Source organism: Calypte anna, chromosome 6, assembly GCF_003957555.1.
Source record: "Calypte anna isolate BGI_N300 chromosome 6, bCalAnn1_v1.p, whole genome shotgun sequence".
Taxonomy (NCBI): Eukaryota; Metazoa; Chordata; class Aves; order Apodiformes; family Trochilidae; genus Calypte; species Calypte anna.
In genome coordinates, this window is record NC_044252.1 from 498,232 (window position 1) to 559,895 (window position 61,664).

At 60.7% G+C, this 61,664-nt stretch overlaps 4 protein-coding genes across 7 annotated transcripts in view; 1 reads left to right on the forward strand and 3 right to left on the reverse strand.

Moving 5' to 3' along the window:
• The window catches only part of FBXL15 (F-box and leucine rich repeat protein 15), a 2,020-nt gene extending 478 nt beyond the window's left edge, over positions 1 to 1,542 (reverse strand). Inside the window, exons 1-3 of the mRNA XM_030453149.1 lie at positions 1,509 to 1,542; positions 793 to 1,043; positions 1 to 59 (exon numbers count right to left, since the gene is read on the reverse strand). The exon at positions 1 to 59 is cut by the window's left edge and continues 478 nt beyond it. Of these exons, the coding sequence (XP_030309009.1) occupies positions 1 to 59; positions 793 to 1,043; positions 1,509 to 1,542 (344 nt within the window). The remainder of the gene's footprint in view (positions 60 to 792; positions 1,044 to 1,508) is intronic.
• Positions 1,543 to 12,935: 11,393 nt separating this feature from the next.
• On the forward strand, positions 12,936 to 42,570 carry PSD (pleckstrin and Sec7 domain containing). The gene is made up of 16 exons (XM_008504020.2): positions 12,936 to 13,706; positions 13,786 to 13,888; positions 14,419 to 14,866; positions 19,113 to 19,547; positions 26,244 to 26,438; positions 26,892 to 26,972; positions 27,512 to 27,624; positions 28,008 to 28,066; positions 28,527 to 28,616; positions 37,743 to 37,786; positions 38,999 to 39,177; positions 39,902 to 39,972; positions 40,413 to 40,570; positions 40,847 to 40,991; positions 41,639 to 41,782; positions 41,893 to 42,570. The coding sequence occupies exons 1-16, from the start codon at positions 12,936 to 12,938 to the stop codon at positions 42,130 to 42,132; spliced, it is 3,276 nt and encodes a 1,091-aa protein (XP_008502242.2). The 3' UTR covers positions 42,133 to 42,570.
• Positions 42,571 to 43,445: 875 nt separating this feature from the next.
• On the reverse strand, positions 43,446 to 51,141 carry NFKB2 (nuclear factor kappa B subunit 2). 3 transcript variants are annotated; one of them, XM_030452913.1, is made up of 23 exons: positions 51,046 to 51,141; positions 50,067 to 50,111; positions 49,494 to 49,572; positions 49,022 to 49,062; positions 48,820 to 48,918; positions 48,449 to 48,600; positions 48,055 to 48,161; positions 47,768 to 47,926; positions 47,570 to 47,674; positions 47,367 to 47,452; positions 47,131 to 47,269; positions 46,935 to 47,054; positions 46,668 to 46,850; positions 46,393 to 46,534; positions 46,151 to 46,265; positions 45,828 to 46,035; positions 45,580 to 45,749; positions 45,353 to 45,455; positions 45,026 to 45,249; positions 44,817 to 44,886; positions 44,556 to 44,728; positions 44,103 to 44,214; positions 43,446 to 44,002 (listed from the first exon to the last, which is right to left on the reverse strand). In XM_030452913.1, the coding sequence occupies exons 1-23, from the start codon at positions 51,088 to 51,090 to the stop codon at positions 43,884 to 43,886; spliced, it is 2,796 nt and encodes a 931-aa protein (XP_030308773.1). In that variant the 5' UTR covers positions 51,091 to 51,141; the 3' UTR covers positions 43,446 to 43,883. The 3 variants fall into 3 exon arrangements, with proteins under 3 accessions (XP_030308773.1, XP_030308775.1, XP_030308772.1); XM_030452915.1 differs by having other exon boundaries at positions 50,067 to 50,181; positions 51,046 to 51,079; XM_030452912.1 differs by lacking the exon at positions 51,046 to 51,141 and adding an exon at positions 50,811 to 50,894.
• Positions 51,142 to 54,303: 3,162 nt separating this feature from the next.
• Positions 54,304 to 60,679, reverse strand: TMEM150A (transmembrane protein 150A). 2 transcript variants are annotated; one of them, XM_030452926.1, is made up of 7 exons: positions 60,554 to 60,679; positions 59,269 to 59,316; positions 56,896 to 56,967; positions 56,689 to 56,756; positions 56,470 to 56,597; positions 55,999 to 56,098; positions 54,304 to 55,362 (listed from the first exon to the last, which is right to left on the reverse strand). In XM_030452926.1, exons 1-7 carry the CDS (start codon positions 60,631 to 60,633, stop codon positions 55,118 to 55,120), a joined length of 741 nt encoding a protein of 246 aa, XP_030308786.1. In that variant the 5' UTR covers positions 60,634 to 60,679; the 3' UTR covers positions 54,304 to 55,117. The 2 variants fall into 2 exon arrangements, with proteins under 2 accessions (XP_030308786.1, XP_030308785.1); XM_030452925.1 differs by having other exon boundaries at positions 54,308 to 55,362; positions 55,999 to 56,176.
• Positions 60,680 to 61,664: the final 985 nt, after the last annotated feature.

A 61,664-nucleotide genomic window follows, 5' to 3' on the forward strand; every position in this document is an offset into this window, starting at 1 on the left:
TTGACAAAGCAGCCCGAGGGATGGAGGCCTCCGATCTGCACGGGGAGCCCGAAGGAAGCCTGAGGCACCCCACGGCCTTACAGATCCCCCACAGACAGCCACCCCCCTCTCCAGATCCCCCACAGACACCCCCTCTCCGATCCCCCACAGACACCCCCTCTCCAGATCCCCCACAGACACTCCTCTCCGGATCCCCCCACAGACACCCCCTCTCCAGATCCCCCACAGACTCTCCTCTCCCTCTCCACTCCACTGTGACAATGGTGACCAAACCCCCTCCCTCTCCTCATCCCAGGCAAACCCCACCATCGGCTCTCCTCATCCCAAGGCCACCAGCACAAGCCAGGAGCTGCCCTGGCTCCTCCATCCTCCATCAGCACCCCTGTATTTATACACTCGTGAGGAGCTCCACACCTCTGCTCTCCAAAACCCCTTTCTTAGACCCCTCAGTGTCCTTAGAGAGCACCAGCCACTCCTGTCTCCCCCAGATCCCAGGCAGTGTACACTAGCTTTCCTGGAGACTAGGCACGGAGTAATCCCCCATGGCATCCCTCCTCTTGCACAACCCATTGCTCCAGAGCTGCTTTTCCCTTCCTGCCAGCCGGTGCCCCGGAATGCTCTGGGTGGAGCTTGCAGGCTCCTTCTCCCAAGCCTCTTGCTGCAGACAGAGGCATTGCTGGCCCTGACTCACCAGCCCATCTTTCCAGCCATTAACCCCACCAGAACCCATCCTCCTCCTCCTCCCCACGGAGCTCCCGGGCAGGTGCTGCCCCCTGTGCCCCTCCCCAGTACCTGTGTTGAGTCAAAGCAGCGCATGTTGGCCAGGTAGAGCTGGATGAGGGCCTGGAAGGCCCTGCTGACCCTCTGCAGGCTGAGGAGCTGCTGCAGGGGCAGGTGGCAGAGGATGTGTGGCACCAGGATGTCTTCCCAGGGCAGGTCCAGGAGGCATCCCCTGGAAGGGGTCAGACTCATCATCGGACGCCGGGGAGCGGGGCCAGGGGGAGAGCCAGGCTGAACCACCTCACAGCCACTGCGGCAGCCCTCTGGGGGGAACAGACAGACACACCGACACACTCACACACCTCTCCTACAGCGAACCGCTCACACGGGTCACACCCGTCACCCCGGGACAGCCCCGTCACCTCCTGCCAGCCCGGTCACCGCTCAGCTGAGGGGCTCCCCAAAGGCTCCTCCAACACCCCGGCCTGCCCCGGGGCCCGCACACCTTGACACGACACCCCCTCCGGTACCTCTCCGGTACCTCCGCCCTCCCGGTACCTCCCTTTCCCGAAACCTGCCCCCCCCCCGTATTTGCCTCCCACCGGTCCTCTTCCCTCGGTACCTATCCCCCCACCCCTGCTGTCCTCCCGGTACCTGCCCCCCTCCCGGTACCTGCCACCCCCCTCCCGGTACTGCCACCCCCTCCCGGCACCTGCCCCCCCTCCCGGTACCTGCCGCCCCTCCCGGTACCTGCCGCCCCTCCCGGTACCTGCCCGCCCTCCCGGTACCTGCCGCCCTCCGGGCCGCCCCTGCCCGCTCCATCCCGCTGCCCCTCGCCTCGCCCCGCCCCCGGCGCGCGCCCTTTGCCCCGCCCCCGGGCCCGGGCCCGCCCCCATCACCCAAGCGGGCACCGGGCACCGGGCACCGGGCACCGGGCACCGGGCACCGGGCACGTCAGCGCTGCCGCCCCAGCGGCTCCCGGAGGAGGGACGCCGCCGACACCGGCCCCGCTACCCCCGTGCGCACCGGCTCCCCCGAGCACACCGCCCGTCCCACTGCCCCGGTGTCATCATCCCGGTTCTCGCGGTCGTTGTCCCAGCCCCACCGGATGCTCCCGGTCTCATGTGGGGGGGGGGAGGGGAAGGGAGCCTGGCGCATGCGCGGGGTCGCGCGGCGGCGCTGTCCATTCAGCACCAGGCGGAACCGGGACCCAACCGGGACCCAACCGGGACCCAACCGGGACCCGGCGCTGCTGGTGAGCCACGGCACCGCCCCGACACCCGACAGACACCCCCCTACCCTGTCCCGGCCCTCCAGACCCCCTCCCCCTCTGCAGCAGCGGAAGGACCCCCGGTGTCGGCCGGTCCCTGCCGCTCACGGTTCTGACACCGGACCCGCAGCCGTTGTGCCCCGCTCCTCCGCCGGTACCGGGACACTTCTCCCATCCCGCCCGTGCCCCGCCTATCCCCGTAGCCCCGGGGGGTCCGTCCGGCTGCCTGCAGCCCCTGCGGAAAGAGGCGGTGGCTGCTGGTGATGCTGCGGTTGCCATAACGACTGCAGAAAGAGAACGGACTCTTTTTGCTCCCCGCTGCCGGTTTTGGGGCGCGTTCCCCCCCGTTGCACCCCCCTGCCTGGGGGACCCCAGCCCTGCCACCTGGTGTGACACCGAGCTGCTGGCAACAGGCACCAGGGAAAGGTCCTCCTGGCAGAGGAGCAGAGCCACATGTGCAGCAGACAAGACCCCAAACCCTGCTCCCAAATTCCCTGGAAAGGAACCGCCTGTCCACGCACCGTGATGCTCACTCCCTGCCAGCGTGGGGGTGATGTGGGGAAAGCTCCTCTTGCCCCATCCTCTGGGGGTACCCACCTGCCCCACGAGGGGCCCCGTGGGGTTAGCACAGTGCTCGTCTCCTTTGCAGGGATTTCCCGTTTTCTCCAGGAGCTGAGAATGCCCCCATCCATGCCCTGGGACAGCCTTTCCTTCCCCTGCAGCGGGGCACTGAAAGTTCCAGGAGAGCTGACCCTGCTTCTGGGCTGGGAGGGTTCATCTCACCCTTTGGGGATCTCAGCCCCGTGCTCACCCTGCTCTTGTGAAATGGAAGTGCAGCACCTGGCAGGGACTCCCCTTGATATTACCCTGGGAGTGGTGCTGGCTCCAAGGAGGCTTCCTGGAACAGGGGTTTTTGTCTGGATGGGAGGTGAGGGAACACCAGGGACAAGGGAATGCACACTCAGGGACATCTGGCCTTGGCTGGAGCCTTTCTCTGCCAGCACAGACCTGGCTGGGAGCCCCCAGCTTGTGTCCAGTCCCTGCTCAAAGGGATTACTTGTTATCCTTCCCGAGCAACACACGTGCTGGGCTGGCAAACGGGACCTGCTCTGCTCCCACACCAACCCCTTTGTGGTTTTCATTTCTTCTGGTGCATCCAGGCTGGCTGAGTCACTTCCCCAGGAGCTTGCTGGTAGCAGGGCTGAGGGAGAGCCAGCCCGGGGAGACTCTGGGTACCACAGGGAGCTTGGGAGGCACTGGGATAGCAGAGGCAGCAGTGAGACCCAGCTGCATGTCTTTTTTGGCCAGAGTTGCATCTCAACTTTTTACTGGCTTGTCCCTGCACGAGCTTGGCCCTGCCCATGGAGGAGGAGGAGAACCTCTTACCTTCAATATCCTGTGCCAAGGCAGGGCTCTCTCTCCCCAGCTCATTTCCAGTGAGGGCAGCCAGGGTCAGACACAGCCCTAGGACTGACAGGCACTGACAGTGCCCTGACTGACAGGGCTGTGCTGAAGTCCTACAGGGAAAATCCGAGCTCACAGACCAGCATGAGGGTTAGCTGGGTTCAGCCAGAGACCCCCAGCCCCAGTCTGAGCTTAAATGGATCCCCCAGCCTATGAGCTGGGGCAGGGGGAGGCTCCAGGTGAGGCTGGTTGGGGACACAGGCTTGGTAGTGTCCCCAGGTAGGTCCTGACAAGCTGCTGGTCTGTGACAGGTGTGATGGCTGCAGCCAGGTGTGATCTGTGCCAGGAGTCGTTCCCATCTGTAGAATGCTCAGGCTCTTCCCTTTTCCCTCCACAGGTTGCCTGGAGATGCAGGAAGAGCACTAGAGCCTGTTGCTGCCTTGTAGGGAGTGTGCTGAGCCCCAGCTTCACACTGCCAGGATGTCCAGTGGAGCTGGAAACCTATGACTGCCCCAATGGTAAGAGTCCCAAGCCAGCACCCGTTTTGTGCTCATTTCTGTGGATTTCCTAAATGCAGAATGTCTGTGGTATGGCTGTGGCAGAGGCCTTGGGTGGTGTGACCATGAAGGGACAGCTCAATGCAGACAGGCTTCAAATGCCAGAGCTGGGTTCTGCTGTCTCAGTCAAGAGCTGCAGGGGGTTTCTGCCTTCTGGTGGCTTGTGCTTTCCCGAGGTGGCTCTCTGTTTTAATCAAGAGGTGCCTGTGAGTCTCCTTTTTAAGATTCAGCTAGATGCACATTTCTACCTGAGCCCTGACACTGAAAACTGGGGTGCCACAAGATCTGCCCAAGCTGCCCCTGGTGTCAGAGGTCCCTTGGGACCACGGGAATTCACCTTACCAGGAGCAGGGGCTGACTTTGAGCTTAGGGCTAAAACCTTCCTGATGTGAACTTGGAGAACAGCCACGTCTGAAGAGGACGTGGGAGAAATGACCACAACAGCTCCTGTAAGGCCAAGCAATTCTTTTAATTTGTCCTCTGACAAGAAATAAAAAGGGCTGTGGTCCTGTCCATGTGCAAGCCTACCAGTGTCCGTGAGTGTCAGGAGCTGAGTGACCAGTGTGGTGCGGGCAGGACACAGGAGATGGTGCTGCACTCCAGGGCTGCAGGGCAGCAGGGTGATGGAGCACCCAGGTACCTCACCCAGCAGAGGATACGGGTGAGTCCCGAGGCTCCCCTGTTATCTCAGGGGTATCTCAGTGCCCACTGATGCCCTGGGAAGGAGAGCAGGGCTCCTGCCTCAGGCCTTGAGCTGATCTGTAGTGAGGAGAGACCCAGCTGAGCCCGGGGGGAGGAAGCAGATTAGCTCCTGACAACTGCTGTTGCAGCTTTCTTCCTTGTAAACATACGGTGCTGGCTGCCCTCAGAGCCAGGACGTGGCCTTGGGTCTGATCCTGGTGGCATCTTGTCATCCTCATCCACCCCTTGACATGAGCAGAGGCTTCAGCCAGCTCCACTGCTGCATGGCAGTGCTGCTGTACTTCTGAAGACTCCAGAGAGGAGGGGTTGGGTCTCAACACCACCCCTGGGGAAGCAGGGGGAGGTTCAGGAATTGGGGCTGGAAGGGAGGGAGCCTTGTGGTTGAGGAGCCAGGAATCCAGGCTTTGGTTCCCAGAGGTGCTTCTGCTCTGGTGGCTGATCTTGGACCCCACCCGTGCCCCTTGTCTTTTCCCCTGCATTGAAAATGCAGTTATTGTCATGTCAAAGGTGTCTGAAGAGGCTGTCTGCCTCTCCTCAAGCCTGCTGAGGTCCCCAGAGGCTGGGGCTGTGGGAGGACACAACTTATTTTTAAGGGCACTGGTACAGAGCTGAGCCAACACTACCCTGCTGTCCTAGGAGCTGTCACCTGGTGTGATGCCTTGGCACCTTCTGGCTGAACACCTTGAGCCTTGCAAAGGCCTAGGGGACATTGCATTTATAGTTTTCTGCCAGTCCCAAGTGGGGCTGAAGGCAAGGTCACTCCAAGGACATGAGCAGCTCTGCAGTCTTCACCCCAGAAGCTGGGTAGAGTCTCTCAGCACTGTTTTTCCGTGGACTCTCAGCAGGATCTTTCAAAGGATCTGTCTCCATAGTCTCTGTGGATGCAGGATAAGTCTCTCCACTGCTCTCAGGGCTGGAGTGGATCACAGCTGAACTTCTTGGCTGCATGGGAGAAGGTGCTGAGCTCACAGCAAGCTCTGCTCCCAGCAGGTGCTGAGATTGTCCAGTGCCAGGCATAAGCTGGTGAAACAGGAACCCACGATGCTTTCTGTTCAGCTCTTCCCTGTACACATCACCTTCCCTTTTGTTGAAAAACACAGTCAGGGGCAAAAAAAATCCCGAAGAGATGTAAAGCCAGGCAAGGCTGTGCAAGTCTGGGTTGGAAGAGGCATGAGCATGAGGATCTCCTAGGTACATACCAATGCAGGGCTGTTCTGCAGCATCCCCCTCCTGAATCCACAGCTTCCAGGCTTTCAGCCTGCACTTCCATGTGTCTCCGTGCATCTCCATGCTGTTGGGGGATTGCTGTTTCCTTGCTATGCCTGTAACTATTCCTCCTTAGGTGACCATTTAGGGTTCTCCACACTTTTTCTGCAGCTCTGTTTGTCATCCCATGGTCCCAGAGCTGGGTCAGGCTGAGTGCCTGGGGCTTGCTCTTTCTTTTCCACACAAGGTACTCACTGCATTCACTGCTCTTACTTTCACCTTTCCCCACGTGGCTCTTGGGGCTGCAGATGGTGGGTTAGGGATCACATCTTGCCATTGCAGAGAGGAGCTGAAGAGCAGCTCCAGAGCTCTGCACAGCAGCACAAGCCCTTGGAGGCTACAGCAGAGAACTGGGGCTCTGGGTTATTTCAGATTAACTCTCCTTGGTGTAGTGATGCACCAGTTCAGGGTGGGTGAATCTGAGTGACCTGCTGGCTCTGTCCTCAGGGGAGAGCCTGCCCCACCAGCCAGAAATCTCCTGCTTTTCCTGCAAGACTTTCCATCTCCCTCCTCGAGCATCTTTTTTACCAAGAGATACTCCCACACGACTGTTCCCCCAACTGCTGTGTAGGGACATTATTTATGGCTCAAGCTGTGCTGGGGCCACACCTCCCACGTTCACAGGAGGAGGTTTTACCATGCTGCTGGTTTTGCCTCCATCCTGTCCGAGCACTGGCTGTGCTGGTACTGGTGCTGGTGCTGGTGCTGCCCAGGGCTGGGGCAGCCCCAGGGGATCTCTGCAAGAGCAGATCTTCCCGGGGCCTTACAGGAATATTTTCCCAAGCTCACAGCTTGCATTACCCCCTCTCTGCTCAGCTCTGCTCCTCCACACCTGGGTCCCTCCTGCATCCCCAGTGAGGAGCTGGGGTGCTGGGGATGGCAGTGGCAGTGGGGCAGGTAGCAGCTCTCCCTGGCAGGGGCTACAGCCTGCACTGGTAAGACGTTTTTCATTCTGTGCCAGCGTGCCTTTCACCCTGAGCACTCCTGCCCTGCCCAGGGGTGCCAGGAGAGGCACAGGGTGGTACAGGTGTGATCTTCTCTGAGCCAGGTCTGGGCAGGAGCCCCAGGTTTGGGGGGGTCAGGCAGGATCAGGCACTGCCTTTTTGCCCTGAGTAAGCTGTAAAGCATCATTTGTGGAACAGTCTGTCAAGGAAGGGTATTTTCACCATTTATCCTTAACCACCAGCCTGGTGGGATAACAGATAAGTGCATCAGCCCATTAAAGACTTGGCTTACGCTGCTGTAGCTTTTTAAATATACAGCTAGGATGTGGTTGGGTTTTGGCACCCGAGGCAGAAGGCATTAATTAGAGCAGTGTAGTTAAGTATAGGCCCTGGGGGAGCCCATGCAACCTCCTCAGCTGCACTGGAGCCCTCAGTGCTGGGGGGAGGAGGGTTCAGCTCCCTTTGCCCTCACTGCAGCTCAGCTCCCAGGGGACTCATCTAGCTATTTCCATGGTGCTGCCACTGGCTGCTTGGGAGAGGCTGTGTTTGCACAGCCCCACTGCCTTTGTGCCTCAGCACACAGCCCCAGTGCCCCTGGCAGTGCCTGAAGCACAGGCTGTGCCAAAGGAAATGGCTCTGGCAGCCCCCAGCATCCCGGGGCAGCATCCCGGGGGTGAACGGGGGGTTCACTCCACCTGGAGCCACAGCTGCAGGAGAAGCTGTCAGGCTGTGAGTGGCTGTGCCAGGAGGAGGAAGGAGAAGGCCAAGAAGTCAAGCTGTTACTCACCACAGAGTGGCTCTTGGGAAACCTTGGTGCTTGCCACCAGCAGCGTGCCTGTGTGCCCAGCTGTGCCTTTCCAGAGACCCCCTGGAGCAGCCTGTGAGCCTCAGGGCAGCCTGAGGATCAGCCGTGTGTGACTCTGCTGGGGAAGGAGCCCTGGTCTGCCCTCTCCCCACCGAAACGTCCCCTTCATCTGTACAGCTGCCAGGGCAACAGGACATCCCAGGTCAGCCTCCTCCCGGCAAGAAGTTTGCCACTGTGCTGCCCAGGTGACACCCAGGCCGTTTCTGGGCTTGGGCTGCAGGTCTGTGAAGATGAGGGAGCATTTTCCCTGTCCCCTTGGGGCTCTCTCATCCCTCCTGCCTACCCAGCAGCTGGGGAGGGATTCACAGCAGGAGGGGCTGGGGAAACCCGGGCTAAATCCTGATGCTGCCAGGCGGATGTCGGTGCTGGCCCAGCCCACATCTCTGAGCACACACCCTTCAGCACTTGTAGGGTTAGGGGGATGTGGAGCAGCTGCTGCTGGCGGGGGAAGCATTACCAGTTTGGAAAGCTACGTGTTTTCCATGGAAAGCAGGGATCTGCATCCCGGATGGCTGGAGGGGACCTCTCTGTTACTCCTGGCAGCTCTCAGCAGGCAGAGGGAAGGTGCAGGCAGTGCCTTCTCCTGCTACAGGCACACGGGGAAAGCTCCGAGCTCTTCCACTCGGTTAAATTTGTCTCGCTGACTGCAGCTTAGGGAAGAGCCTTCCCCCTCCCCTCCCTCCTGCCATCAAGAAGCTGCTGAAGGAATCAGGTCGTTGATCCCGCAGTAGAAGCCCCTAATTAGCCCAGCATCTCCCAGCCTGACGGGAGGGCCGGGCAGTGTGTGTTGTGAGGCAGCTCAGGGACCCGCTGTCCCCGGCGTGGGGAGAGGGGCCCCGTGCAGGCAGGAGCCTGGAGAAGGAGGCAGAAAATGGCAGTGCTGCCATGCATTAAATATGAGGAGGGCCTGCAGAGCCTCCTGCCTTCTCCCCACATCCCTCTGCCTGGGAGGGGAGGCAGGGGAAGGTGTTCTAGGAGCTGGACTCACCGCTGGCAGACAAAGCAGCAAAGAGGGGCAGCTTTCCCCAAATTCCTCTGGCGGGCAGGGCGTGCACGTGAGGCCGGGGCTCCCCTGGGCCTCTCCTCTTGCACACATTTAATAACGATTGCTGGGCTGGGTAATAAAGTGCTGTTTAATAGCGAATTGATCTGGCAGCCTGGGCGGGCAGGGAGTGTTGGCTGCCAGCCCTGGCAGCTGTGGCCTGTGGACCTGGCATGGTGGCAGCACGGTGGCCCTGCCACAGCCACCCAACTGTCCCATGCTGTCTGCCCAGCACCAGCAGAACCCCGGGGGAGGGGACAGAATGGATGCTGAGGGTTTTTTTTTATCTCCCCCTTGTAGCATGAAGTGGTTTCCCATAACTGGGAGGCCATTTCCCATCCTTAGAGGGGCTGGTGACCCAGTGGTGACTGCTCCCGGGTGGTTTGGGGCACCTTGATACCTGTGGCTGGGATGGGACCACATCCCTGGGGAGATGGGTCCCCAGCATGGGATCTGCTCCTCAGGGCAAGGGCCACCAGCTCGAGGAGGTGACTCCTGTGCCAGGACACCGCGGCTTTTGTCTTCTCCTCCTCGTGGTCCCCAAGCTGGGGGCATGGTGGGGTGCTGGGGCCACCCGCGGCAGAGGGGCCACGGGTGGTGATGCCTGGGGACGGGTGCCCTTTGTCACACGGGAGCTGAGCCGGGACACGCACACTGACACCCGGGTAATGCCCAGCGGGACAGGGGGACATGTCACACCGGGACACGCACGGTGGCACCGGGACTACGCTGCCCGTGCGTGAAGGTCGCTCGGGTGCGCGGGGATGCGCACGGGGGGGCGAGCGCAGGCGGGCAGGGGGACACCGGGGTTGCGGGGTGCTGCACCGGGGCAGGCCGGTGTGTGTCCGGTGGCACCGGGCGGGCGGGGCGCGGCGCCCCGCGGGGTCCCCATTGGCTGCCGGTGCTGTCAGCGGGGCGGAGTGACAGCTCGGGACGGGATTACCGCGGCGGGGAGCGGCGGGCTGGGCGCCGCTGGCACTGCACCGCACCGGACCCTGCTACACCGGGCCCTACCGTGCTGTGCCCTACGGCGCCCGACGTGCCGTGCCGTGCCGTGCCGTGCCGTGCCGTGCCGTGCCGTGCCGTGCCGTGCCGTGCCGTGCCGTGCCGTGCCGTGCCGTGCCGGCGGCAGCGCGGAGCAGCGGCGCGCAGGATGCGGCGGCGGAGGCGGCAGTGCTGCCGGTAAGGTGCGGGGAGCGGTGCGGGGCACGCTGAGGAGCGGGGGAGGCCGGAGAGGGGAAAGTTGGAGCAGTTGTTGCGGGGCCGTGGAGGCTCTGCACACCGCCGGCAGCCCTGACCGGAATGCGGCGGCACCACCTGGCCGCGCGGTACCGGCGGGATGCTCGGCGGAGCCGGGACCCGCCCGCCGCGGGGTGGCCCCGGTGTGCCGGTGCGGGACGGGCAGGAGCCCCGGGCAGAGCTGGGGGAGCTCGGCCTGGGGCCAGCGGGAGGGTCCGCGGGGGGAGCGGGCGGCCCTCCTGGCCGGGAGAGCTCCCTCCTCATCCGGATGGATGTCACATCCACTCAGGGCTGATCCCGCCGAGACGGGAGGCCGGGCTGGGGGGGCCGGGGAGGGGAGGGCAGGCTCAGCCGTGTCTTGGAGGGCGGCACATCCCCCTCCCCGACACCCGCCGGGACACCTCTTCCTCCCGGGGACCCCTCGTCGCTCACCAGCGCACCCCCGGAGCTGCTCCATGTCCCTCCAGAGTGCAGATGCACCTCCTGGGTGACCTCCTCCACCAGCTCTGACAGATGGCTGGGCACCCCCAGCCTGGTTTCCCCCGCCCCGGACGCCGCTGCGGGCAGCGGTACCGTGCCCGGCACACAGATACGGCCCGTCCTCTGAATTCAGCCCCCAGCCCCGCACCTCCTGCTGCCCTCCCATCCCTGTCCCCTTCCTTTGCCCATTCCCCTTCCATCCTCCCCCAGCGTTGTCCCCGCACATCCCTGGCGTGGGTGTGCTCTGCCCCCGCAGCACAAGCGGTTCCTGCTGCCTCCCCTCGCCCCGCACCGCCCCGCACGGGCGGGCACATCCCCTGTTGCACCAGGAGCAGCTCAGAGCAAGGGCTGAGGAAAATCCCTGGGCATCCCTTTGGCCGCCAAGAAGGGACAAGCCCGGAGGAGCCGTGTGGATGCGATGTTTTATTGATCAAACCACATCCCCCACTGGCGTGCAGCCCCTGGCTATCACACTGCAGCTCTCGAGTTTTTCTCTTTGAACGCGATGCCCTGGGCTGCCCGGTCACCCTCCCTCTGGCTTGCTTTTTGCAGGACTCCTCCTGCCTTCAGGCAGTGGGACCAGCAAGGCTTCCCTCCCCCCCCCCTTTCTCCCCGATCCCACCAGTGCCCTGCAGCCCAACCCATTCATCACGGTGATTTAAAGAGCATCAGTTTGATTCACAATTTAAATCAGCGAGCAGGAAGCCTCAGCGCCATCAGTGATTTGTCATCTGTTGCATTTGTGCTTTTTACCTTTCACTATGGAAGAAAAGCTCGCTGCTGGCTGGTGTGGCTCCCAGGCAGGCATGGCCTTTCCTCTGAATTTGATAATTCTCCTTTGATAAGCAGGAGGACATGCTGTGCTTACCCCATTTATTTTAGCTATAACTCTCATGTATTTAGATAGGCTGGGGTTTTTTTTTACAGATTTGTTATGTTACAGAGAATGCCAGCTATTTCTGGTGATAACTTCTTTTCCTTGGCATGCATGTCAGTCTGCATCGAGATAAAAAAGTGGGATTTCATTTGAAATCTATAAACCCCACATCTTTATTATTTATCAGTTAACTTCAGCAACCTTGAGTGTGAATGCAGGCATAACGGGGGAAAGAGCCTGTGAAAACACCAACATATTAAACAGGAGAGTGTCTTTTTGTGGTGAGTGAGTTACAGATTGCTGCAGCTCAGCAGGAGCCAGATTTTCTAGCAGCATGATAGCGCAGATAGATGAGATGGGTGCTGGCCCCACAGGGGTGATGTGGGCTGTTTTATTAAGAGTTGTGTCTCTGCATCTCCGGAGCCTAAACAACGTAGAAAAATTCAGCCACACATCTTTCAGGATCTGAATTCTGTTTGGTTGGGTCTTGGGAAGAGGGAGAAGAAGTCTCCCTTTCCTCCATTTGCAACTGGCATTTGGTTTCTCGCTTCCAAATGATGAGATCTGTGTGAGGGACTCAGCATCTCAGCATCTGTTAGAAGGCAAAAGCAGCCAAGACAGAGTCCTCTCTGCACACCAGGAATTCACAGAAGACCAGGGGAGGATAATGGCAAAGTTTAGCTCCACTGGCAGAAGAAAAACTGTTGGCAGCTGTGCCAGTGGCAGCGGTGGGGGCTCAGGGTCCTGCCTTTCCCTGCAGCCACCAACCCAACCTCTTTGAGGTGGTCTTGCTGCTGGATAAAAGTCCCTGTTCAGGGGCAGGCAGGCGAGCCAGGCGTGCTCTGTTCCCCCAGGACAGGATTGTCATAATCACTGTTTTTGGCCCTGGGGGTGTTGACAGCGCTGCCTGTGCCACCGATAAGTGGCTGCGGCATGTGCTGGTGTGACACACTTTAAACCCAGCCTGACCTCCAAAGACAGAGGCTTCTTGCCATGCTGCTCCTTCAGAAAGTGTAGTCAGAGGATGTCTCGGTGAGCCGGTAGATGATTTTCCCCCCCTCTTTATCAACGTGATTTTAGTAGGCTGTGGGTAGTAAATACATTCAACCAAAAGCAAGATGAATGAAGCTCGTTTTAAGTGTACATGGTGTGCTCTCCCACGGTGTCTGGGGTGCTGGTCTGTGGGGGAAGTGCCTGAGCATCCTGGCAACCTTAGGAAGAGGCCAAAGACCCCAAGGGGCCTGGGGACCCAGCGAAGGGCTGCTGGTGTGATGCCCACCCCAAACCTTGCCTGCTTCTCGCAGCGGGGGGGGATTTGAAGGGGGCTGTCTCACTGCAGCACCTCTTTGCTCTGCTGTGAGGACGGGGCACTTTTTGCCGGTTTTCCTCCTGCCCCCCGGGACTCCCCGTGTCCTCCTGCCCCTAACCAGCTCTCCTCGCCCCCGTTTCAGGGCTGCCTGAGGATGTGTCACCCCTTGACCCGGCTATCATCTCAGGGGTGCCGGCCACCCGCCTTGCCGTCCCTGTGCCGCCCAGCCGGGCTCCGGACCTGACGCCTCCCTCGGCAGGATGGCCCAGGCGGGGGGACCCGTCCGCTTCCACCCCGAGGAGGGCTGCTCCGCCTCGCCCCCCGCCTTCGCCCGCGGGGTGTCCCGGAGGCCTTGGCTGTCGGGGGGCAGCCCCGAGGCGGGGAGACACAGCCCCCCGCGATGCCTCACCCCCAACCTCAACGCGGGCCGCCTCCACCTCCTGCGCAAAGGCTTGGCCCCCGACGTCCGCCGCTGCCCCCTCGGCCTCTATAACAGCACGGGCTCCTTGGCCCGGCCGCCGCTGGACCCGGCGGCTTTCGGTGACGGGAGCTGCCCGGGTGCGGGACGCTCGACGGCTCCCTGCACCCCGCGGCGGGGCGGGCCCGGACCTGCCCTCTGCTCGCCGGGCAGCCGGAGCCCGCTGGTGGCCCCGGAGGGACGGAGCTCCATCGTCACCTTCCGCTTCATCGAGAAGGCCAGCGTCAGGACCCTGAGCGGCCTCCCGGCCTCCCGGCCCCGCTGGGACGACGGCCCCCACAGCCTCAGCCGCAGCCTGGAGCTCTCCGGGGACGCGGGGTCCCCCCCGCCCCAACCCCTGCCCCAGGATCGGCTCTTGCACAGCCTGAAGCTGGAGAGCTCCGTGTCTGACCCGCTCCTGGCCGGGGGCAGGACCCCAGGAGGGCCACGGCCCTGCGGGAAGGAGCCCTGCGCCCTCGACGCCGGCTGCCTCTGCCGCTCCCTCACCAACGGGCTACCGGGGGATTTCCCCACCTTGGCCAGGAGCCCCCCGAAGCCAGAACCCCAACCTCAGGTAGGTGCCAGGGTGCCCTGCAGCGGCTGCGGGCTCTTCCCCGGGGTCCATCACCCACTCCCTGCTCTCCCCTCTGCAGGGCAGCTCATGGCTATACCCCCGGCAGAGCTCAGCCCATGCCCAGCGAGTCGCCAAGGCCAAGTGGGAGTTCTTCTATGGCTCCTCAGATGCCCCAAAGACAGGTAAGAGGTCAGGTAGTAGTGGTCATTGGCCAGACCAATGCCTCCTTTCCAAGTCTGAAACTCTGGCAGGACTCCCTCTGGGGCTGCGTATCCATCAGGAGGTGTCAGTGCCCACTGGACAGCCCAGATCCCCCCGAGGGTGGCCAGTCTCTGTCCTCCTGGAGGCACCTCCTGTGTCCTCCTGGAGGCACCAACCTCCCTGCAGCATCCCCCACATCGTGCACAGGGGGAGATGCAGAGCCCCCCCCTCCTCCCCAGGTGCCTCTGCAGAAGGAGGGATCAAACCCGGGCTCAGGGCTGGCTGTGGACAGCACCCCACTCCTTCCCCTCCCTGCCTCTCTCCACCCTTTTTCCTTCCTGCTCTGCCCCTCCATTTGCTGGTGCCCATCACACACACACACACACACACACACACACACACACACACACACACAACCTCTCTTTGGGGTGTGTGTGATGCTGCAGGAGCAGCTCCTGGTGCTCCCCATCACATCTGGCTGCAGCTCTGAGTGCTCGGGGGTCCCTTGCAGGCTCCTGTGCCCCCGACTCTGCCCCCCTGGCCCAGCCTCCCCAGAAGCCAGCCCGCCTGCTGCCTGCAGAGCACAGCCTGAGCCACGTCGAGGTGGAGATAGAGCTGTCTCCCCCGGGCAGCCAGAAGCTCAGCTCCTGCGAGACTGGGATCATCAGGAGGACGGTGAAGTACTCTGAGACAGACCTGGACACCGTGCCGCTGCGCTGCTACCGCGAAACCAACATCGACGACATCCTGGCTGAGAAGGAGGAGGTGGATTCAGCCATCGAGAGCCAGAAGGACAGTGAGAGCAACCCGAGCTTCGGGGGCACCCCGGGCAGGAGGAACAGCACTCCAGAGGAGCCCCCTGCCCTGGGCTCTGGCTTCCCAAAGGAGGGGCTGCGGGATGGGGATGCGGATGAAGACAGTGAGGTGTTTGAGACGACGAGGAAGGAGAACAGGGAAAGGTGAGGCTCAGTGCACGAGGGCAAACAGCTCCCCTCTCTCTCCTTACTCTTCCCTGCATGGCCAAATGGGCTCTGCTGCGAGTGTGTCTGAGCCAAAAATCCTTTGTGGATGTTGTGGCACCACAGTGGTGCCATGTGAGCTGTGCATGGGGGTCAAGTGGGCTTCTGGATCATCCCACTGGAGTGAGGGGACCCTACCTGCCCTATGGGATGAGCAGGGCAGTTCAGGGGGTCCGGCCCTCACTCCCCTGGAGGGATTCCTGCAGCTCAGGTCACCCAGCTGAGCAGAAGCTTTGTGGCACAGGTCCCTCCAGGTTGTTTGCGTCCTTCCCTGGTGCTACCAGGTGTTGAAGTGCTCCTGTCAGGGCACCCGAGCCCAGGTGCTGTCCTGGAGCTGCAGGCAAGGAGTCTTGGGTGGGAGAAGGTGGCTCAGCACCATCAGCACATGTTCACAGGAGCATAGAGAGGTCTGGCCTGGGAAACACAAAGCCAGGGCAATGCCTGGGCTGCCATGTGGCTGCTTGCACTCACCTGTCTGCAATAGGCAGGCAGGGAGCATTTAGGTAGAAGAGAAGAAAAAGGGAGGTTTTGATATTGGTGGTGGGAAAAGAGAATGAAAATATAATCCTGCCTCTGTTCTGGGAAGGAGGAGCATGAAGGTTCTGGGCTGATGGGAAGGGAAGGTGTGCATCCCAAGGGGAGCTGAGCTCCTGCCAGTTTGTCCATCCCTTACACTTCTTAATGGAGGCAGCAGGTACATCCATCCCTGCCACCTGCCTTGTCCTCAGAACCTTTGGATTCTAGAGAGAAGCTGAAAATAAGCCATCTTACAGTATATCTTTTTCCAGATGAATAGTGGTGGGGATTTTCAGTAAGGTGTAAAGTGATTATGGCTGCAAGCAAGTTCTTCAAGTTCCTGTAACAATCATCTTGTACAGTGGTATTTTATTTCCAGAGATGCACTAGGTCACTACCAGTCCTATGAGTTGTAAACGTTGAGCTGCTTTTTTCCCTCTGAGACACCTTCCTGTAGCTCTCCAGACAGCACTGGGAAGCTTGGACATGTCCTTAAATGCATTGCTGTCCCTAGAGCTGGTGCTGCCAGGATAATTACCCGTGTGTGAACTGGGGCAGTCAGGTTCCTTTCTCATGGCTTCTTGGCTGACCAGTTATTTGCTGTTTGCAGCCCCAGGGTTGTTTCCTGGGTAGGTGCAGATCCTTCAGGCTGTGCCTTGCCAATGAGCACAGGCTCCTGCAGCCCCTGCAGCCCTGGGTTTTTGCTTACACACGGTTTCTGAGCTCTGCAGCTGCAGTCCCCCTCCCTGCTTACCAGTCACCAGTATTGATGTTTTTCTACTCCAAGCTTTCTGCTCTGCCTGCTGGCAGGAGGGGAGATGCTGAGGTGCTCAGGAAGCCCCTGGGCTCCTGGGGACTGTCACCCTCCTGCTGCTGCACCCCTGGCCTGGCAGAATCACTGAAGCACCCTCGGATGCTGATTTGCAGCACTTAGACATGTAAATCCCTTTGAAAATCTAGCCTTAAAGGTTTAGCACCCTCTGCAAAGGGGGATTTGGGCTTGGTTCTGTCATCTTGTCCTTCATGTTGTGGCCAGAGGGCACCTTCCTTGGTGATGTTACCCTCCCAAAATGAGAGAACGTGCTCCCAGCTGGCTGGGCACTGGGCTGGGAACACCCAGCACCAGAGCAGACAGGACATGGAAAGCCGTGGGCAAAACAGTGTTTTCTTCCAGCAAATCCCCTCTTTAAGTACATTGAGAGCCAGACCTACCAACTCTAATGACTCCAGTCTGAGCCTTTACTGCCTTGGTTCCCAGAGAGCCAAGACCTGTCAGCCAGAGCAGGCTCAGGTCCCTTCCTCCCCGGGGTGCTGGCTGAGCCAGAGGCAGGGCCAGCCCACAGCCCAGAGGACCGTGGGGCTGAGCAGGGGGAAGAGGCTTTGTTGGGAGGTGCCCTGCTCCCCCAGGAGTCTGGAGGGCTGGCAGGAGGCAGAGATGCCTTTTCTGCCTGAAGCAGAGCAGCCTCTCTGGGGAAAGCTACCTAGGGATCTGCTACCTCGGGAACCTTCCCAGAGCTTTTGTGCTTGCTGACAGAAAAACAGCAAGGGGAGAGATTTTCTCTCTTTTCCCCCACCCACCGTGGGGATGGTGCAGCTCTGCAGCAGCAGGCAAGGAGAAGGGGGTGATCTCCATCAGCTGCAGCTGCTGAAGCCCAGTAGCTCAGCTCCCCACTGTCCTCCCCTGGCCAGACCTGTGCCCAAGGTGCTGCTGGCTTTGGGGCTCACCCTTCCTGCCCAGCTGGCCCTTTCCTATGGCAGGATCACTGATGCTTCCACCCCAGCTCCAGGCTGGAAACCCGTTTGCTTTCCTGCTGCCCATCACCCTTGTGCAGATGCTCCCTTACAGCTTCTGCATCTCCTCCCCTCCTCTGCTGCATTTGTCTGGCTTGGTGACAGTGGGGTGACCCTCTTGGGGGGCAGCAGTGGGGTGGAGGAGGGTGCAGCAGGGGCTGGTGAAGGATCTAGGTCCAAGCAGGAGTGGTGTGTGCTGGCAGCATGGCACCTGTGTGTGCTGCTGTGACTGGGTCCTTCTGGAGCTGAAAGACTTTGCACTTGATGTTTCAGGGTGCAGGGGTTCCTTCCAGAGCTCTGCTGGTGTGGAGGAAACCAGCTATCTTTTTTTTAATTTGTTTGTTTGTTTGTTTGTGTATTTAGTGGCACTATGGCTGATCACAAGAATGGGTGCAGCTCTGTCTGGGGAACCAGGTCCCTGGCAGTGTCCTCCCTGGGACAGCCCATTGCTCTCCCTATGGATTCAAGGTGCCAAACGATGCCAGGGGTGTCAGCTCAGTTCAGTAGCACACAGCTGGGTGGTGAGGAAAGTGAATGCACATTTGTACCCATCAAGCTCATCCAGAGGTGCTACAGAGCCCCTTCTGCCTTGTCCTCAGCAGAAAGCCACCCCAGAGGAGGCTGCTCCTGGGGCTCCTGCAGGAAAGGTGAGAGTGTGGGTCTGCACAGGCAGGGAAACCCTGGTAGGTAGGCTGGTGAGAGCAGCCTCCATCCTGCCTTGCTTCCCTGCCTTTCTTCCCTGCCTCTGGCTTCCCTGCTCTCCCCTGGAAGCCAGCACTCTGGGGGAGTCAACTTGCCAGCTCTTGGCTTGCTGAAGTAATCAGGCTGAGGTTTTTGAGTTGTATGAGGAAGCTAATGAATGCAAATCATTTGGTGCTCATAACAGCAACTCATCTCCTGAGCCCTCTGTACAGAGCTGTTTGTTCATAACAAATGTTATGACAAGCTAGAGCAGTTCCTCTCCTTTTATCAGAGGAGAGAGTGGATTGATGAGTGCTTTTCTGCTGCTTTAATAAAATGATAGTGGCTTCTGAGTAAAGTAGGCTTTTAGGGCTGTTGTGCTCGTATGGCTGAAGCACTGATGTTCCCTGAGCTGGAAATGTCCCTTCTGTCTCATGCTCAGAGGGATGAGCAGGCTGCACTTCACCTCGCTTACAGGACAAAACACTCTGTGCTCCAGGGCTTAGAAACCACAGCGTCAGATCCAGAGCTGCCCTGAGGACAAGATGATCATGCCTGGCCCTTGGGACACAGGCAGCTCAGGTCCCTGGTCCCAGAGCTGGGGCTGAGGCTCCCTCCATGCTGCCTGGGGAGATGTGGGGCTCAGCATCACCTTGTGCTGGGTCCCAGGGGTATCCTGAGAGCAGGCAGCATTGTTGCAGGTGGATGTTGGCTGTGGTCTGAGTGTGGTGCTACATTAATGGAGAAAGGTGTCATGGTGTCCTGGGCAGCTTCAGGAGTAGCCTTCTGGGTGCTGGGAGCTCTGAAGGCTCATGAAAAAAATGCAGGCATTTCCAGGTTTGGTTGGAAATGTAGCTGTCCAACATCCTGCTTCTGGTGCTTGAGCCCTTTATTGGATCTGAGCTCAAGTCCAGTGACTGGGAGCAGTAACCATTCCATAAGCTTCTTATGAGGATGAGCCACTAAAGGAACAAAATTATGTGGCACATTAAGGGAGAAGCATATGTCTGGAGGGAGGCCAGTCCAGTCCCTCTGCCCGTGATGTCCTGAGCAGGCAAGATGTATCCCTGGAGCTCTGCAGATGTTCAGAGGTTTCTGTTCTTTCCATTTTCCTTCTGGAGCAGTGCATGGGCTCTGTTTCAGGGCTTTGATCCCTTCTTCCTCAGTCACCCGTTCTCCTCCCTTTCTTTCCCTCTAGGATCCTGGACCAGGACACACAGGGGATGCTCAAGTCTCCAGTGCCCTTCCTCCTGGGGCACAGCCTCTCCAAGGATGGCATGGACTCCTTCAGCAAGCATTTTGAGAGCATCATGGAGTCCCATCGAGCCAAAGGCACATCTTACACCAGCCTGGACTCCATTGACATCCTCTCCTCCCCGGCCCCCACCCAGGGGACCTTTTTCACTTTTGACCTCCCGACCCTCACCCCAGAAATACAAGGAAAGATCCGAGACAGCGCCAAGCTGATCGAGGAGAACTTTGCTCCCCTGGCTCACCTGGAGCCTGACTCTGGGACCAGTTCAGCCACAGATGCCCCCTGGACAGAGAGGGAGGAGGAGAGGGGGAAACGAAAGAAAGGTGCTTGGCACAGCCCCTGCTGCTCAGAGGAGAGCTGTGCTACTCCCAACATCAGGTCAGTGACCAAAGCTGCTGGGCTACCAGGGCTTGGTGTGGAGTGTCACCCTGTGGGGCAGGTTCTGTGTTGCTGGGAGGAGGGAAGGGTCAGGACTGGGTGTGCTGGGTTCTCTGTGCAGTGGCTGATCAGGGCAGTCACCACCATGGTGCTGTGGCAGGCACGTTGCTGGAAGCAAATCTGCTTTTTTCATCTTTGCCAAGTTTGTTGGTGATGGCTGTGAGGTTTCCTGCAGCCCAGCCAGCAGGGAGTCCCAGGACTGCAGTCCTGTGTTGGAGTAGCAATTCAACAGCCTTTCCCTCCTGGAAGCCACAAATACTGACGTGTCCTCACCATCCCAGTAGCAGCCTCCTGTTTCTGGAGGATAAGGGTCCTGTGGTCTGGTACCTGTTGTCCTGGACTCCTCCTCTGGCAGCTCTCAGAGCAGTTGGTGTCTCAGTCATGCTGGCACTGACCTTCCTGGCTGCACTGCCTCCCTGCAAGGTCTCCCCACCCAGGGACCTTCTACGCAACCCCAGGGCCTCCTGAATCCCTCGTGCACTTTCCAGTCTTTGGTCTTCCTCACACCAAATGTTTCTGGGTTTGGTCTTTCCCAGAACAAACCCGTGTCCCTTCTGGAAGCAACCTGTGCCATCCTTGTAGGTTCAGCTTGGGGTGGCCAAGTGGGGTTCTGAGCTCTGTGTCCTCGCTGGTGTCTGGAGTCAGGAGGAGAGAGGGGTATTGAGTCTGCTCAGGGGTCCCTGCCTCACCCCAAGGGCATTTTGGGACAGAGAGGCACTGGGTTGGGCCTTTTCTTTGGGACACTGGAGCACACAGGCCAGGCAAGGCTTGTGCAGTAAAACTGGTGATGTCTGAGAGGCTCAAGGCAGCAAAGGGTGATTGGATCCAACCATAACCACTGCTCCGTGCAGGGAGAATTGGCTTCCTATTCCTCTGCCGGGGGGAAGGACCCAAACACAGCACCCTGGAGGAAAGGAGAGGGCAGTGTCTGACTTAGCATCCACAGGGTGTCATCGTACCACAGCAGCACTGCTGCAGCACGCAGGGAGGGGGAGCGAGCAGCAGAAGCAGAACAGGGTTTCACCGAGGTTTTCCCTCACCAGGTGCCCGCAGCAACTGCTTTACCATTAGGAAAGGATTCCCTCGGCTGTGGGAAGGTCCCTGCAGAGGCAGGCAGCAGCCCAGCTCTCTGCTCCCTGGTGTGCAGCGATCCCCCCTCTGCAGCTCCCACGGGTGATGGTGGAGAGGGAGGAGGGGTGGTCAGGATCAGGTGTCCCCTGAGGTGGAGAGGAGTGGAGGGGGGATGGCAGCATGAGCTGTGATCTGGGGAGCAGGGGCAGCAGAGCTTCCTGGCAAGGGAGAGGTGCAAGAAGTTTCCTCCTTCCCTAGCACGGGTGCTGCTGACTTTCCAGGCTGTAACTGGAGCTGATCATGAAGCTGAAGCTTCCCAGGTAGTATGGAGAAGTGTCTGGGATGGCTGCTCAGAGGTTCCCACGAGCTGGAGTCACTGGCTCCCAGAACATCCTCCCAGCACTCCCATTGAGGAGTCTTTAGTGGAAATTCCTGGGGGAAGCTGCTCAGGAACCTCGGCAGCCATCATAATGCAGCATCACCTGTGCCAGCAGGGCCAGGGCAGAGGATTTGCCATCACCTATGGTCACAAGCAGTACAGACCGAGGTGGAGGCTGCCGGCCTCAGGGTGGGCAGAGCTGGCCTGGGGCTGCAGGGCTTTGGTGTGAGGTTGGTGACAAACACCAGTGGGGACAGACCTGTGTCCCCAGACTCTTTGGTGTTACTTGTTGCAATGGCCAGAGTCTGGGTGTCCCTGCAGCCCTTTCCATGTCTCTGGGTGGCAGGAGCAGCCGAGCTGGTGATGTACTGCTGGCGAGATGCAGTGTCCCCCATCACTTGGGGGTCCTGCAGCCTTGATGCTCCTGCCATGTCCCTCAGCACCAGAGAGCTTGAGACCACCCTTTTATCTTGACTCTGTGCACAGGGAGTGTGCATGCGTGCAGACCTGGGGTGCCCCCACCTCCTCCGGTGGCCTTGGCTGAAAGGGAGGGAGCGGTGTCTGAGCAGAGAGGGACCCCACGGTGCCACCCCCGGGGCTGTGTGGAGGTTGTGCCCCGGTTTGGGTGGGAGGTGATGTGCAGGGCCCTGGCTGAGCAGAGGGCTGCGGTTATCCCCCCCGGTACCGCCTCCCTGAGAGCCGAACCGGGCGGGTTCTGCCGGGACCGGAATCGGGGGCATCGCCCGCGGCGGGAGAGAAAGAAGGGCAGGAAGGGGAGGAGGCAGCGGAGCGGGGCAGGGACTGGAAAGCAGACACAGACCCCACAGCAGATGGGGACAGCGGGAAGAGGGCTGAGCAGAGGAAGGAGGGCAGCAGGGAAAGGATGGAGGCAGGGGAAGGGAGGGATGGTGGTGGTGGGGGAAAGCACAGGAGGGTGACAAAGTTGGGGTGCAGGATGAAGAGGTCTCCCCACTAATATTGGCCCGACAAGAAAAGGAGCACAAGTCTTGGGGGGTTGGGATTTTCCCTCAAGCATTTCCGTGTCAAGCCATGAAGGAGGAGCAGGGGCACAGGATGGGGTGATGTTGCTGGAGGCTGGGGCAGGCTCTCAGCAGAACAGAGGGTGAGGACAGCAGGCAGAGCTGCCCACAGAGGCAGGGACACTGGCACATCCCCGTGGGATGCAGCCCCTCCTGCCAAACATTCATTCCAGTCCCCAGAGCTAACCCAGACCCCTTGGCTGGGCTTTGCCCAAGGGTCTGAGACACCAGGTTTCCCTGTACTGACCCCATGGCATCTCTGTCTCTGAAGGAGAAGAGAGTCCTCCACCCAACAGGTGAGTGACTGGATTTAAAATCTCTCAGCTGGCTCCAGAAATTGTTTGGCAGGATTGAAGGGTCAGCGCCTGTGCTCTGCAGGAGTGGTTTTGTGTCCTCCACAAGAGGGGCTGGTTGGATGGGGGCAATGAGGGAAAGGCAAGGATCTCTGGAGAGGGCTGGTGCTGCAGGAGAGGCTCTGGAATTCTGTGGAAAAACAGGACTGAGGAGAGATGGAGCTGCCCAAGGTTGGGTCCTACCTTGATCTGGCAGCCGTGATGCTGTCGCTGGGTGATCTGAGGACCAGGTTGGAATCCAGAGCTGCCAGAAAGCAGGAGCAGCCCTGCCTGTGGTTGGAGGCTAGCCTGGCTGACCTTCAAGTGTCCTCCCAGCCCTAACTTCAATTCTGCAAGGAATGAACCAGCCTAGATCTTGGCTGTCATAAATCAAAGTCTCTCCGCTGAGACCGATGGAGAGAGCTGCGTTTATTTAGCTCAGCCAAAGATCCGGTCTGGTACATTCTTAGCAGCAACATTAGGCAGGCTGGGCTGACTTGGCAGAGGCATCAGGCACCTAGCCATGCATGTGGGGCATCAGTCACCCAGGCCAGGGTTGCTCTGGCCCATGCACGTGTCCCTCAGGGACTGGGACCGGGCATCCCTGCAAACCACCATCCCGTGGGGATCGAGTGGCACTTGGATTGTGCTTGGAGGCTTTGAGTCTCCTACAGCAGGCATCTCACCTGGAAGTGTGTCAGGCAGGAGCTGACCCAGGAGCTCAGCTAAGCACCCCCAGCCTGTCCCCAGTGGTGTCTGTCCTGTCAGGGTCCCCCATGCAGATAAACCCATGCAGACAGCAAGGAGCTGAAGGTCAGCCCTCTGGGGCAGCCTTTGCTGAGCTGCTACCTTATTGCTGCACCACATCCAGCAGAGAAGATCTGCTCCTGGCTGCTGGTGGACACGGGAGGGACATGGTACTGAGGATCTGGTTTGTGGTGGCAAGGTGGAGAGGCTGTCAGGGTTCCTGCAGTGAGACGCTGCATTGCAGCCAGGGAAGGTGCTGCAGTCCCTCCTGATGGGCTCTGAGCAGTCAGCCTGAGGAGGAATATTGGGGTGAGATGGGGATCTGACTCCAGGAAAGGAGCGTTTGGCCACGAGAAGGCACAGCTGGGCCCTGGAGAAGGAGTGTCTGGTGTGTGGTGGCCCCAGACAGGTCCTGCAGCAGCTCCCCAGACTGGGAGCACAGCACAGTCCTGGTGCTGAGCTGGGGGGGTGAGGAGCCTCTCTCTTGGGGACAGCCCTTAGCTGGGTCACAAACCCCCTCTGCAGAGACCCCCAGGAGTGCCAGCGAAGGAGCTGAGCTCTCCATAAGTCACCTCTGAGGTTGCAGGGAAACTTGTGTGTCTGGTGACATGGAGTGACAGTGGCTGCCCTGGGCAGGCATCAGGGAAAGGGGTGCCCTGGCAGTGGAACCTCTCCAGGGTGGCTCATTTCCAGGCACACTGAGGATGCTCACACAATACCTAATTTGATCTTGAGTCCTGAAGTGTGGGCCAGTTCCCTGGCTGAAGACGTAGCCAGTGTAAAAAATATGATCCTGGTGTTTCTTCAAGCCAAGCTGAAGTGTCTCTTTAGAAAGCACACTAAAAAAAACCCACTCTGAGACATGAGCTCATTGGCAAGAAAATGAGCATCACCTCGGTTGCCTCAGACATGGACATGTCCCTTTGCTCTGCTCTCCGTTTGCTTGAGGATTTGGGTTTTCTCTCTTTAAGCTGCACTTTCTCCTCGCCGGGCTGGGGCTGTGAGTGGTGACAGGCAGGTGACACGAGTGGGGCACCCCCAGCCTGTTGAGGCTGGTGAGAGATCCATACTTAACAGGATGAGAATGGCTTGGAGGCTGGAAGAACACCCGTTTCCTAGCACAGCTGGGTAGTGCCGCCTTCTGAGGGCAAGGTTTGGCTTTGCCCGTGTCAAACCCTGGAGAGGGTTTGACACAAACCCTGGAGAGGGGGGGACTTGGTGAGGCCAGGGATGGTGAGATCCCATGGGCAGAGGTGCTTTGAGATCTGGGCTGAGATCCCCACTGCAAGAAGCAAGGGGAAAATGTGCAGCCAGGGGCTGGGGTCCAGCAGGGAGATGCAGATGCTGGAGGTCAAGAGAGGTTTTTGGATGGCCCCATGCCTGGCTGCTCAGCACCAGGTGGGAAACCTGAGGGCCACAGACTGGGGGGAGAAGTCATGGGGAGAGACTCAGAGCTGTAGGTTTGCCCCCAGAAGCTGCAGTGAGGGAGGACAGACTCCTAGGCAGGACAGGCAAGGTTCAGAAGGGTATCAGGAGATTTTAGTGATGGTGAGTGAGGAGAAGGAACAAGTCTCCAGGGGGTGGCTGAGCATCCACTTGCTCTGCCAGTGGGAGCAGGGGGAGGGATGGAGAGGTAGTTTGGAGTTTTGTAGCTCATCACGGGCAGTGTCTGACCCACGGGTTTGAGTGCAGAGCATCTCCCACAGTCTGCTGGCTGGGAATGCTGTCAGGAAGGTGCAGAGCCCATGAGTGCTGGGCTGGGCAGAGCTGAGCTGCAGGGAGGCTCCTGCAAGGAGCGGAGCTGTAGGGAGAGGGACCCAGGGAAGCGGCTCAGGAGAGCAGGCCTCTTAAAAGTCAATTAGAGACTTTTAAAAATAAATTGAGGCTGGAACATTGCGAGGGCTGCCGCCAGAAAATTTGGGCGAGGTCAGAGTTGTTGCTGAGTGCTCCTCGTTGCTGAGGCTCCGGCAGCTTTCTGCCGGGGATGAACTCGCGTGTGGCTGAGTCAGGCGGCTGCGGGGGCTCAGCCAAAAACCTCTCCTGACCTGGCCATGTAAGGCATGGTGGGCTGAGAGCTGCTGGGCAGCCTGGAGAAGGCACTGCACCCCGCTGGGAGCTGGGAGGCAGGGAGGGAATTCCTTCATCAACACCCTCTGAGCCTCAGTTTTCCCACTTTGAAGTCGGTGGGCAAGAAGGAGAGGGACGCGGAGGGATTGCAGCCACCTTGTCTTGGGTAGAAACTGTGCTCGTGGGCAGCATGAGGAGTGTGTCCAGGTTAAAAAATGAGTGTGGAACTGCAGGAGATGTGCACAGGTTTCTGCTCCAAGTCTCAGAACCACAGGATCATCCAGGTTGGAAAGGAGCTCTGGGATCACCAAGTCCAACCCTTGATCCACTCCCCCCGTGGTTCCCAGCCCATGGCACTCAGTGCCACATTCAGTCTCTTCTTAAAAACCTCCAGGGATGGAGAATCCACCCCCTCCCTGGGCAGCCCATCCCAATGCCTGAGCACCCTCTCTGCAAAGAATTTCTTCCCAATATCCCACCTAACCCTCCCCTGGCAGAGCTTTAGACTCTTAACCCTCTTGTCCTACTGATATCTGCCTGGGAGCAGAGCCCGACCCCCCCTGGCTCCAACCTCCTTTCAGGGAGTTGTAGAGAGTGATGAGGTCTCCCCTGAGCCTCCTCTTCTCCAGCCTCAACACCCCCAGCTCCCTCTGCCCTTCCTCACAGGAATTCTGCTGGATCCCTTCACAGCCTCCCTGCTCCTCTCCCCTGGGGCTGAGCTTGGCAGAGCCAGAGCCCACACGTGCAGCTTCTCGGGGAATTTTGGAGCAGTTGTCCCCTCTCTCCACATCCCGTTTGGATGTGTGATGGAGTGCCATGGTCCTGTCACCCCCAGCCACATCCCTGCCCTCTCTGTCTCTCTACCCGGGGGTATTTCTGCTGGGTGCCAGCAGCGAGCAGCTGAGCCCCAGAGCAGGGTAAGGAACCTGCATTTCCCCAGGAGCTGAGCCAGGAGGGGACCCGTGGTCAGGCTAACCTGGAGTGTCCCTTCCCCTTGCAGCAACCACCCCCAGAGCCACGCGGTGCTGGACTCGGACTCAGAGCTGGACAGCGTGGAGCAGCTGGCCCTGGGCAGCACTGATACCCTCTCCAATGGCCACAAGGCTGACCTGGAGGCTGCCAAGCGCCTGGCCAAGAGGCTCTACAACCTGGATGGCTTTAAAAAGGCAGATGTGGCCCGTCACTTAGGGAAGAAGTACGTGTGGGTATTCCCAAGGCACCACCTCCCCTCACTGGGTACCCAGGGCTGCTGCCCTTGCAGGGCACTGGGCTGGCAGGGGGTGGCTGGCAGGTCCCCAGAGCCCACCTGCACCAGGTGTTCCCCCTAAGGGTCTTTAAACCAGGGTTTGGTGCTTTCCTCACCACGACTGCACCTTGGGGAGCTCAGTAAGGCACTGGGGCAGGGGGACAGCTAACTAACCTCTTGTGGGCCCTTCCACTTCTACTTTCTCCACTTTCCCTTACATTCCCAGTATTCCCATTGGATCTGTGAGTGACTCCTCTGAGATCCATAGGAGTGTGGTCTCTCTTTGGCCCCAGCACATGCTTTCCATAGTCCTGGGGAGCTCCCAGCCTCCTGGAACCCCCCCTCCCCTCCTCCCCTCTGCCCCTTTTGATCCCCCTCTCACTCCTGCCTTTTCTGTTTCAGCAACGAGTTCAGCAAGATGGTGGCAGGGGAGTATTTGAAGTTCTTTGTGTTCACAGGGATGAGCCTGGACCAGGCTCTCAGGTCAGAGCTGTGTGTGTGTGTGTGTGTGTGTGTGTGTGTGTGTGTGTGTGGTGGCCATCCAAGGGGGGTCCCTCTGCAGCTCTGCACCCCCACAGGGACCTGCAGAAGCAATCAGACCCCATGGCTCACACCTGGAGATCCCCATCCCTCTTATCAGGTGGGGGCTGAGTCCCAGGGCAGTCTCTCAGGCACACAACTGCAGGAGCATCTCTGCTCTCAACTCCCCCAGCCAGGGCACTCGGGTGATGCTCAGGCTCATCTCAGCCTGGCTTCCCAGGCTTTGAGAGGTGTCATCCCCACCTCCTCCCCCGTGGTCATGCCCAGGGCCAGCTGCAGGTCTCTGCAGTGTGCCAGCAGAGCTGGCTGTGAGCTGGCAGCTGGGTCCTGCTTTGGGAGGGGTCTGTGCTGGCAGGGATGCACCCTGCACAGGGGGGAGGGATCCAGAGCAGAGGGCACAGCTCCACTCCTGTGCAAGGGGGATTGGAAAAGCTGCTGGTGGGCTCTGAGTGTGACCAGTGCTGCTGCTGCTGCTTCTTCAGGTCCTTTCTGAAGGAGCTGGCCCTGATGGGAGAGACACAGGAGCGAGAGCGAGTGCTGGCTCATTTTTCCCAGCGTTATTACGAGTGCAATCCCACTGCCATCTCCTCAGAGGGTAAGGAACTCTGCCTGACTCTGTGTCTGTGTGTCTCAAGCCAGCCCATGTGTTTGTCAGCTCGGTGGAGGTGCTAAAACTGAAACCAGAGAGCAGGCTGGGAGCTGCCTCAGGAGCCATCCTCTCTGAGGATGCAGGTGTCATTTCTCTCTGATGGCAGATGGATGAAGGGGCTTGGAAGGGAGTTTGTATGCTCAGGTTTAGGACCAGCTTTAATCCAGTGGCCTCCTACTTGCCCGTGTGCTGCCAGCACTGTGCTGAGTGCCCTGTGTCCTGCATGCTGGGGCTGTCCTGGGGCTCACAGCCTGAAATGCTGAGGGGATGGAGCCCCAGCTGTGAGGCTGAGCCCAGGGCTCTAATTCCTGTCCTCTGCTTGTCTGCAGATGGAGCCCACACCCTCACCTGTGCCCTGATGCTGCTGAACACAGATCTGCATGGACACGTAAGTCCCAGTGGCCCCATCTGTCTGTCCCTGCTCTGTCTGTCCCCGTGCACCCTGAACCTGCTCACCCCTAAATGTGTCTGGGGAGGAGAGAGGAGGAAGGCTGAGGGAGAGAGGGAGCTGGAGAAGGAGAGAGTGGGGCTTTGGAGGAGACATGCTGAGCTGGGAGATGTGGGGCTGGGATGAGGACAGAAGATTGAAAGGGGACAGGAGCAGAGGGTGGAAGTCAGACTCCAGTTCTGCCTGCCATGGGGGTAGGCAGCATCCAGCTTAGGAAAAGGAGGCCAGGACTCTGAGAGCCTAAGCAAAGCTAACAACTTCCCCACCCCTTCATGCATCCTCCCTGAGACCTGGCTGGCCCCCCACCTCATAGCAGAGCAGGGAGGGTCTGTGCCTTACACCATCACCACCCCCCTGGCCTGAAGGTAACCTCCACCTTTCTCTCCCCTGGCTCCCCCAGAACATTGGGAAGAGGATGTCCTGCTCTGACTTCATTTGCAACCTGGAGGGGCTCAACGGAGGCACTGACTTCCCCAAGGAGCTGCTCAAGGTAAATTTAGTTGCTTCCCCTGGCCAGCCAAGCAGCAGGAGCAAGAACAAGACCTGCAGGCAGGATCACACGGATGACTGTGAGGGGTACAATGAATGTGTCCACCTTCCTGCAGGAATGGTGCTGGTCCCTTGGTCCCCAGCTTTGCTTCTGCTTTGCTGAAGGGGACATGGGCTGCCCCATTCCCCATGGAGCTCTGGATGGGGTCATGATGCTATCACTGCATCAGGGCTGCTTTGCCCAGAGGCTTTGTGGTGTTGACTCCATGGTACTCAGCTCTTCTTGGCTCCCTGGAAAGCCATGGAAATTCCCTGGAACTGGAGGCATCTCTGGTGGCAGAGGGGATGTTTCTGGTGCATAAGCAGAGGGTGTGCTGGTGGTTAAAGTCCTGGGAGTGGGAACTCAGCACAGGGGTGTGACAGGGGGTGATGAACTTCTGCCTTACCCAGTTCCAGGGGCCTTGGCCAGGGAGGACAGTGTTTGGGGAGCTCCCCTGGCCTCAGGCTGTTTCTGGGGGGTGTTTCTGAGCTGCCATCTCCCCACCTCAGGCCCTTGGAATAGGATGAGCTCCCCCAAGGAGCTGCAGTTGGGAAACACTGCTGATGTGTAAGGTGGGTTCCCAGAGAGAGGCAGAGCCATGACAGGAGGAGATGGTTGATGATAAAAACCAATGGAGGGTGAAAAGCTGAGCTCCCTTTTCAGCCTCTGTGGGTCTATTCCTGGCTGCATCGCTCACCCCATCATTAAGGGGTTACCAGCAGCTCTCAATAGGGCTGTACTCCCTCTCAGCCCACGCTTCAACAGTAAAAGGAGTTGCTCAGGAAAAAACATCTCCTCTAATTTTAAATTCAGCTCCAGAAAAGGCCTTAACCACCCAGAAAGGAATAGAAACATCCCTGAACCCCTTCCCTCAAGTGCTGCCATGCCCCACAGCATCCAAGCGCTGCAGGCTCCTTGGTGTGTGCCCTTTGCAGCTCTCCAGTGCCCTGCTGGGGGTTGGGGGACAGGGGGTACCCCCCACTTCAGGCCCTGCTGCATCCCCGTTAAACTTCATCCCTACAAGTGCCGGACCTGAGATTGAGTTCTCTTTTCCCATCCGATCCCAGCCGGTGGAAAAAAAGGGCGGTGGGGAAGTGCCAGGAATCCATCCTGCCGTGTGCAGGGGCTGAGCCCCTGGGCAGGGGCCGAGCAGGGCGGGGGCAGCGCGGTGCAGCAGAGCCCCGCACAGCTCTGCCCGCAGCAGGGAGGATGCTCTGATAAAAGGGACTGCACCCGCCCTGCTTCCCACCCCCCTTTCCTGCCGGCCCTGTACGGCAGTCCTGCTGGGAAGGGGGAGGGAAAGGGAGTGGGAGGAACTGGGTGTGGGGCTGGCTGCAGCTCCTCACCCGCTCTGCTTCGGGGAGTCCCTGCGAGGGGCAGTGGGGTCCCGGGTGGGTGAGATGGGGAAAGCAGTGTCAGGCTGTGCTGGGGAGGGGTCTGGCAAGGAAAGGTGGTTGTGCTTTTCCCGGGCAGCCTTTGCTAGGCTCAGCTGGAGAAGCTGGTCCTTCTGCCTCCTGCTTTTGGCTGCTTAGGGCTCGGGGGGCAGAGGAATGGGAGCAGGCTCTCCCAGTGCCCCCCCTGCAGCAGCCTGTGCCCGAGTGGGGTGCTGCCTCTCTGTTCTCTCCCTGGAGAGCTGTGCCTGGGGACCGAAGCTCCTGTGCAAGCGTGCCACACAGCTGGCTGGATAATTTTAGCCCTCCAGGAGCACATGCATTTCCTAAGGGCAGCAGGGGAGGGGAAGGGCTGGCAGGCTTCAGAGGAGATTCCCAAAGCTCGGGGCTGGGTCTTGGGCAGCTCCTACAGCACAGAAGAAAGATCCCCGGGGATCTTCCAAGCCTGCCCAGGGACAAAGCACAGGCTGCTGCCCCACAGGCTTCAAAGCTGCAGGGATTGACGTGGCCCCCACCCACAGCCCAGGGAAGTGGGGACAGCAGGGCAGGACCTAGGTGGCTGCAGGGGACACGAGGCCACCAGCCCCTGTGAGGCCGGGAACAGTGTCAGGAATGGACCTGCAGGGAGCCTGGGTGCTCCCCTTGTCTCTGTCTGCAGGGAGTCCCAAGACAAACACAGCGTGATTCCAGAGAGCGGGTGGCAGCCTGAGTCAGACGAGAACTTTATCTGCTACTAGATAATACATGTAAACAATCCCAGCTTTATGCAGAAGAAATGAAAACACTTGAAAGCTTGTGCTTTCACAGCTGAGCACCACGTCCCCCTCACTGCCAGTGCCTCGCCTGCCCCGCACGGCACTGCTGCTGGCACCGAGGCAGGAAGGCTCTACCAGCACTGCCTGCTCCTGCTGCTCCTGCTGCTGGAAAACCTTTCCTCTGCCTCTGGAAGAGCCCCTGGAGAATCGTGGTCCAGAGGCAGGGTTGCCCAGCTCTCCCACTCGGGTGTCCCCTAGGCCCGGGCAGGGAGGAGTGCCGGGGATGTAGGAACCTGTGTGGTGCCTGAGGATGCCCACATCTGCAGGATGGGACCCAAACTCCTATGGCCAAACTCAGGCAGCTGCCTGCTCTTCAGAGAAGGAGGCAAAGTGGGACATGCTGGAGCTGGTGGCATTTTGGTTAGTGCTTGAGATGTTTCTCTTCCCTTGTCAGTGTGATTTTAGCCCAGGCCCCCTGGGTCTTGACTCGCCGTTGCTGTCTGTTATTTTAGAAGTGGATTTGACCTTTATATGATTGATCACTTTGCAGAGCCTTAGCTCTTCCCCATTTTCCTTATTCTTTTAGCTTAACCTTGTGCTCTGCTGTCTGGTAGCAGCACAGTAGGGCCAGATGAGGCCCCGTTTCTCCCTTAGTGATTGCAGGAGTGAGCCAAATCTCTGCTGCCTTCCAGCCTGGGAGCTGGAGCACTTCACAGATGTTAATGAACTAAGCCTGACAATGCAATCGGGTCCCTGGGGGAGGAAGGTAGGATGGGCCCCCACCTTCCAGCTTGGAGACACAAGGGCTGAGATGCTCAGAGTGCTGGGTAAGTGATTAGCAACGTGGGAAGAAAGCCCAGGCTCCCACCTCTGAGCTATAATCTCAGGAACAATTGCTCAGTCTAATCCCCTGGCCTATTTTTTGTTGGTTTTTTTTTTTTTTTTTTTTGGCCTGTTTCCCCTGGGAGCAATATGTTGCCCTGCCCCTGTCTCCCGTGACCACCCCCCAACCTGGCCTGGGGGCTGCCCAGCCTGAGCACCCCTTCCTTACAAGTTTTGCCCCATGATCACTCTGCCAAGCAGCTGGGACAGAGAGGAAAATTTCCCCTTCTCCGCCGGCCGCCTCTCCTGCTCATCCGAGCCTAACTAAATTACTGATCCATCCCCGTGCCTGCTGCGAGGATGCCCAAACCTTTGCTTCTCCAGCAGCTGCCCGGAGGGGCAATGTCCTGCCCTCAAGCACCCGGGTGGCTCCAGCTTCTCATTTTTCTGGCCTGACCTCCAAGGAATGGTCAGGAGGGTGAAGTGCGGGGCAATGGAAGGTCTGAGACCTCCTCCCACCTCAGCCCTTTGGGGAGCCCCGCTAGAGGCTGGGCTGCAGCCGCTGGTGCAGCGCGGAGGAGCCCAGGAAGCCCCTCGGATGTCACCACCAGCTCCCCGCTCCCGCTCTCCGGGACGGAGGTGGGGGACAAGCTCCGTCCCCCCGAGTGAGATGCTGGCAGCTGCTCCAGCGATCCCCCCTCCGCCCCCCGGCCCCGCTGGGTTCGGCTGGGCCGGTCCGGTCCCCGCGGGTCGCCATTGGCTGCGGCGGGCGGGGCGGGGCGGGTCCCGCCTCTGCCGGGCAGCAGCCGCCCAGCCCGGCCCGGCCCGGCCCGGCTTCAACAGGCGGCGGTGGAGGCAGCGCGGGCCGCGGCAGGCAGGGCAGGGCCAGGCAGGGCCGGGCAGGGCCGGGCAGGGCAGGCAGGGACCCCCGGCACCCCCCTCCCGTGCCGGCGGGCAGGATGATCGGCGTCAACAGCATCAACAGCAGCGCCGGGCGCATGCGGTCCCGGTCCATGTGCTCGGTGCGCTACGGGCGCAACTACCGCGGCGTGGAGACCTTCTGCTACGGCTGGCCCCAGCGCTCCCGCACCCTCAAGCCGGTGCTCTACACCGACCTGGTTGTCAGCCGCATCCAGAACCGCCGCAAGAAGAAGCCGGTAAGCGGCGGGGACGTGGGGAGCGGGGGGCCCGGCGGGGGGGGATGCGCAGCGCCCGGACGGACGGACGGACAGACAGACCCGCCCGCTGCCCAGAGGCTCAGCCCTGGCAGGGAGGTGGCCAGCAGTCAGCCCAGTCGCCGTCCCCGGGCTGATTTCTGCAGGGAACTGTCCCCACCAGCCCCCCTCCCCTCCTCCGCCCGAGGGTCTCCCTCCCCGCCAGCTCCCTCCCGGCACGGAGGGAGCGGGAGCGCGGCGGGAGCCGGGTGACATTGTGCCGCCGAACGATGGTTTGACAGCAGCCACGTTTGCTCGAAAACATCGCTGCAAGAAGAATCCAGGACAGAGCCGTACCGCTGGGACCAGCCCCTCCGGCTTAGCACGAGTGACAAGCTCTGCGGGCTGCCCGCCCAGGGCTGCGCTGAGCCCGGCCAGGCTGGCACCCGGCTGGGGCGGTGGGGAAGGGGGCAAAAGCAGCGCAGGGGGGCAGCGCCGCAGCCCCGGCTCCCAGCCGAGTGGAGCTGGAGAGGAAGGAGTGGCTGTTTGGACCAGGGAAAAAAAAAAAGAAAAAAGAAAAAAGAAGAAAGGGCTTTTTTACTGCCTAGAGATTGATTGCTGTGAGCCGGCAGCCGTTTCGGTGTTGTTCCGCTCGCTGTACAGGGGTCCAAGGTGGGGAGAAGCGAACGGGCTGGCGGGTGCGTCCTGCCTCGCTCGGGTGCCTGCTTGAGGTGGAGCAGTAAGAGGAAAAAGAGTCCTCAGCAGCCCCTGCGTTGCAGGCAGGCTGGGACAAAGCGGGCAGGGGTCCCCAGCTGCCCGGTGGGGCCAGGAGGGCCATGCCGAGCCGCGATGCTGCCATAGCGCAGTACGGTCTGGGGGCAGCATTAAGTTGTGACGCACTCGGATGCAAACATGCAGTTGGAAGGGAGATGCTCCGCTGTTACTTCCCGCGCTGCCAGGCTGTGCTGGGAGGGCACAGAGGGGGGGGTCTGCCCTCCTGGGGATTGTGTGTGTGTAGTCGGCTGGGTAAGGGATGTTTTAAAAGATGTTGGTGCGGCTTTGGGTGCTGCTGAGTGGAAAGCGCGTGGCAGAGATGGGTCACCCTCCCCTGCTGCCTGCAGAAGGTGACGCACAGGACACTGTCCCCATGGCAGCCCACCCAGTGGGGGAAAGAATTCTGTCCCCAAGTCACTCTGGTGTGCGTGCAGGCTGGAGTCCCTCTGCGGCGGAGGGGAGGAGGGGACACGGGGTGTGCGCAGCGGGGTTGGTGTGTGCCAGGTGATGAGTTGTTCCTCAGCACAGGGGGTGTGTGTGCTGGGCAGGCAGCTGGGGGGGAGGAGGGGGCTGTGAAGGTGAATAAGGGACCTGACGTAGGTACAGTTCCCACTGATTCACATCCCTGATCTGACGGTGCCACTCACTTCCGTGCAGCTGGGGGGTCTGGGTGCCTGGGAAAACCTGGCAGGTGTTTGTGGCTGGGTGTGGAGAAAGACACTTGGCGAAGGAAAAGTTGGGGGAAATCCAGCAATTGAGCTCTCGTATTCGAGTACTACCAGGCAGAGGGAGAGGGAGAGTGGCTGCAGGGAGGGTGCTTGGTGGCTGTGAAGTCTGTCGGGCAGAATGTCACACAGCCGTGGCTGGTCACAGGGCTGGCAGGAGGAGGGGGGGCCTTGACATGCACAGGGCATCTTGCAGCTCTGAGAGCTGAACATTGTGTTGCTTAGCACGGGGACCAGCACACTGGAGAGAGGATATGTCCTTAGGAGGTCTGATTTATAAAAGAGGCACCAAAGAAAGGGTTAAAACCCTCTGAGGGTTGCCCAAATCCCTGCCTCAACCCTCATGTTTCTCAAGTGCTGGGCTACAGCCCTCAGCATGGTCTGCTTTGTGCCAAAGCCAGCTCCCCAAACCAGCACTGAATGTTCCCTCTGGTCTGCTCTGGGAGCTGAATGGGGACTGAAAGGGGATGTTTTCTCCCTGCTCAGCTTGCATAGGGCTGTCCCCAGGGGGGCTGGCACTAGGACTGGGCTGGAGCATCAGAGTCACCTGCCTCTTGCAGCCCCCCACCCCTCCTGGAGACATTTGCTAGAGCAGGACTCTGGGAGGTCCTCTCAGCCCACTGCTTTCGGGAGGGAGTGCCCCAAAGAGAGATGTTGTTTGTTGACTCTGAGGAGTCCCTTTGGGACTGGGTATTTGTAGGTCTCTCCGGCGCTGCGCATGTCTAGGGCTGGCCCAGCGTAGTGCAGCACTGAGCTCATAACCTGGGCAGGACAAAAACCCAGCCACACTTGGGGCAGGACACCACTGCCCTGCTTTCTCTTGGTGCTTCCAAGTTCAGAGCTGCCCAAGAGGTGCTGTCCTGTTGGGCTGGGGGGAATGGATCCAGGGAGCAAAGGCATCCCGAAGAGAAGGACCTGCTGAGCGATGGAGCTGGTGTCTCTGGGCTCTGCTGACGTGGTTCTGAGTGAGGCTTCAGCACAAATGGTCCGTGCAACACAAAGCCTGGAGGTCAGGCAGCGGTGCTGCCACGGGACCAGGAGAGCAGTGTGAGCTTTGTGGCTGGAGTCTTCTCAGCCAGGGCTTGGGCTGAGGCCACCAGCTTTGTTTCTGAGACCGCTGTCAGCTGGGGGATGGCATTTAGCCAGACAGAGTCTTGGCAGAATTTAAGTGTATCCATAAAGCTTTGCACTGCCCTCTCAATCTGCCCTCCCCCCCAACCCCTCCTCATTTCCCTTTTACTTTCCCCCCCCCTGCTCCTCATCTCTGAGGTGGGGGTACTTGGCAGCTCCTGCCTGCAGCAGGCTCGTGGGATGCTGTCAGGGCTTGTAGCGGGGTGGCTGGAGCCTTTTGAAGTCAGGGGGCAGTTCAGGCTTTGAAGTGTTTGCTGACAGTGGCAGAGCCCAGTTTTTTGTGTCATGGAGCTGTTCTGCTGGGCTCTTCTCCAGCACCATGCCATCCACAATTACTCCCTGAGCATCTTCTGACATCAGCTCATTCACTCAGTGTTCAGCTGCAATCTTCCTGCATGCCATGCGTGGGGCTGGGGGCTGCAGTCCTCTCCTGAAGTGCCTCACCCCGCCCTCCAAAATCCCCCCCTCAGCCAGCTCGTGTCTCCCTGCCTTGGGACACAGAGCCCACCCCTCTCTGTATCACCACTCAGCCAGGTGGAAGCCAAGCCATGCATCCCGTCTGCCTTTTCTTTCAGAAGGGCTTTTCTGCAGTTCCCAGTCCCCACCTCTCTGCCAATTTTCCAGTTTCCTTTTTGTTGGTTCTCAGCATCTCAGCTGTGTCCCCAGCAGTGAGTAAGATCCCTTCCCTTCTGTTTCCTCTGGTGATTCCTTATCCACGTTGCTCCTGGTGAAGATGCCTGCTTCTCTCCCGGGTTATACTCTGCAGGACTTTGTGTTGGGTTTTTCCCCCCACTGGCTTCTTCTCTAGGTCTGCTTTCAACTCGTGTTCCTCTCTCTGCCATCGGGCACCCACTGCTCACACCCCAGCATTCCACTCCTCTGGCTCTGGCATCTCATCTCTTGGGTGCCAAGGCCATCCCCCCTCCACGGGATCTCCTGCCTTCCCAGGAGACCAGCAATTCCCACTTCCCAGCTGCTAAACCAAGGCAATCCCTCTCCTCCTCCTCCTCCTCCTCTGAGGAAGGAGCTGGTGCTGCTCCAGCCTTTCCCCGAGAGGGAGGTGCGGGAGGAGCCGTGTCCCGGCTCCCCGTGTCCCAGCTCCCCGTGTCCCGGCTCCGTCCCGGCTGCTGCTGCTCTGGGGGGAGAGCTGGATGTCCCTCCTTCCCCACACAGCCCTGGGGCCCATCTCCTGGCTGGCTTTCCCGGGCCCTTGCACACTTCTCAGCCACCAGCAAGATCTCTCAGCAGCACTCTCCAGCCCTGCAGTGATGGATGCTGACAGCTGCCTGAACAGCCTGTGCAAAGCTTGATTATCTTTCCCTTTGAGGATGATGCCTTCCAGATCTTGTTCCTTCTGTGAGCCCTGTGTTGAATCCCTCTCCAGAGCCTCCCTGGCTGCAGAGTCCTGCTGAGTGCCTCTGGCTTGCACCCAGCTCAGACCAGATGAATGCTTGGGAGCATCAGGCTGCAGACAGGGTTAGCCTGGCCCTGTGCTGAGATGCAGGGCAGCAGGTCCCTCGTTGTTCAACTTGGTGATGGTTGGGCTGGCAGGGAGGGCAGGGTGCTAGGGACAGACCAAAGCTACCCCAAACAGAGCAGCCCAGCATCAGGCAAACACCCATCATGCCTCAACCAGCCATGGGGCCTCATGAACGACAGCATGCTGGTGTCTGCAAATCCAGACCTAGTACCCTGCTGAAGTCTCTCCTGAAGCCTAAGCATGCTCCTGGGCAGCCTCCCACAGGAGTATCACAGCGCTGGGGAGTACTGGGTGATGCCAGGAGGCTGCCCCTGCCAGCCAGAACAAGGAGTGACAGCAGGGATGTCTGTCTGTGGTGTGCCCTAGCATGGAGCTGCTGTGTCAGGCTGAAGTCGCACTGAGCAGGGTGCAGGCACCATCCAAGTGCAGCCTGAAGGTTTGCTATCCTGCAGCCCAGGCCTCCTGTCCAGCCTGGGACACCCTGCAGAGGGGGAGAAGCAGCTTTCCCAGCACCTTGGGGATGTTTGGTGTGCCTCATCATCATGCTGCTAATGCCATGTCCTGGCATGGGAAGAGAAGGAGGGAGGGAGGGCAGGAGAGGTGAGACAGACAGAGCCATCCCCAGCACTGTGCCCCAGGTGTGTGCAGGGCTGCAGGTCCCATGGTGCAAGGGAGAAAGTGTCTGCAGCCCCAAAACAAGGTCAGGCAGCTGGCTGAGCCACAACAGGGCTGGACCATCAGGAACTCTCCTGGGGTTGCCTTAACCTCCAGTGCCCCTCATCTGGCCTGGTGTGGCCCCTCTGTTCCCTGGCCTGGTCCCACTTTCCTGCTCACCCCTTGCTCTTCTCTCCACAGGCTCTCTATGGCTCCATCAAGAACGAGAAGCTGCAGTGGGCCATGTGAGTACCTGTCCCTCCTGGGGATGCTTCTGCCTGGCACAGGGTGGGCAGTGGGACCACCCTGCTGCCACTGGGGAGGGGTCCTCACCCCTGTCACCCTCCCCCACCAGCCCATCAGCCATGGTGCTGCAGGGCTGCGAGGAGACAGGGTGGGATGGGGGTGCCCGGGGTCCCCTCCCTGGGGAGGGGCAGCCCCAGGCCAGGTCCCCGCTTTGTTGTGGCTCCGTGTCCGTGTCAGGGTGGGGGTGGGCAGGTCCCGGGGGTGGGGTGGCTATGCCGGGTCCCCGCAGGGTGCCCGCACCCTCGCCCACAGCTGCCATCTCCAGCAGCAGGAGCGGCAGCGCGGGCGCTGCGGGGATTAATCAGCCCGGGCGGTACCGCCAGCGCGGAGCCTCTGCGCCCGGGCTGCTGCCATGGAGACGCAGGCAGATGCTGAGGGGTTTAATTAGCAGCAAGCGGGGCCGAGGGAGGGGGGAGGCACCAGCTCCGGGCTCCCACATCTTCCTGCCGGGTAAGAGGGGAGGTGGGGGCAGGGGCAGCACCGGTGCAGCCTGCCTGCAGCACCAGGGGCTGTGACCTTGAGGGAGAGTGCATTTGGGGGCCTGTCCCCTCCTGCTGGTTTGGCTTCCTGCCTCCTGCTCACGAGTGCTCCTGCCCCAAGCTGCTGCTGCTGCCCCTGACACCCCTTTGCTGGTGGCTCTGAGCCCCATAGTCTGGCTGCTGACCTGCAGGCATGGGGACCACAGCCTGAGGCTCTCTCTGGGGGGGTTTCCCTTCTAAACCCTGCCTCCTGCCAGCTGGGGGGACCTGTGAGCCCATACACCACGGGCTGGGGGATAGCAGCAGTGCCAAACCCCAGGGTGCTGCTCCTCCATGGCTCATCAGCTCAGAGGGCATCAGCCCTGTCCAAAAAAGCTGCTCCCTCCCTGGGAGAGGGCCCTCACCCTGAGCTGGCAGCAGACACCTCCGTGCTTTGTCTTTTGAGGGGCTTGGAAGCACCACAGCTGCCTAGAGGGGCAGGGGCACAGAAGCATGGCTGGGTTTGGGGTGCTCTCCAGAGGCTGTGTGAGACTGCTCAGCACGGGCTGCTGCTCCTGCCCCCCCTTGTCAGAAGCCAGACCTAAAAGTGGTGCTGGCAGGTGGGCAGCTTGGTGTTTGCCCTCCCCGTGCAAAGTGACAAGCCCTTTCCCCACCCAATTCTGTGCCTGGCAGAGATGAGGAGGAGCTGAGGAAGTCCCTCTCGGAGCTGGCAGACCCCAACCCAAAGTCCATCAAGCGCATCAGCAGCTGCAGTAACCCCTTTCTGGACTTCTCCCAGGATTCCAGCATTGCCACCTACAAGCACGGACTGTTAGTGCGCAAGATCCACGCCGATCCCGACTGCAAGAAAAGTGGGTGCCTGAGGGGCACGGGGGGGCAGGGAGGGTGTGAGAATGCCCCAGAAACCCACTGGGGAGCAGGGCAGGAGTCACTACGTGATGTCTGACTCACATCGTACCAGCCCCTAGCATCAGCACCCCTGTCTGCTGCCTGTGCCCCCCTGCCCACCCACCCCCAGCAGCAGGGCTGGGAAGGGGGGCAGGCAGGGAGGTGAGGTGGTCTCCCTGGAGGATGAACCTTACCACAGCGTGGCAGGGGTGAAGGAAGGTGTCCTGTGGTGTGACAAACAATGTGCCCAGCGGGCTGCAGCTGGTAGGGCGCTGCCGGTCACGTTCACCCTTCCCACCATCAAATCCCCTCTAAGCCCTGGCCTCTAATGCTGCCTTGATCTGATTAGAGGCAGCCTCCCCCCAGCGCCAGCATCACCTGGTGGGCAGCACCACCTCCTCCTCATCCCCATCCCTGAGCAGGGAGGCAGCAGAGAGGGCAAGCGGGGGTGAGGTGGGGAGCTCAGGGGTGTGGGGCCCAGGAGGAGCAGGCAGCCCCCTGCAGCAGCACCATCTGCCAGCCACGGGGCCAGCACGGGCTCAGGTGTGCAGGGACAGTCCTGGCGTGCTGCCTGTCCCCGGGGTGGGTGACGTGAGCCGTGGCTGGGGGGAGGATGCAGGGAGGGGGGTGTCTTTCTCCTGCTGGGCGCTGGGGCTGATGTCTGGGCTGCTCTCTCCTCCCTGGCAGCACCCCGAGGGAAGCGGGGCTGGAAGCCCTTCCACGCCATCCTGAAGGGGATGATTCTCTACCTGCAGAAGGTAGGCAGCACCGGGGCACTCAGGGGGGCAGAGGGATCATCTCCCAGCAGCAGGAGAGGGGTTCCAGTGCATGGCATCCCCAAGCCTGACCTAACCACACTCAGCACCAGCTTAAGGACCCAGTGGCAGCTCTGTTCCCAGTCTCCTTGGGCTCAGACTGGGTGGTGAAAGTGCCTGCCAGCCCTGGGCGGAGGTGACATGGGTCTCCTGCAGCCACCCAGCTGTGGGGTGGTGGGGAGCAGCCACCCTGCTGTTGCCAAACCCATGCACCCACATTCTGCAGCCTCTCCCCATGGGTATAGTACCAGCTGGAGGCAGAGCCAGCTTGGTGGAGGATGATGTCCAAGTCCCACCACTGCAACCACTCTCCTGCAGTCCAGTGGAGCTGGCTCATGGTGGGTGCATCCCCCAGCTGGCTCTGAAGTGCCCATGGTTTGCAGGAGGAGTACAAGCCAGGGAAGGCACTGGCAGAGGAGGAGCTGAAGAATGCCATCAGCATCCACCACTCGCTGGCCACACAGGCATCTGACTACAGCAAGAGACCCAACGTCTTCTACCTCAGGACAGCTGACTGGAGGGTCTTCCTCTTCCAAGCACAGTGAGTCCCCAGAACCACTGCTTGGGGCACAGGGTGGGATGGGGCTTGGGCCCACATTGCTCTCTCCCATCCTGGCCACTTCTGGAAGGACAGGGACCTGGTGTCATCCTTCCCAGCTCCTCTTCTTCCCACCCTGCTGGGCTCTGGGTGTCCCAAGAGCCACTTGGGTGGTACTGTCCAGAGGCAGAGCTGTCTGTCACCTGCAGGGCAGCTCTCTCTGCCCGTGACAGGGGCAGTGTCCCTTGGATCACAGCTGTGTTTTGTCCTCTCTCCCAGGAACCCTGAGCAGATGCACTCGTGGATCACGCGCATCAACGTGGTTGCAGCCATGTTCTCTGCTCCCCCTTTCCCCGCTGCCATCGGCTCCCAGAAGAAGTTCAGCCGCCCGCTGCTGCCCAGCTCCTGCACCAGGCTGTCCCAGGTGGGCCCTGATGGAACTGGGAGAGTGGGACAGTGGGACAGAGCCTCCTGGGGCTGCCGGGGTCACTGTGCCCTGCGGAGTGACACCCGTGGCGTTTGGGGATGGGGAGATGCAGAGTGAGGGGGATGCTGAGGTTGGGAGTGGGCAGAGAGGGGTGGGGATGGGAGACAGGGGATGGAGTCAGACAGGGAAGGAGCACATAGTCCCTCACCACAGCTTGCATGGTCCTGCCAGGAGCAGGAGCTTGAAAGGGGAGCAGGCAGGGGGATTAGCTGGCACTTGTGCGTGCCAGGGCAGTTATTCACAGAGGAAAAGGATTAAAAAAAAACCAACAAACCAAACAGCCTAGTTTTTGAGGGGATTAATTTCTTCTGCCTTAAGGCTGCAGCCAGCACCCCACAAGGCAGGAGCCGATTGCCCCCAAGAGCCTGTGCTTTTGTCTGCCATTTGAAAAAAAAAAAACCCCACAAAACCCAAAAAGCCAACACAAATGCAACAAAACAACAAACCCAGGAGCAGAAGCTGAGATCCTGGCTGCACTATGGAGGGGAAAAACATGTTCTGGCCCTGGCTGGCTCTTTCCAGTGGGGAGGGGGACAGAGCAGAGGGCAGAGCAGGGCTCTTGACGTGGTGCCACCCTTCCCCAGGAGGAGCAGGTGAAGAGCCACGAGACCAAGTTCAAGTCGATGTCAGCAGAGCTGCTGGAGCATCGCTCCTCGCTGCCTGAGAAGAAGGTGAAGGGCAAGGAGTATGAGGAGCTGAAGCAGAAGGAGGAATACCTGGAGTTTGAGGTGAGCTGGGACAATCCCTCTGTCCACTGGTCCCACCCTGTGAGGGGACACCCCCTCCCCTTCCATCCCCATCATCTCTCTGACCCCTCTCTGCTGCTCTGTCCCCACAGAAATCCCGCTACGGCACCTACGCCATGCTGCTGCGGGCCAAGCTCAAGGCTGGTTCCGAGGACCTGGCAGCCTTTGAGTCCACCCTCTTCGAGGCGGCTGGAGGGGAGGATGAGGGCCTGAAGAAATCCCACTCCAGCCCCTCCCTCAACGCAGAGCCCCCCAGCACGGCCACCAAAGTGAAGCGCAACGTCTCGGAGCGCGCCGGCCGCCAGCCCCCCGCACAGCCCCAGAAGGCGTGAGCAGGGGCAGCATTCCCTGCTGCAGCTCCGTTCCTGCCCCCCTGGAGCCCGGGATGGGGCCACCAGACCCTGCATGAGCCCCTCCTTCTGCGGCAGGAGTTGGGGGGCTGAGAGCTCTTCCCCCCCAAGCCCATCCAGGCAGGGCTGCAGCCCCTCCGGCTCAGAGCGGGACGGTCCTTGCCGGTGGGAGCTGCCTGCACGGCTGGGACACAGCAGGACTTTGTCCAGACCCTCCTTGTGCTGTGCTTGGCTGCAGGACCCTGTCCCCCTACCCTGGGGACAAGCCATGGGGCTCCATCCTCCAGTGGTTTAAGAAAAAAAAAAAAAAAAAGAGAGAGAGAGACAAAAATGCAGCAAAGCGAAGGCAGCAGCCGCTTCTCCTCCAGCTCTGTCATGCCATGGGGGGGGCACGTGGGAAGGGGACAGCTCTGACCTGTCCCCTCTCTTGGGGTTGGTGGCTGGAGTGCCCCTCCCCACCAGCCCTGCACCCTCCCTGCTTTCTTACAACTTTTGAACAGTTTTTTGTGATACAGTTTTGCACTTTTTAGTACCAGATTGAGCTGACCACCAGGGAGGGGTTTTCTGTTCAGTTTTTTTTTCTGGGGATGGGGGGTGGGGGGAGATACTTTTGATGCTTTGGGGGAACTGTTTGAAAAAAGCAAAAACAAACAAACAAAAACCAACAAACCCAGCCATGTCCTGTAGGCACTCTGGAAGGGGGGGGAGGAGGTTTTTAGGTGGACTCGGGGAGCCCCAGCTCCTCCTGCCCTTGCAGCAAACTGAGCACGGGCTCCTGTGTGTGACCCTTGGGAGAGAGACAGCCCCACAGCCACCAGCACCAAGGAGGCACCCTTGGGGTGCCAGCACCCATTGCTGCACTCGTGGCTGAGCCATTGGTGCTTCAAGGGCCCCTTTGCACCTCCTGGGTGTGAGCAGGACCAGCGGGGTGGTGACACCCTGAAGGCAGAGCTGGCTGGGACCCCCCCCAGTCTGTGGGGACACAGTTCTGGTGGAGGGTGGATGCAGGAATTCCCCAGGGTGTTTGGGGACTGGAGAAGGGCTGCAGGCTGGGGCTGTCACACACACACACACACACACACACACACAATCACTCTTACACACACACACTCATACACACACACACTGTTCTCAGCTGCCTGGGACCCCCCCGGATAGTTTCAGCACTGACTTTGCGAATGTGTCAAACTTTTTATTCTGCTCTTTTGAGTCTATTGCAAAAAAAAAAAAAGAAAAAAAAAAGAAGAAGAAAAAAAAACCTCCAAAAACAAACAAACAAACAAAACAACCCCAAACCAACAACCCACCCTTGCCCCCAGCGGTTTTGGGGGGCAGGGGAGGGGGGGAGAAAAAATATTTGTACAGCTTCGTCTCTTCTCAGTTAATGAAGTAAAAACTTGCTCTTCACTTCTTGTGTGCACTGTGGTTTCTCCCCCACAGCCGGGGTCAGCCCCAGCACAGAGGGAGGGATGCTGAGGAGGGCCCGGGGCTGCCTTCTTGCTGCTGGCCTCCGGGCTAGTGCCCCCCCCAGTCCCCCCCTCCACTCGAGGCTGGGGCTGGAGAGAGGCAGGCAAAGGCAAAGGGAATCCGTGTCCCTTTATTCAGAATTAAATAAGAGCAGAGAGGGGCAGGAGCCAGCTGCATCCCGCTCCCCTGAGTCCAGGCAGCTGGGCCCTAAGTCTGGAAGGCACTTGGGTGGGCAGGGCAGGGTGGGGGTCGGTGCAGCCCCCCCCTCAGTGCACCTGTGGCTGCTGGCTGTGGGGCAGCTCGCCCCCCGGCTTCAGGGCCAGCGTGGTGGGCACCTGCCCCTCCTCCACCGACTGGCTGCCGTAGGCACTGTCTTCCTTCAGCTCTGCAAAGCAAGTCCCGGCTGCTGTCAGCAGGGGGGGTCCTGGGGGGGCTGGGGTCAGCAGGGACACCCTCACCCTCCCCACACCCCCCTCTCCCTCTACCTGTGCTCTGCAGCTTCTCCAGCGCCTCGGTTTTGTGGAGCATCCTGACGGCGTTGCGCAGCCCCATGGAGTCCAGTGCCTCCAGCAGCCCCCCCAGGCTGCCCCCCGCCAGCTGTGGGCAGCAGGGTTCGTAGAGTCAGGGAATGGTTGGGGTTGGAAGGGACCTTAAAGATTATCAAGATCCAACTCCCCCTGCGTGGGCAGGGACACCTTCCACTACACCAGGTTGCCCCCATGCCCCACCCAACCTGACCTTGGACACTTCCAGTGAGTGGGACCCTCAAACGCAGTGCATCTGAGTGCACCACCCTCAAATTAAAGAATTTCTTCCTATTGTCCAACCTAAATCTCCCCTCTTCAAGTTCGAAACTGTTTCTCCTTGCCCTCCCACTACGGGGCTGGCCACCAGAGGGGCAGACAGTGGGGACAGGGACACCCCCGCTGGGCACTGACCTCGTAACTGCGCAGGAGGCTGAGGCTGGGTGAGGGGGTGGCCTTATAGGTCTCCACCAGGCTGCAGAGCCCCAGGCGTTTGGCCAGCTCGATCCAGTCCGACCCACTGCAGTCCTGGTTCAGCAGCTGCTCCAGCCCCTGCAGTGCCTCAGTGTCCAGCGACAGGACCTTCCCTGCAGGGAGAGAGGTGTCCCCATCATCTGCTGCCCACCCCGGGAGGGTCCTGTATGGAGGCTGCTCGGGGGGAGAGGGGCTGCTGACCTGGCTGGGGGGCAGCAGGCAGCTCAGCCTCAGGACGATGCTGGGATGCCTGCAGCAGGATCTCCCGCACCTGCAGACGTGCACGAACATCAGCATCCCCCAAATCACCATCTGACACCCCCCTGGCTCCCCCTGGCATGAGGGAGCAGCTCCCGGAGCCATGTCCCATCCCTGCAGGAACACTCCCGGGGCTCTGACCCCCCCCACACCTTCTGGCTCTGCGTCAGGTCCAGGGGCAGGTGGCAGCGGCGCTGCCGGTGCTCTGCCTGCCCCAGGGCAGGGGGCTGGGGGTCACTGCAGGGCTCCACGGCCATGGGTGATCCCCCCAGCTCCATCGCCACCTCCTGCTCCTCACAGTCAGCGTCCGTGTCACTGCTGGCCTCCGAGGAGGACGGGCTGATGGGCTCGTCGTTCTCACACAGCACGTCTGCCCCTGTCAGGGAAGGGTGGATTGAGCCCCCCAGCAGGGCAGGGCAGGGCAGGGCAGGGCAGGGGGGACTGGGGGCTGCTCGCTGGGGTTAGGGTTAGCACCTTACCGGCTTTGAGGAGCAGTTTGGTGAGGGTGGGGCAGCCCAGCCCAGCAGCCAGGTGCAGGGGGGTGTTCCCAGCAAAGGTTCGGCTGTTGACATCTGCTCCCAGCTGCAGATAAAAGCACAAAGCTGTGAGGATGGGCTGCCTGCTCTCCTCCTGGGGCTCATCACAGGGCATTCCCACCCCATCCCATCCCATCCCACAACAGCACATTCCCACCCCCCCCTCGTACCTTCTTCACCAGATGGGTGGCCATGTTGAGGTTCTCCATCTCCACGGCCAGGTGAAGGGGGGTCCTCCCTCCCTGCCTCTCCACCGCGTTCACATCCGCTCCCTTCCTCACCAGCAGCTCCAGGCAGGACAAGCTCTTTGCCTTCACGGCCAAGTGCACGGGCAGGAGCCCTGCAGCAGGGGCAGAGGATCAGCAACCCCCAAGCAGCCCAGCCCACAAACACACCACGGCCTCCCTGCCCCACTCACCGTGGAAATTGGGCAGGCGGAGCAGGTAGGGAGCAGCAGAGCCCAGGTGTGACAGCAGTGTCCTCAGCACCTCCTCGTCCCCAGCCTGCAGGGCCAGGTGCAGCAGGGAATTCCCGTAGCGGTCCAGTAAGGTGGGGTCAGCGTGGGCTTGCAGCAGGAGCTGGACCACTTGGGGCTGCTTGGTGATGACCGCCAGGTGCAGTGGTGTCTATGGGACAGCAGCAACCCCTCAGCTGCACCCCGGGAGCTGCACCACCCCCTGCTCAGCCCCACGGAGCCAGCCCCGGGCAGAGGAGGGATGGCTGTCCCAGGAAGCCAGGTACCTGCTGCAGGTTGTTGGAGATGTTGATGATCTGCTGGCTGGGGATGCTGGCAATGACCTCGATCAGCTGCTTGATCACAGCTGTCTGCTCGTGGATAATAGCGAGGTGCAAAGGGCTGTGGAGAGAGGAGAGACAGCCCCTGGCTCAGCTCCGGGTCCTTTCACCTCCATTGCCCCACGGTGGCTCTGGGGGCCAACAGATCTTCCTGACACACCCCCCCCCCAAACCACCCGTGTGCTCACGTGTCCCCATTCTCGTCCTGTGTTGCAGCCAGGTGCCTCTGGACAGCCAGCAGCACACGGGGGTCAGCGGTCACCGAGTAGTCCAGCAGGGCGTGGGCATTGCCATGTGCCAGTGCCAGCATCCACAGCTGGCAGAGCTGGGCTGGGGACAGGGCAGGATGTCACCTCCAGGGCCACCAGCCCCATCCACCCACCCTGGGCGCAGAGGAGAGTGTTCCCCAAAAGGTCCCAGACCCTTGTCCCCCCTCCCAAGTGGTGTCCCCAGCTTGGCTCACCGTGCTGCTGCAGCTCCTTGCAGTTTGTGCTCTCTGGGGGGCTCTGCCCCTCGTTCCCGGACCCCTCTGCCTCGGGGCCCTTCATCTGGACACCCCCCTGGTAGCCCCCCACGGGGTGGGGACCAGGTGAGTAGATGCTGTTGTAGGCCAGCCCGGGGGAGTAGGGGAAGCTGAGGCTGCCACCTGAGAAGCAAGGGGGACGGGTGAGGCTGGAAGGGAGCAGAGAGCCCACCTGAGCTGGGAGAGGGAAGAGGAGTCCCCACTCACCTCCTCCAGAGCCAAAGCCCCCGGCCCCCCCACCGGCACCTCCCATGTGCGAGCCCCCACCAAAGTGCTGGGGAAACTGAGGCAGGACTTTCTTGCGCTTCCTCTCCACCTCTTCCTTATCTGTGGGGAGAGAGCAGGGTGAGGGGCAGGCCTGGAGGCAGGGGGCATACCAGCCTGCCCGGGGCGGGGGTCTCACCTTCCACCACGGGGTAGTAGGTGAACTGCTTGGGGTCACTCACATCTCCCCCCCGCTTCCGCTTCAGCTGCAGGAAGACGGTGACGGGGCGGTCGATCTTGGGCTTGTGGTAGGGGGGAGTGCGGAAGACGATGGCGTACTGGGGGCAGGACAGAGGGATGTGGGGCTCTGCTCTTCCCCGGAGACAGGGATGGGGCTCCCCCACCCCAAAGAGCACCCGCCCACCTCCCCTGTACCTGCTTGTGCACGTCGGTGGGGGAGAAGTCCCCGAAAGCCTGCCAGCCGTTCTCATCGTCCTCATAGAAACGCACCTCGATATCATCTGGGCAGAGAAGGGGCACCTGGCACCTCCTGTCTGGGGACACCTGGGGACAGGGGCCCCAGGTATCACCTGCCACAGCCCCTCCGGAAGGTTCTGGCTGGAGGGAATGGCTTTTACCTTTCTGCACTTTGTCACACAGCAAGTAGACCTCGTCCCCTCCTCGCACGGAGCCGGCCGTCTTGTCCATCCGGGAGATCTTCAGGTTGGAAGCTCCAGGGGACTCTGCGGGGTGAGGAGGAGTTGGGAGACGCCGTGGCAGAGGGAGCATCCCTCACCTCCTCACCCTGCTCTTCCCTGGGCCCTCCCCACGCTCACTGCTGTCGTGGATGGGGTCGGAGATGACGGGCTGGAGGGCCAGGGTGAAGTTCCCGCTGCTGTCCCGGAGGTAGGCGGTGAAGCGCAACCGCACGATGCTCAGGTCCATCACCTTCTTCAGCTCCTTCGCCTCCAGCTCGATCTCGCGCAGCTCCACTTCTGCCAGAGCAGGGAAAAACAACACCAGGCTTGGTGAGGGGATGGGGCTCCCTGTCTGTTCCTCCCGGCCACCACAGTGCCACCCTGCAGGGCTCCGAGTGCCACCCAGCCCCCTGGGCCGCCCTCACCTGTCAGATGATGGCTCCTATTGCGCATCTTCTGCTGCTTCAGCTTCTCCTTCATGATCTCCATCATGTTCTTCTTGGTGACGTGGAGCACACCCAGGTTGCTGAACCTGGAGAAGAGGTGTTCCGCTGGGATCTGAGAGGACCAGGGCTGGGAGCAGCTGGTCCAGGGGACATGGGGGCTGCCATGGCCAGGAAAGGAGCTGAGCGCAATGCTCAGGGGTCAGAGGTACCAATGACCTTGTCTAGGTCCCACTCCTGGCCCCATCCAGCAAACCCAGCTCCCTGATGCACTAATCCCCCTCTTCTCTCCACCCTGAAAAGCTGCAGCCAGCCAGCCCCCCTCCAGCCACCACCCCAGGTGGACAAAAGGCCACCCCGGGTCTCCTGCACATACTGAGCTGTCATGTCCTTGGGTCCCACAATGGCCACGCAGTTGCCAGCCTCGTTGCACTGCTTGCCCACCAGGCTGTGGGCGTGCACGCGGGGAGGGTCACTGTGTGTCACCAGGTCCACCTCGATCCGGGCCATCCCATTGTAGTTGCAGATCTGAGGGAAGAAAGGAGATGAGAGTCAGGGACAATACCCCAGGAACCTGCAGGACCTTCCCCAAACCCAACTTGTCCTCCCCACAGCCCCCCCTACACACACACCTCCTGCACCAGGAGATGCTCAAGACACGTCACACCTTTCCTTCCAGGCACCTCCTGGTGCCCGTGCACAGCAGCTGAGGGTGTTTCCCTGTCCCCTTCCCAGGGCAGTGCTCACCTTGACTGTGGGATAGGTCTTGCGCCCCTTCTCACTGGATGCTCCGGGCAGCCCCCCGTGGGAAGGGCCCTCACAGCCGTACCGAAACCGGAACCCCCGCTGCAGGGCAAAGAGAGGAGCACGGCCAAGGGTAGCCCAAGCCTGGCCCCAGGCAAACACAAGGTGACAGCTACACCTGCCCTTACCCGGGTGACATCCTTACCTGCTTTGGCTGCTCGATGATGACAAGGTAGGGACCTTCCACTGGAGAGCAGAGAGGAGAGAAATGTGGGGTAACCAAGGGATGGGTGAGAGACACGGGATAAACCAAAGTGTGTGCTCCCAGTAAGGATGCTGGAGGTATGGGGATGGTGCTGAAGGTGAGGTGACCCCTGTGGGCTCCCCCGTGGGGCTGCTGTCAGAGCCCAGCCAGGAGCTGCAGGGAGAGGGCAGGGCCAGAGGATGCTCTGGCACTTGGGGGAGCATGGCCCAACCTCAGGTCCCCGGTAGGCTAGGCAGCACAGCCAGACAGAGGGAGTCCCCATCTTGGTGGCATGGGGCAGGGATTCCCAGCCAGCCCACAGTGGGGACACAGCCCGTGGGGCTGCTGGGAACCATGAGGCGTGACTCAGTCTGATGGAAAACCCCCCTGCAGCCCGGGACCCCCAGGAGGGCACAGCCACGAGGACCCTTACCTGTCTCCATCAGGGGCTCCTTCTGCTCCACCATGTGGGGACCAAAATTGAAGTCATCGTAGTCAAGCCCATCCAGGCACTGGGAGGGAAGCCGAGTGTGATGGGTGTGCTGGGGTTGGGACCCCCGACTGCCCTGGGGCACAGGCACAGTCCCCATCCCCACTCTGGGAGAGGGGAAGCAGCCTGGCACAGACCCCCAGTGACCACCTTGAAGGGGGCGGGGGGCACAGGCACCCCTCGCCCCTCCTGGGGAAGCAAGGCCGGCAGGTGCAGACCCTCTCCTTGCCCACCCTGGGGACAGACACAGCCTCCCCCATGTTCCACCCTGGAGGCTGGCACCAACCCCCCTTATTTCCCACCCTAGGGGTGGACGCAGACCCCCCCCACACCTCCCACACCAGTGGCACCTTCAGACCCCTCATTGCCCACGACGGGGGCACCCGCAGACCCCGGCTCCCACCCTGCCCGGGGTCAGCCGCTGCCCCCAGCCCAGCCGCGGGGCCGGGGTCAGACAGAACCTCCCGCCCAAAACCCCGGTCTGCTCCGGTCCGGTCCGCTCCCTCCAACACTCACGGGCTGGAACTGCTCGTCCATGTCTGCGCGGGGCCGGCCGCCGGGCTGCGGGGAGAGCGCGGGGGTGACTTGGGGACCGGCGGGGGCAGGAAGGCACCGCCGCTCCGGAAAGTCCCTAGAAACCCCGCCGAGCCGGGAAATGACGGGACACCGCGTCACCCACCGCCCCGCCCCGCAACGGGGCACGGCTCGGTACGGCCCCGCAGCTCCCAGCGGCCCGGCTGCCAGCGGGAGGTTCGGTCCGCTTGGCTGTCCCGGGGGCGGTGGGACAGGCTGTCACTCCTCGGAGTTTATGGGTTTGGGGCGGGTTGGAAATCCCGACGGCTGCTGCCCGCCCGCCCGCCTCCCCCGGCTGCTCTCACCCCCATTTCCCCACCCCGGGACTACCGAGGGGCTTTTGTCCCCACTGTTCCCAGCCGCCTGCCCCGCTCCGGGCAGCATTCCCGCCGACCCGGTGTCACCGCGGAGCATCAGGGCTGAACCCCTCCGGCACACTGCCGAAAAACCCCGCGGCAGCCCCTGGGGTCTCACGGGTCCCCAGACAGCATCATCCCACTTTGATGATGCCACTCTCCTCCAAGCTCCCCTGGACTCAAAACAGCCCCAAGGTGCTGCCCCAAAGCCCGGTGTCTCCCCCGTGGCATCTCCAGGATGCTGCAGACCAAAGCAGGCACATGGCACCCCCTTGGCAGACCCCCAGAAGTTCTGCCCTCCTGCTCCCCCCATGCCTCGGTTTCCACTTACACAGCAACCCCTGCATCCTTCCTGCGGAGCTGGCCCGAGGGAGACATTTGCCATCCGTGTTCCCATTCCCTCTTTCCCGCTAGGAAGCAGCTGGTTTCAAAGCAGGAGCATCAGCAACCTCCTTGGAAGCATCTCCCGCAGCCCTGGCTGGCGGTGCCGCCCACTCCCCACCAACCCCACTGAGGAACCCGGGCCCCTTCCCCCCCACCCAGAGTGCTCACAGCCTCCTACTCACCGGGGAGGAAGAGGCTGGTCTCAGCAACCCATCCAGCCCCAGCATGGCCACGGGGACTGTTGCCTACCACAGCCCTGGAGCTGACCCGGGTCAAGGTCTGCCCGACCACAGGAAACCACCAGAGACTTCCAGCAAAGGGTCAGGATCAGAGCAGAGCCTACAGGAACACCCTCGTGCTCCACATTTCTTCTCCTCACTAAGCTATGGGGGAAAAAAAAAAAAAAAAAAAAAAAAAAAAAAAAAAAAAAAAAAAAAAAAAAGTAAAAAAGAAAGAAAAAGAGAAAACCCCCACACACCACAGCACAGTGTCTGAGTCCCTCATACCATGAATTTCTGAATCAGTGGTTGCTGCAGGTCCCGTTCAGGGGATTTTGGGTGTGTGGGAGAAGAGGGGAAGGAAGGGGATTGTTCAACCTGCGTGTGACTCATATTCTTCAGAAGATGAAAAGCACCTTTTCAGGGAGATTTTTCCAGCCACTCAAGTCTTCCAAAGGGGCTGCCCTGGGCCCCCAAGCCTGAGGCTTTCCCCACCCAAGCCCTGGCAACCCCTGCCCACCCTGCCTGTGGGATTTACACCAGGATTTACACTGCAGCTGCAGTGGGGTTGCAAGGAGGGAAAAAGTGGAGATCCAGCAGCACAGAGACAAGTGGGACCTTCCTCCTGCTGTTCTGCAGGGGCTTCCAAAAGCCTGGAAGCACAGACACGAGCCCTCGATAACCTGTAGAGAGCCTCACCCTGCCACCACCATCCAGCCACCTCATCTGCTGGCACAGGTTTCCCAGAGAGGTGAGGAAAGGGGAGCCCAGGCCCAAAGACACTGGAGAAGAACAGTCTTGTGCCCCTTGACCAGAAAAGCTCCCCTTCCCCTGTGTAATCAGCTCCATCCCCTCTGGAGGGGTTTTCACAGCTCAGTCAGCACTGCCCCGGACACTTCCACTTGTTGCAGCAAACAGAATGACTAAGGAGCACCGTGGGGTCGTGCCTGCCTCTCCCCAGCCCCTGCAGCTCTGGCTGGCTGGGGAGGCTGTGGCCCTGCACCTTGGGGGAAGCCCACCTTGCTCACCCAACCCAGCTGGAGCATTGTCACACGCTTCCTTGTTCCTGGAAGAGCAACCTCAGACCTGCTCTTGGGGCAAGTGCTGCAGCTGTGCCTTTTGGACCTCCGGGTTTCCCCTCACATCCCAGGAGGGGAACCACCTCCCCCTCCTGCCAGCAGTACCGTCCTCTGCTCCGTGGTACCCACCACACCTGGAGCCTGGGCTTCCACAGCCACCACAGCCCCACTTTACTGACCCTTCCCTATCTTCAGACCTTCCTGAGGCTCAGGATCGATTCTCCAGGGATTGCTGGGGCATGGGGGAAGCAGCAGTTCCAGCTCCCTGCCCCTGCACAGCCTCCCTGTGCCAGCCAGACTGCTTCAATCACGGGCCAGCTGCTGGCAAGCAGTGTGAGTTAGAGCCATTCTTCCATGCCTGCAGCTCCTTGAACGTGACCCACTAATGCAGGTGCTATTTTCCTTCCTCCCATGACAGCCAGATGACTCGAAGAGCTGATGCCCTGCAGGCCAGAGGGAAAGGTCTGTCTGTCTGTCTCTTTAGCAGCCAGGGGAAAAGGTGCTCCGGGAGGCAGCATGAGTGCTGCTCTGCTCCCAGCTGCCCTGCTGCACAGCTGACATCTTCCAGCCACCCAGCTGGCTGCTTATTCCCTGCGTATTTAGTTTCCCAGGGGCCTGGCCCTGCCTGGAAATGAGGGCCCTGGATACCTGACCTGGCTTTCTGCACAGATCCTGTGCTCTGCTCCATCCCAGGAATCCCAACAGGTACTGGCAAGAGGCTGCCTCCTGCACAGCATTCACAGGTACTTTATTCTGAGACCCTTCCTGCAAACCCCCCATAACGGGGACCCTTCTTGACCGGTGTGCATGGAAGAGAGAAATCCCTTCTCCCTAAAAAGCGACCAAGGCAGCCCCTCCTCTCACACCAAAGCCATTCAGATCTCTCTGCATACAATGCCCCGGGTCCCATTGTGGCTAACGAGTTGGTTTTGGCAAACCCCAGCCACCCACTGATCTTCTGGCTTTCTCCTCTAGGGCCTGTGCACCTCCTGCTTTGCTGTTGAGTTACCAACCCTCGGCTCCCGTTTGCAGATCCGTACGCCCTCAGAAAACTCCTCCCGGTGCCCGCCGGGGCTCCGCTGTCTCTCTCTCCCCGTTTCCCCTCTGCCTGTGGTACCACTGCCCCCCGGAGCACTCGCAGCTCCTTTTGGGGCAGAGCCAGCCCCGGGGGGTGCAGCCCTGCTCAGGGACAGGCGGGGAGGAGCAGCGGAGGCAGAGCAGTGGGACGGGGCAGTTCTGTAACCGGCAACACGGAAACAGGAAAAATCAGCGATTTCCCCGCTGGCAGGGACGCGGGGGTCAGCACGACCGCCAGGACTTGCTTTCTCCTCCCCTCGCCAAGGCAGATCATCTCTCTCCAGCCTCTATCTCCCCAGCATCCCCTCTCCCAGCCAGACCCGGAGCTAGCTGCGAGCATGGGCCGGGCAGCTCTGACACTGAAGAAACCTCTGGACCAGTCCAGCTCCCTTTCCACTGGGAATCTGGATCCCTTCGCACCCATCACCCCAGCGCCCACATGGCGAGAGCAGAGGGGCTCAGCCGCCGGGCTCAGCATCCCCCGGGGGTCCCCTCCGAGCGGGGCTGAGCACAGGGCTCTTCGGGCTCTCCCCACCGATGCAGACAGCCCTGCCCTCTGCTCGGCCCCGGGGAACCGGAGCCATCCCCCGGCCCGCTCCGACTACACCCCCCGGCCCGGCTCCGCTTACCTTCAGCCCCAGTGCCGCCGCTTCGCCCCGACCGCGGCCCCGGGAAAGTCCCGGCCCAGCTCCGCCTCCCGGGGCTTCCCGGGACCGGCCCTGTCCCGCCCGGGACAGAGTCGAGGAGGGGGGGGAGGAAGGGGGACTCCCCCGACGGGACGGGCTCTCCAGGCTGCTGCACCCCGGGGGACAGCGATCCCCTGCCGTGAGCCTGGGGGAGTCCTCCGGGAACTGTGTCCCCTGGGACCCCCCTGTCCCCATCCCTTTGGACCCAGTCACCACCCCAGCACTGCCGGGAAGGAGGCTCTGCCTCACCTTCTGCTGGTTTTCACTTTTATTATTGTAAATTCACTGTTCTCTCTTTTTTTTAATATATATATATATATATACATATGTATGTGTATATATATATATATATTTAAACATATATTAGATATAAAAGTCAGAAATGCTCCTCTTCCAACTACATATACTGGTGGGTTTATGGGACAGGGTGGGCAAACCAGGCAGCCTGACCTGATCAACACACACCACAGCAGCAAACGCCCCTCTGCAGGGACAAGGGAAAATTCATATACATATATGCATGTATATATATATATATATATAAAGTAAATCTGCATATACACTCACACACACACACATTCCTCACCCTCCACACTCCCTCTTCTCAGCCCCACCAGGGCCACCCCAGGCTGGGGGTGAACAGACAGGAAGGGATTTGGGGGTCCCAGCAGAACGGGGAGATAAGGCTGGGGCAGAGAGGCTGCTTGGGGGGACAGCCCTGCAGGGGACATCCACCCCTCTGAAGGCACCATCCCTGCAGGACATCCCTGATGTGGGGGTAAAATCCACCTCCTGACCCAGCTGACTGACAGCCAGCAAGGGAAGGCTGCGGCCCTGGAGGTGAAACCCAGCTCAGCAATCTCCTCCTCCAAGCTGGAAAAAATGTGGGAAGTCTTGGACACGGAGGCACGGAAAGCCCCGAGCAGCCAGAGCCCTGGCTGGGGGGGCCAGTATAGTCCCCCCCATCAGCCTGCAGCAGCACAAGGCACTACCTGCCCTTCCCCCCCACATCCGAGACCCCCCTGGGGCATGCAGGCAGGGACAGACCCCCGAGGAGCTCCCACCAGGAGGCCACAGAGACCCCCCCAGAAGCAGCCAGGATCTCAAAGACATTCGGGGCTCAGGAGGAGTCGCTGGCAGAGCCTGATTTTGGGGTCCCCACCCTGAGTCTTGAGGCCACCCCCAAAAAGGGGGTCAGGCCATGGCCAGGCCCTCGGCCAGGCTGTGGATGTGGGCTGTGCTGGACACGCTGCTCTCCCCTTTGTAACTTTTGGGGGCCCGGCTGGCTTTCAGCAGGACCAGAAAGGTGTCTGTGGAGATGGCCCCAAACTCAAAGGTGAAGGTGCCATAGAAGACCAGGACGTCGATGATGAACACCCACTCGCAGAGGGCAGCCACATGCTGCAGCACAAAGCTCTCCTGGATGAAGAACACACCACCTGAGGGCATCCCTGTCAAGGAAAGCACAGCCAGACCCCAAACACCCCACTGCCACTGGGGTGGCTGTGAGCAGCCCTCCTCTGCAGCAGACACACCATCAATCACCCCTGCAAGCAGGGAACCCCCCCGTGCTTCCCCCAGCCCCAGGAGGGCCCTGGCACAGGTGAGGTGGTGCCACACGTTCCCAAACAAGCCTCAGTCAGCCACGGGACTGATGCCAGGCAGGGATTCACTGAAGAGGAGGGGGTGAGGGAGACTCAAGCTGCAGCTCTCAGGGAAAGCCAGGTACCCACCTGCCTCACCCTCCCCACATCCCTCAAACCCTGCTGATCCTCCTCATGATGCACCACAGAGAGAGGTCCTGCTGCCTCTGCTCCAGGCCATACCACTGCCACAGTTTCTTGATGCTTCTCCCATCCCCTCTGGGATCTCTAGGGAAACCAGAGCCACCCCGGGTGAGGGGAGAAGGCAGGTACATCACCCAGCCTCCAGGAGAAGCCTCCAGCAGCACTCTGTCTTTCTGCCAAGGTCTGGCAGTGCCAAAGGGAGGGGAGCTGTGTGGGTCAGAGCTCTCTGCTCACTGCCCTTGTCCCACCAGTCCTGGGCACCAGTCCTGTCCCCCTCCATAAGGATACTGAAGACGAGGGTGATGAAGGCCACGGTGGTGAGGATGCTCCGCAAGTGTCCGGTCCAGTACTGCCCACGGGTTCTGGCCATGCGGTAGGTGAGGACGGACTGCAGGAGCAGGAACAACATGCTGGTGGGAAAGGCCACCCCTGCCCCAATGTAGTGAAGCACCTTGGCATGATCCACCTGGGGAGGAGAGACCTTCAGAACCTGCCCTGGGGGTGGGTCCGGGCAGTGCTGGGGGGTGGGTTTGGGCAGTGCCAGGGGTGGGTACGGGCAGCCCACCCCCAGCCCAGCTCCTGGCCAAATGATGGATTTGGCCCCACCAGTGGCTGCTGCTGCCGGGATCTCAAAGCGCTTCTGTTCCCCTCACCCAAAGCAAAGCCACCACTCCAAATCCTACCCCGCCAAACACCGCCCCAGCTCCAGTCACGGCCCCTTCCCCTCTTCCCCATCCCCAGGGACCCCCTGAGCCTTACCTGGAAGTTGCCGACCATGGTGAGGCCAGCAGCACAGACCCAGCCGGTGGCCAGCCCCAGGGTGTTGAGGAGGGAGGGTCCCAGGCGCTCCAGGAGGTGGGCGTAGCGCAGCAGCCCCACCAGGATGACTGCGGGGGGGAAGCACAGCCCCATCGCACACTGCCCACCCCACACCTCCCCTAAACCCCCCACCCCGGGCACCCTGCCCCGGGCACTTACCCATGAAGGAGCCCAGGCTGCAGATGAGGCTGAAGAAGCAGCTCTCGGGGGGCAGGGTGCCACACTTGCTGTAGGGACAAGGACAGCCCTCAGCAGGGGGGCACCGGGGGGCAGCCCTTAGCCCGCTCCCCAGGACACACTCCTGGGTTATCCCGGGGGGATCTCAGAGCAGCTCTGACCCATAACATCCCCCCTGCAGCTCCTCACCTGACCAGGGGGATGTGGTCCAGTGTGCAGCAGGAACCAGGGCCATCAACCCCGCAGGATTGGTTGTAATTCCTACGGGAAAGGAAGGGAAGGGCTGGGAGAGCCTTGCTGCTGCCCGGGACCCTCCTGCCTCCTGCCCCCTGCCCCTGCAAGGGCAGCAGAGCGAGGACAGGGGAGGTGCCTGCACCCTGGGGACAAGCATCCAGAGGGTCCCCTGGGAGCATCACCCACAGTCTGTCCCCTGCCTGCTGCCTCTGCTGCCCACCCCAGGCCCTGCCTGCCAGGGAGAGGCCACAGCGGGGCCGGGGTGCTGTGCATGGGGGTCTCCGCAGCCCCGTGCTCCGGGCAGGAGCAGGAAAACCCAGATGCCAGGTGTGGGGTGGGCGGAACCGGGCAGGCAGCCGCTGGCAGCTCCGGGCTTGCAGGCACGGGACTGGCGGGAATGGGATGGGAACGCCCGGCCGTGAACACCCCGGAGCAGTGCCACCCCACCTAGGGGGACACCACAGCAGCAAGTCCCCAGCCTGACCCCCCCGGAGCCCGGCACAGCCCCAGCACATTCCTCCGGGACCCCCTGAGCAGCCCCCGGGGGACCCAGAGCTCTTCTCAGCCCCAGACCTTCCTGTGCCCCTGCAGCCATCTCCACATTCCCCGCTCAGCAAGCACAGGGTTAAAAGGGCCTTTCAGGAGAGGGCTGGGCTGGGTGTTTTTTCAGCCTCCGCATTTACTGGTGGCTTTGTTTTCCAGCCACCAAACCCCAGTGAGGCGTGGAGCCCCACAGCCTCCTCAAGGGTTGCTCGTGGGGCTGTGTTTGGTTTGGGAGGTTTTGGTTTTGTTGTTGTTTTTTGTGTTTTTTTAAGTAGTATTATTTTGTTTAAAGCAAGCAGCTCGAGGCTGGGAAGCATTATTCATCATTAAGGGCTGTCTGTGTTGTGGAGACAGCTCGGCACACACATTCTTCCCAGGGCAGAAGCAGCCATCAGGCAGGAAATGGCAGCGGGGTTGGTTTTTTTCTCCCCCCTCTCCCCTCCTCTTCTTCTTCTTCAAACACTCCGGCAAGAATTAAACTAACGTGGAATATTCTGGACGGATTTTTAAGGAGACACAAGAAGCCAGAACCCCTGCAGAAGACACAGCCAAGCCAGCACACAGAGCTGTTTTCCCAGCCCTCGCCTCTCCCGGGTCCCTCATCCCAGGGCAGCGCTGCCCGCGGGGTGGCCGGGTGCCACGGGGCCATCCCATCCCCCGGGCACTGCCAGATTTAGCCTCCAGCAAGCAAGCTTCAGCCTTTTCCATGGAGACACAGGGGCCTCTGTAATTGACTGACCACTTATTTTAATACTTTCGCCACGCTGTGGGTTTTTTGGGTTGGTTTTTTTTGTTTGTTTGTTTTGTTTGGTTGTTTTTTTTCCATGGCCTCCTTCTCCCTCCCTCCCTGTCCCGGCTTGCAGCAGGGCTGGAGCGTTCACCCGAGCTGTAACCACCGGTGGGACAGGGTGGAGAGGGAGGAAAAGGGAGAGGAAAGGAGGGAAGGAAGAAGGGAGGAAAGGAGCGAGGAAAGGAGGGAGGAAAGGAGGGAAAGGGAAGGAGGGAAAGGGAAGGAGGGAAAGGGAAGGAGGGAAAGGGAAGGAGGGAGGGAAGGAGGGAGGAAAAGGGAGAGGAAAGGAGGGAGGGAAGGAGAGAGGGAAGGAGAGAGGGAAGAAGAGAGGGAAGGAGGGAGGAAAGGAGGGAGGAAAGGAGGAAAGAAAGGAGGGAAAGGGAAGGAGGGAAAGGGAAGGAGGGAAAGGGAAGGAGGGAGGGAAGGAGGAGGGAAGGAGGAAGGAAAGGAGGGAAAGGAGGAGGAAGGGAGGGTAGCTTTCAATAGTCCTGCTCCTTGAACCCCCAAGCAGCTCTGCTCCCCAAAGCCACTGGTGGGGCAGGAGAAGCACAGCCCTCGGGTGACTGCACCCCAGCACCATACCTCCCAGAGGAGAAGCTGGCTCTGTGCCCCACTCAATGCTCTCTACCACCTCAGCCCCCTTCCTGGGGCTTGGAGCAACTCAGGCTGGTGGGAGGTGTCCCTGCCCATGCAGGGGGTGATGTGAGCTGAGCCTTTAGGGGCCTTCCAACCCAAACCATGCTATGATTCTGTGATTCTTCCAGGCCAGCCTGAGACTGGAGCCTGGGACCTTTCCTGATGGGATGGGGCAGTGAGCAGAGGGCTCTGCCCCTCCTTTCAGCAGGGGGATGGTGCAGGGGGTCCTCAGTTCCCCGTGGGCTGTCAGGACACTGCACAGTGAAAACGAGATGGGTCTGGAAGGGGGTTTGACATTAGCAGGGTCTGTAACTGAGCCAGCCCTTGGTGAAGGACCCACCCCCATCCTCAGGCCTTACCAGTTGTGCACGGGGCAGATGTGGTTGTTGGAGAGTGCCATGGCATACCTGGAGGAGAGAGAGAGACCACAACAGGGATTCCCACAGCCACCCACCTCCCCGCATCCCTGCTCCCAGCTGGAAGGAGTCTGGGAAAGCAGTGGGTGCCCTGGCTTTGGGCAGATCAGCTCCATCAGGAGGTTTACACTGCGGTCAGCATGACAAAGGGTTCAGGACACCATCTCACCAGCTCCAGAGGTGTCTCAGCCCCATGGCCCACCCCACCCCGGGCAGTGAGGAGCCCTCCCACCCATCAGCATCTCTGCATAAACAGCTCGGGTTAAAAATAGGTAAGAAAACACCTCAGCTGCCAGGGATGGACCCCAAAGAGCCAAGCTCTGAAAAGGACAGTCCTGGCAGAGAGAGAGGCACCAGGACAAAGAACAGGACAGCTCTGGGGGAAGCAAAGGGCAGAGCTGCCCACCAACAGCATCACCCGGCCCCCCCAGGACCCGTCACCCAGCCCCTCCCCATGGATCTGCCACTGCCCTGGTGACCAACACGCTGTCCCCCCGGGCAGGACGAGTTTGGTGCCAGGAAAAGGGCCTGGGATGCCCCCTCCCAGGGCATCTCGGGCTGTGAGGGCCACGAGCAGCATCTCCCACCTGTGCTGCTTTGAGCTGGAGGGGAATCTGCTCCCCAGGGTCACCCACGGGAGATGGCCAAGGCTTTGGTGAGGCGTTCAGGGGGAAAATCTGGATCATGAGTGCCCTGCACCAGCGTCAGAATTTGGTTTTGTTGTGAAGGAGGATGGGGATACCCCAGGAATGAAGCTCTCCAAGTGAGCTCTGTGGGATGGGATGTGTTTGCTCCATCCCACACCCCAAAGAGTCCCCATCACTTACGGCTGGGCTACCTTTGGGTAAAAGCCCCCCACCCAGTGCCCCCCCACCCATCCCTGCACGGGGGGGGCTGGTGGGCTGAGCAACCTCAAGGCTGAGTGAACGACCACCTGAGCTCCCCGGTCGGGCTGGTGACACAGCCTCTGCCCCAGCACAGGGCACAAACATTCCCGGCACTCCCACCCACCCCCTCGGGGACCGGGACGGGTGCCCATGTGCCACCAACCCTGGCACTGCAGGCCCGGGGCTGGTGGCATCAACCCCAGGGCTGTCCCCTGCCACCGAACGGGGACGGGGAGGTGCGGGAACAACTGAGTGCGCACAAGTGCAAAGCCCCCCCTCCCCCGCCACGGACCCGGTCCCGCAGCCTCCCCCAGCCCCGGTCCCGCTGGTCCCGGACTCACACGATCCACATGCCGGTGATGGTGAAGGCGGGCAGGGTGACGGGCAGGATCCCCCAAGCCGGCATCCTGGGGCCGGGCATGCCCCCGCCGGGCCAGGGGCGAGCGGGGCCGCCGGGGGGAACCTCCCCGTTGCCTCCTGCTGCCGGGTGGAGCCGAGCCGGGCCGGGCCGGGCCGGGAGAGCCCAGCCCCGCCCCGCGGGTCCCGCTGTAGGGGCAGAGCCCGCCCCGTCCGGGGGGAGCGGGGGCGGCCCCGGGCGCCACGTGGCGGTGCCGGCCCGGGGGGAGCGGCCGAACCTTCCCCACGGGGGGGGGAGCGGCCGAACCTTCCCCACGGCCAAACTGGGGAGCGGCACCCGTCCCCTCCCAGCCCCCCCTGTGCCCCCAACACCCGCCCGGGCCGGGACCCCAGAGATTGCTCAGTCCCAGCGTCTTCCGACGGTGAAGGACCGTGGGCTCAGCCCTCCCTCCCTCCCCGCGTCCCTGCCTGGGGCCGGGCTCGGCGGGCACCCCGCTGCTGGCTGCTGTTCCCCCTCTCCAGGGGACACTGCACAGAGCCACCACCCCTCACACCAGCTCCACATTCGCCTCCCCTCACCTCTCCTTCCCCAGACGCTTTCTACACACGATTTAAGTTTAGCAGCCACCCACCAACCCTGATGGCCCGGACAAATTTCCTTTTTTTTTTTTTTTTTTTTTTCTTCTTCTTTTCTTACGTAGAAGTCTTGAAAAGAGACGAGGAAGCTTTCCAGGTTTGCTGGGCAGAGCGGCCGGGCTGCAGCGAGCACACGGGGCGAGTGGCACAAACACCACCCGAGGGGCAAAGGAGGGGGCAGAGGACAGCCCAGGCTCCCTGACGGGCAGAGGGGTTTGCAGAAGAACTGCTGGAATTCCAAGGAGTGAGGGTACCTTCTGAAAAAGGCATCTCGCTGGTGGAAGATACCGCACAGGAATCTGACCTGCAGACTAAAGCTGAAGGATGCTCAGTTTAAAATTTAAAAATCGAACCTGAGAAGCAGCGATGCTTCAGCTTCACTCCCAGGTTTATGTTTTGCAGCCAGGGCTTATCCTCACCACAGAACAAACAAAAGCAAAACACCAACAAGCAGAGCAC

Excerpts from the sequence above, each read along its gene's own strand:
- TMEM150A (XM_030452925.1), bottom strand. The coding sequence starts at position 60,633 with ATGCCCGGCCCCAGGATGCCGGCTTGGGGGATCCTGCCCGTCACCCTG. Across the intron at positions 56,968-59,268 it reads ATCTGCCCCGTGCACAACTG|GAATTACAACCAATCCTGCG; the intron begins GTAAGGCCTGAG and ends CCTTTCCCGTAG. Across the intron at positions 56,177-56,469 it reads CCATGGTCGGCAACTTCCAG|GTGGATCATGCCAAGGTGCT; the intron begins GTAAGGCTCAGG and ends TCTCCTCCCCAG.
- NFKB2 (XM_030452912.1), bottom strand. The coding sequence starts at position 50,876 with ATGGGAACACGGATGGCAAATGTCTCCCTCGGGCCAGCTCCGCAGGAA. Across the intron at positions 46,266-46,392 it reads CAGGACGAGAATGGGGACAC|CCCTTTGCACCTCGCTATTA; the intron begins GTGAGCACACGG and ends CTCTCTCCACAG. Across the intron at positions 44,003-44,102 it reads GGAGAAGCTGCAGAGCACAG|AGCTGAAGGAAGACAGTGCC; the intron begins GTAGAGGGAGAG and ends CTTGCTTTGCAG.
- PSD (XM_008504020.2), top strand. The coding sequence starts at position 12,936 with ATGGCCCAGGCGGGGGGACCCGTCCGCTTCCACCCCGAGGAGGGCTGC. Across the intron at positions 26,973-27,511 it reads AGCCTGGACCAGGCTCTCAG|GTCCTTTCTGAAGGAGCTGG; the intron begins GTCAGAGCTGTG and ends CTGCTTCTTCAG. Across the intron at positions 28,067-28,526 it reads ACACAGATCTGCATGGACAC|AACATTGGGAAGAGGATGTC; the intron begins GTAAGTCCCAGT and ends TGGCTCCCCCAG.